Source organism: Artemia sp. Qi Xiang Cuo, unplaced genomic scaffold, assembly GCF_049724085.1.
Source record: "Artemia sp. Qi Xiang Cuo unplaced genomic scaffold, ASM4972408v1 HiC_scaffold_3083, whole genome shotgun sequence".
NCBI classification, from domain to species: domain Eukaryota; kingdom Metazoa; phylum Arthropoda; class Branchiopoda; order Anostraca; family Artemiidae; genus Artemia; species Artemia sp. Qi Xiang Cuo.
In genome coordinates, this window is record NW_028300478.1 from 568,600 (window position 1) to 640,688 (window position 72,089).

The following is a 72,089-nucleotide window of genomic DNA, read 5'->3' on the forward strand; positions in this document are numbered from 1 at the left end:
TATAGGCCGATAACGAAGGGTTCTATGATTGGTAAACTTTTTGAATTATGTATAAAGGATCTTTTTGATTATTTGGATGTTGGTCTTAATCAAGTAGGGTTCAAAAAAGGAATGGGTTGCGACCATGCGCTTGCAACGTTTGATACTATAATTAAGGAGTCAAGATCTACTGGCTCCCCACTTTATACACTATTAATTGATATAAAAGGAGCTTTTGACAATATTTCGCATGCTTCCGCTCTTTCAGCTCTTAGTTCTGGTGGGATTCCCCTGTCTGTGGTTAGAGTTCTTAGAGCTTGGTATTCGGGGCTTAGGATAAAAATTTTTGCACATACTTCTGATTCTCTTTCTAATCCAATTTCCGTGGGTCGGGGCGTGAGACAGGGTGGGGTTTTATCTCCTTATATTTTTAACGCATGTCTGGCGGAGTGTCTTCGTTCTTTATCTACAACCCTTATTTCTTGGGGACGGGATGTGTCTTTTCTTGCATATGCTGATGATATTATCCTATTGAGCCGTTCTAAAGCTAGTCTAATTAAGAATTTTAATTCCCTTTCTAGTCTGCTTAATGTTCGTGGCCTTTCTATTAGTATTAAAAAATGTCAATATTTTCCCGTTAATGTTAATGACCGAGCTGAATTAATTTGCGATAGAAATATATCATTTCCGGTTTCTGATGCTGTTGTTTATCTTGGGTTACCTTATTCTGCTTCAGCTCGTGAATCTAAGTCGATGCTAATTTTACATATTCAAGAAAAAATTAGAAAGGCGTTTGGTTCCATAATACGGCTACGTGGTGTTTATCGTCGTGAAATTCTAGGTTCTCTTTTTAATGCAGTAGCCCTCCCGCATGTTCTTTATCCTTCCCTTCTTCTTCGGGATTTTAATATTTGTGATTTTTCAGCAATTCGCGTTTGTTATTTTAAATATTGTAAGTTTTTACTTGGTTTTCCAATTTCCTTTAGTAATACTGAATTAGTTTCAAAATTTAAAATTAAAGAGCCGTTGGAAATAGCCAAGGTAAAAATAAATAATTTTTACCGTAACTCTGAAAATATACTTTATGTTCATAATCTTTTTCCTTTTTTTTTTCTATAGTTTAAAAAGTGCATGATTTCATTATTACTATTTGTTGCATTTGTTTAAGTTTTCTTTTGGGCAACTTGTAATTTGTTGCTATGTTTGATGGTGTGTTATTTGGATTTTTGAAGAGTTATTTAATTATCTTTTATACTCCTCGTTTTTGAGGGAACTAAATAAATAAATAAATAAATATATATATATATATATATATATATAATATATATATATATATATATCCAATATGTTTTTTTTTTTCACTTTTGCTGTCTGTCATTTTCCAATGTTATCATCTTCAAGTTCATTTCCTTTGCAAAGTTTAAGAAAAAGAAGTCCAATATTCAATTTTTAAGGAAAGTCAGTGTATTCACTTTTGTTTATTAGAAATAATACTAGAGTTTTTAATATTCAATCAATTGATCCCCTTTCAAAGTTCGTACGAACACCACTTCCATGTGGCTGGAGAAGAAAGATATTACATTGAAGTCACCATAGCACTGCCTCTTTTAGGGATATGCTGTGGCAAAATATTGTATTCAATTGAAAAAACAAGAATAGTTTACAAAATAACACATATAATTATTATTACCCTAATATCATATACAAAATTTTTATTCGCTTTGGTGAAGTCTTCCGCGAATTCTTTCCATTTTTGCATGCAGTTTTATTTACAGTTAAAATGATTTACGGTGTATTTGCACTACGCTGTTAACGACGACTCCCACAGCTTTCAGTGTCCAACTGAATGAGCGCCCTGCGAAGTTTGTACGACCACCGCTTCCATACAACATGGCTGGAGAAAAAAAAAATAATACAGTGAAAGGATATGACTCTTTATTTAGGCAGCACAAGAAGGCTGTCTCTTATAGGGATATGCCAAAGGAAAATTGAATACATTTGGGAAAGAGGAGTAACATACAAAGTAACAAGAATAAGAATCATTACCCCAATATCCTCTGACAAAATTTAAATTGTTTTTTGAGAATTTTTCGATTGATTTTTTCAATTATTATTGGCGATTTTATTTATGGTTTTAAATGTTAAGTTTGCACTCTACTATTTGCGAGGGCTCTCTTTGCAGCGTAAACCGTCGCGTAGGGTTTGGTTTTTGGGGAGCATAACCGTAAATGGTACTGCTTGCGAAAAGCATAGTGTGAGCAAGCAGGTGACCGTTTTACTTCGCGCTAATCTTTCAAAGATTAAAAATGTGTATTTTCTTTATAAAGCTTTTTTCTATTATTGATGAAATTCTAAGGTGTTCTTAGATTGTTTATTGAAAAATGCTGAGTTTTTCTTGTGATTTCGATAGCTAATTTCCTCTTTGTTCTGAAAATGGTTTCACTATATTTGCCTTACACTAAATTTATGATGATCTTGCACGTGATGTAGGATTATTTTTTTTTTTTGGGGGGGGGGGGGGCACATTTTAAATGGTAAAGTTGACAAAAGAAAGGATATTCCTGTTTTGTCCTCTGTATTTTTAGGGCTCATATTCCCAAATTCATGATTAAGGTTTATGTTCCCTGTGCAATTTTCTGTGTCTTATTTTTCTGCCCTCTTGTAGTTTTAATATATCAACGGAAAGAACAATTTGGTCTTCATTCAGTAGATGTGATTGAGTTCTATCCATCTACCTAACTATCCTCTTTTAATTAGTTATACGTAGTTTTTTAGGTGAAATGTATGTGAAATACTCGTTGAAAATTGTTTTAAATAATGATAATCTTAGTGGATGGATAGATCTGAGACTAATAAATTTGATGATAAAAGTATCTTCGCCTTTTGGTGCCAGTTACAACTGTAGGTTTGTTGCAAGATAACTTTCTTGAGAGTCAACATATATCTTAATTCATGTGTCTTATGTCATCAGTGTGGACATGAATTTAGTTTTTTGTTGGTTTGGAGGTTTAGTTATGGGAGCTTTATTTTCAGAAAGAGCAATGGTTGGCTCAGCAAGTGAGCAAAGAAATATGACCCAAAATAGAAGCTCATACTTTCAAGGAAGAAGAGAGGCTCAACGTAAGTAGTCATACTGCTAACTATTAGCTTTTTTGTTCTATACGCACAAAAGAATGGAAACATTTATTTACTTAATCTGTCCCTATATTATTGTCTCCTTGTTCCGAAAAAATGCCCCATCTTTTGTATTCTTTATAATTGATTCTTAAAGAGGACTGAATATGAAAAAAACGGTTCTTTCTCGTCCAGTTTTAGTAGAGATGAAATAGAATAAAAGTATGTTATCTATTGAAAATAAACTTGTGCAAACCAGCTCTAGTTATCAAACAGTTCGTGGTAAAGAACTGTAAGTAAGGAGTGGTAAGGCTCAATAATAATCAAAGCTCTAAAAACGGAATTTTGATCTCAATAGATATATAAAAAGAATCGGCTTGTTATGCTGTTTCCAAATATGTAAGATTCATCATGCTTATTTTACCCATCAAAGGCTATGAGCCTGAGAAAATTTAACTGATTTTTGAAAAGGATAGAAACATCCCCTAAAAGTCACGGAATGATAATGAAAATCACAATCAAATTCAGCGTATCAAAGAACCTTATTGAAGATTTTTCAAGCGTTCGTCTTTGAAAATATGGAATCTTACATTTTTGCTAAAAGGAAGATTACGGATGCGTGCTTGTTTGTCTTTTTGTTTGTTTGTTTTTCTGGTGATCGTTTCGAACCAATGGCTCTAGAATACCTGGAGTGGGCTCATTTGAACAGAAATTAAAAGTTATAGTGCCCTTTTTAAGTGACTGAAAAGATCGGAGGGCAGTTAGCCCCCTTTTCACTACTCTTTTTTCCCCAAAGTTGTTTGACCAAAATTTTGAGATAACTATGCCTTTAGAGGCAACATGACCCCTCACAGCCCCTGGGAAAAGATCTTTAAGTTATAAAATCTGCCCATTGTTTACGTAAAATACTTGTTATTGGGAAGTATGTATACATTTTTTGTGTGGGGGGAGGATGAATTTTTTGCTGAGAGATTTTTACGGGGTAATTTTCCATGGGAAGGGGAGTTTCTGGGGGGGAATTTTACACCCGAGGAATTTGTCAGAATTCCTACACAGTTCTTTTGATTTGTGTTACTTTCTCTTTGCCAGCTCAGTTTTACATATAGAGATGTTAATGGTAATTATCCGGGGTAAAGTTTCACCGGGATTGAAGTGTCTAGAGGATCTTTCCGTGGAGAGAGAGTCAGATTTCCCAGCATTATTTAAAAACAATCAGAAATTCAAAAAAACAAAACAAGACTAATCAACTGAATATTAGGAGCAACCTTAAAACTTAAAACAAACATAAATTATTATGTATTAAGGCGGGTTGTCCCTTCCTCAACTCCTCGCTCTTTGTGCTAAAATTTGAGTATTTGTCCCAATTCTTTTAAAAAAAAGCTCCTGAAACACAAGGGCGGTTAATTAGAACAATAAGAAGATTTTTTTTTAAGTACTAAAAAGCTTTAGCGTGAAGAACGAGGTATTGAGGAGGAGGCAACCGCCCTTGATACCCCCCTACTTACATAAGATTACATTATCTTAAGGACTGGAAAAGAAGCAACTTTCCCATTTAATTTTCGGCAAAGAGTAAAGGCAAGTGTTAAAATTTCAACCAGCCAAAAATTAGCGCATGTAAGAAGTCAAACTTGAATCGGATAGGACCTATGATGAACGAGCTCATAAAACATAAAACGAGCACAATTACATTGAATAATGAAGCAATCCTCAAAACATACAGAAATTTGCGCAAATATTAGATGGACTGAGTTTTCCCTGAAACCTCCATAAGGCTAGGACCATTTGTGCTTAGTACAACAAAAAAAGATTGGCTCAAATATTGTAAATTGGTTTGCCCGAAAGTAATATTTAGTCGCCTGAAAGTGGTTTTGCCGAATCTGTTTTTCCAAAAACAGGAGAAAAACGAGTTTGAAAATTTTGACATTTGTATCTCAGAATCGGCAATAGCTAGAGCGTTGATTTTTGTTTCAAAATTAAGAAGAAAAATCGCTTATTTTGTTGTGCTTGTTTTTATTGGTCTAGGGTGAGCCTTCCCTACGATAAAAAAGGAGGATTATCAGTTTTGGCTAAACCACCTGAAAATGCCGGAACATAGGTAAGATATGGCAAAACGGAATTGGCTCAGCATGAATTAGAAATGCGATTTTTGGCAAAACATATTTCATCTGATAGACAAATTTTAATTTTGACAATTAACTGGGACTTTTACAATAAAATGTAACAAAAGATCAGTGGGAGGTCTCACTTAGCAACCAGCTTCTTGGAATTTCTGGTTTTAACCTTCGGAGCATTAACGGCAGAGGCTGCTTCGGGACACGCTGTGATTTCAGCTGAAGTACTAGGTACCTCAGCTCTGTTACAACTTCTAATAAGACTTTTCACATATGCCACATCTACTGCTGGCATGAAACGGTAAAGCGATTCTACGTCTTTTATTTTTGCTGTTGGCAACTCAACTACTGTACTAGAAGGTACAGGAGGCAGCAACCTTTCCACAACATTCACTACTGACACATTGGACAATGGCCTCCTTGGGCTAGCCTCTGGTGCAATCAGCGCTATAGAAGGAGTAGTATCTGCAACCAAAGTTTTTTAGAACACCCTTTTGCATAGTCCTTGCTTAAACTGTAGTAATTTCACCTTTGAAAATGGTACTAAGCTATACTTATAGCATTTGGACGTTTTGGCGTAATCAAAAAACTTCTGTTTGGTCATTTGAATAATGAAAAACGGGTCACGGGGCCGAACAATCAAAAGCTTTTTTGTCAAGTCTAGTAGCGAAAAGACTTCCTTGTGCTTCAAAGACCTCTCCATGACGATGTGAACAGCATCAATCTCCTGAATCGTGGAGTGGACAGACTCAGAATATTTTATTGTTATACTTTGGCCGGATGAACGTTTCTTCAGGGTTTCTTCCAACTTGCTGCTCATTACTTGATTAAGATTTTGAGGTACACTTAAACGTGACTGTGTAATCAACTTTCTGATGGCAGGATAGGTAGTAAAAACCTTATCAAGGATAGCACAAAGACCACTGGCAATATCATTTCCACTTCTACCAGCAAGATATTCTGACCACAAACATCAATAAACTTTTTTGATTAGCTATCATGTCTGTCTGCTAAAGGTAAGAATAGCAGTTAAGTTAAAGCAAGTGATCTTTCTTTTGTAAAAAAAGGATGAAACATCCTCCTTTGGCAAAGACAAAACGTTTTCTATATCAAAACACAATACAGGGTCATCCGAAGCCCTGTCCTTATCTCTTTCTTCTTTGCTTTCTAGTTTTCCTTTCACATGTTTTACTTGAGAGGTTTTGACCTCCTAAGATAATTCAGTACCATTTGGTTCAGCCACTTTTTTTTCTTCACAAACATCGCATCTGTCAGTTTTAGGAACATGAAATGCAAGATTAAATTCACAATTGAAAACTTTTCTGTACATGTGTTCCTTGAGAGGCAACTTACCATCTTCCGCACACTTACTTTCATACAATGAATGCATTTTTCTTATATTGAGTGAAGGGTAGAGGAACTTTCTGTTGGTTTTGGCACGACAGTAATGAGATTCAATGGTTGGGAAGCTTTCAAAGTGCTTTCTTATGTATGCGAGATCCTCTTCTTTCCTTTTATTCACAGGATTCTGTGGTACACTAACAGGAGGTACTCCACCACTTGATAATTTATGGGCATAATGTATCTACTTATCATCGATGTCTAGGGTAGCAAAATAAAATGCTTTGCCGATCTCTACAGTTTTCTTATGAACTGACGAAGTAATAGTGGAATGTATGCTTCCGCCGAGTCTCTCTTTTTTTGTTCCTTTTTTTAGGTAAAGGTTTTGTTGTTTTCAAATAGTACATCCTTTTGGAATCTTTTGACAATGCCCAAAAGTTTTTAAAAACAATTTGACGATCAGTCTCCGAGAAATGTTCAAAACATCTGAAAGGACACGAATGAGGGCAATTAAAGGGTTTCACTTCCTTCTCCTTTCCATGTACTTTTTTGATAACAGGGTTCAGATAAACATTTCCAGAGTTTACTGCATTCTTTATCTGATTTTTCACCCACTTTTTCTTGTTATTTAACCTCTTTCTGACTTTTTTGGATGCATTATTTCTCGTTTCTGTACCATCATTTCCTTCTGTGGTTGGAGACATGCTAGCAGAAGCTGTTTCACTGATTTCTCTGGTAGCCTCTGGTTCACTTTCTGTTCTATTACTTGTCAGTAGTAGGAGAGCTGGACTGGCCAGCATCTTCGCAGAGTGCAGTACTTTCGACTTCTGATGAAGATCCCTTACTGGGTGGAGATTCTAGATCACTTTCCACTTGCGGGAAATACGTCGGGTCAGAATCTTCATCTGAAGAAAAATCTTCGGGGCTAAAAAAGAAAGCTTTATGTTTACCCATGTTACTGGAACATTTTCTAAGAATGATTTTAGTGACACAAACTAGTTCTGCACTCTTTCATTAGCCTACAAATAGACAGGTCAAAGGGCAACCACCTTATCTGTTTCCTTGACTGAAATCTTTGACCCAGCTTTTTCTGCCAGTCTAAAACACTAATGTTTTTCCTACTTGGGGAGCTGGAAAACATCTTCCTAAATGGGATATTCATGTCAATATTGCATTCATGTGTCTTCCTACCCAGATAAGAAAGATCGTCTTCTTCTTCTCCAAGGTCGCGTTCAGCAAATCAGCAACTTTCGGCAAAACGGACCATACTACAATCCCGTATGCGATTCGGCAAAACTGCTTTAAAGAAATCGAAAAATATGCGATTCGGCAAAGGAGAACTGCAAAATACATGCAGTTAGAGACGTCTTACAGTAATGTCAATTAGACCATACGAAAGGAGATTTTTTTTTTACACAAGATGGCGTCTGTAACTCAGTTTTGCCAAAAATTGTTATTTTCGGCAAAACCGCTTTCAGGCGACGATTTAGTTATCAAAATTCCATGTATTTGAAAGGGGTACCATGCTTTTAAAACTATACCCTTCCATGAACCTGATTTTTTCAAAACGTGATGATTACAATCTTCAATTACATTACCATTAAAATAATTAAACATAAAAGTGTAGCTTTTAATTCTTTTTTAGCGTGTAAACTTGTAAATGATATAGCTCGTAAAGCCGAACCTTTGTTTTTGTTGATTCTATAAATACTTTCTTATAGAATACTTTCCATAAAGCTGGAATATCTCAAATTTTGCTTTAAATGAAAGTAATCGGATATGAAAATGATATCTCCTGATTTTAATGTTTGTATTTTGAATTCTTTTTGCTAGGGCGTAATTCCTGAAATTTCCCTTTATTGTAAATTAAAAATTTCAAACAAAATCGTGTATGGTTGGCAATTTTATTTTCTTGTGGTTTCTATGCTTTTCGTAAAGCTAGATTATTTGTTTCTTATTTCTTGTATTTTAGATGCATTATGTAAAGATAAAATGTCTAACATTTTGGGATGTAACCAACAATCATTAAGCATGGAAATATGGTTTGTAATTTTGTTTTTTAAGAGTTAACCTGTCATTCTCCTCCCCCTATGAAGCAGTCATATTTTGTTCTTAGTCTAAATATATGCCTCTAAATGAAAGGAGACGAATTCCTTATCAATATTTATCTGAAAGACGTCTACCAACAATCAGGAAAATTGGAGCCTGAAAAAGAACTTTTTTAGGCTCTAGGTAACCTTATCGCATCAAAAACATCCTATGGCCTCTCCCCCATTAGTTGGTGCGACACTAAGTTATGATGTGTGCACCTTAGTATTTACTGTTGAACGGTTCATAGTAACCATTTAGTTAGTGTGGGCTGCACGTATGTTTGGGGGACGAATTAACCACCGCCGGGCAGTATAGCCCATGAGACTGAGAGGCTGCATAAGCCGTTTTTAGACAGTTACAAACTGATTGCCTGTGTAAGAATTTCGTTTGGCACCATTTTGGCCCTAGTCTGACCAGTATTGTTGTTTTGCAGTACAAAATTGCAGAAATTGGCATTTCGATAGCCAAAAAAACTCGCATCCGTACTATCCCTCTCGTAAGAAATGAAAAATCTCGTATTTTGAATATAGGGACCTGAAACATTCTTTCTTATTGAAATACTTTTTTCATCATACAACTTGTGCGAACAATTTAAATTTGCCTCAGAATAATTTCCGTAAAACGTTTAATCTAAAAATTCTTTAAGAATTCTTGTCCAAGTGTCATAAATATTTATGTCACAAACATTGCCGTATGTAAGTTCTATAAAACTACTAACTTCGTGAACGCCGTATGAGCCAGTTTTAATCACAAGAGTGACAGCTCTAGTTTCAACAGCATAAATGAAGTCTCAAAAAGACCGATCACCAATGAATTTTTAGCAAAAAGCTTAGTAGAAAATACTGGTTTTCTGGGAAACCAGACTTTTTTTTTACTCTTTCTTCTCCAGGTTGACTCCTATTTCTTCTATTTTAAGTAGATCTCAGCTAACTTCTTCTTTCCTTGTGTTGGCAGTCATCCCTGAGCAGTAGTTTTATCTTTTTTTGGCAATATGACATTTTATCCTTTGGCATGTGTATTTTATGATGTATCGTCACCAAATGATGATAGTGCGAACAGTGTCACCTCTGTAAATAAATCATTCAATAACAAAGTTTTTTCAACGAAAAGTCTAAAGCAATATTAAAACATATCAAGGTCATAATTGAACCTAAAACCAGCTTACCACTGTGGAAGACACCGATGCAATTACCATGATAAGAAATAAGTTCTCTTACAACGAGAAATTACACTGTGAGAAGAGTAAAATTTAAATGGACAAAAATTATAGCCAACGTATTGTCGCAATCCTACAGCCTTCATAGTTTTTAAGTGTCATCTTCGAGTTATTCAGACAATGTGCTTTATTCTTGAAAAAAATTCTCGCGGAAAGTTAGAAAACTTTATTTTGTTATCCCTTAAAAATCAGCAAAATATGAGGTACATTTTTCTGCTTTGAGCATGAAAATATTAAAGGCAATATCTCGAAATATTCTGAATAAACCCCACACTTCTGTATCGAGATTTCAAGGCCTTTAAATGCTTTGGTCCCCTCTCCCCTCCCCTCTGCTCCGCAGATAGAAAATATCCTGTGAGTAATCTCGAGCTTAACATAGTGCGAAACTTGTTTACAAACTCGTCCAATATACTTTATCAGACTCGAATTCTGTTAAGCTTTTTGTTGCGAAACAGTCTGTTGATTTCAAATTCGTTGATCTTATGAATCATTATTGTTTAAAAGAAATATGATAAAATATAATATAATATTATTTAATTTTCTACCATTTTTTTGTTATGATACTAAAAGGAGGTAGCTGAGTGCATTCAAAATATTTTAGTAAAAATATAAAAAAAAAATTGACAAAAAACGATAAATGGAAAAAATCTGAAATGCTGTTTATTTTAGGTGGACAAAAAAAGCCAGTTAGAAGAAACGAGTGGTCACAAGGAAGTAAGTGCATGGGAATGAGTATTACATGGAGGGAAGTAGAGCATCTCCCAGTTTCCGGTGGGGTAGGCAAAGTGGTCGAAATGGAATTCAGCATCCAAATTCATCTTCCCGCACTGACCAAAGAATCAACAATGTAAATGATGATACAGGTTTGAGTCTCATAAGGCAGAAAAAAGTCAGTTTTCGTCTGAAAAGGAAAAATACAGCACCAATCCTAACATACAGTTTGGCTACAGAGAGCTTGAGAATATACTGCAAAATTTTTAACCATCGAATATAATAAAATCGTTAAACAGTGAAAAAAATCAATTTGAAATGCTGTTAACAAAAGAGATGAATTTCAATTGGTATTATTTAATAATAAGTCTGCTGGCGAAATCGTGCAATTCGGATGTGCCAGAGCTGGATCAATCTTTGTTTTCGGACCTACTAGTAATGGTAAAAAGATCAGGTATCCTTGCAAAGCTACCTTCACAGATTGCTGCCTTTAGTACAGGAAAGAAGATTTCAAATGAAAAAGTTGTACAGCTTAACAAGAATCTAGTTTCTTTCTTTCAGACACTCATGGATAAGTCTTCAACTTCAGCTTGTGACTCAGTACCAGAGAAGTACTTTGAGGCAATAGTAAAAATGGAATAACTTTTGTCTGTAAACAGGTATGAGGTTCCGCAGGATATTTATGCTGATTTAACTGTTCTTCAATTAAGACTTGATGACGCCCGAAAAAATTTTGTTGGCGAGAACGATGACAATACTAGAAGAAAACTGCGTCGAATGGCTTGTGCTGAAAATTTGTCACATGCTCAGCCACCAAATGATTTCAGGGAATTAAATATAGTGCCAACATTTAAGGACGTGAATTATGAACAAGAACCGTTTGTTCGGCCAGCACTTGTGAATTGTCCGTATGAAAGCATTGATGATTACCTGGATTTTCAATTTAGATTATTTAGGGAAGATCTTGTTTCCCCTCTTAGATCCGGTATACAAGAGTCTAGAAATTTGATAGAAGATAAAAAAAAAAACTGTTGCAAAATTGATAATATACGAATTTATCGCAATGTTAAGTTTGTTGATTAAGACATAGTAAGCGGCAGTTATATTATTGCTTTTTCAAAAGAGGGTCTTGCTCGAGTTATATGGGAGAATTCAAAAAGACTGATGCATGGGTCGCTGCTGTGCTTGAGTAAGGATGATTTTAGGACAGGTATTTTTGCAACAGTGGCAAAGAGAGACGCAAAAGCACTCTCAGAAAAGGGAACAATTCACGTGAAAATTGAAGAAACTGAAAATTCTGAAGGTTACACAAACGGAAGCTTTATAATGGCGGAATCATCAGTATATTTTGAAGCATACCGTAGTATTCTTTATGTTTTGCAAGAGTACAGAGAGAAGAACTTTCCCTTGAAGGAATTTGTACTGGGACAAGTAACAGATAGTCATCTTCCTGATTACTTGTCTGTAGCAAGGGAACAATAGATCGACACAACTTACAATTTAAGTGCTCTTGTCCAACCTACCTATTATCGTCAGTCTGCTAATATTCTGCAGTTGGATAGAGTAATGACTCCAGGTGATTTAAATTTGGATAAGAATCAGTTCGAAGCCTTCAAATTGGCACTAACTGAAAAAGTAAGCTATTATCCATGGACCACCAGGCACTGGAAAAACGTTTATCGGATTGAAAGTAGTTCAAACTCTACTCGCAAATCATCATATTTGGAGAATCAATTAAGTGTCTCACCCGGATAGAAGTCCAATTTTGATTGTTTGCTATACAAATCATGCTCTTGATCAATTCTTAGAAGGTATATTAAGTTTCACTACAGATGTTGTTCGTATCGGGGGCATGTCTAAATCTGAAGTAATCAAGGCTTGTAATCTAAGTGAACTAAGAAGAAAGTCTAAGGCCCGCTTGAATACAGCTATTGACCGCCGTTTTCTTTATGAAACCAGTATGGGCAGGTGAGGTTTCATTTTATGATAAAATAAATAAACAGTTTAAGTTAAAAAAAAAAATCTCGGTAGAGGTGTTCTTTGTTGCATTTCCGAGGAAATCACAAGAGCATTTGTCCCGTTCTAAGATATATTCTCTATGCGTATATATTTATCACAATATATATAATTAGCAGTATGATCTTTCCCTATCTCACCCATTATAAAAACCCGGACCGAGGTGCGAGTGCTCCATAGAACATATAAACATAAGCGACATTTGATCTTTTCACGGGTAGACAAGTCAGATCTCTCTTGAACGCGAAACTTGGCCTCGCGTTCATGAATTATTGGATTCATGAATACATCCACATGAATAAGTGTCTTCCACTAATGCAAGAATAAGTGGGAAGGGCTTTTTGTTCGCACCGAGAATGAAGAGCCAGAAATAATATGTGGTAAACTTACTGCCTAATTATAAAAACTGTGATATTTATATTGCAAAAATATCTCGTGAAGAATGTACGCTTTGTTTATTTAATGCTGGGTTCTGTAAAATAGGGGAGGGGAGGTAATATTCCCTGTTAAATCTTTGATAATCTGACTTCTTTGTAAGGAAACATGTTAATACTTTTTTTTTCAAATAAACTAAAAAAAAAACATTCTTTGACTCACACACGAAACTATCTATTTCTATGTTCAAATTTTTTTTCAGATAGCCTACTTACTTTCTTCTTGCAATAAATTTAGTATTTATTACTGTTATTATTTATGAATATTATCTTTTAATCCATTGTTTATTTTTTATGTGTCAAATAAGATTGTCACTCGCGTTATTGTTTAGATAAGATCAGATTTTATTCATTATTAACACACATACAATAATATACTCTGCTAGTCCCCCCAAAGGCTCCTTGGCGTGTAATTAGGGAAATATATACGGATCACAAATTCAGAGAACAATAGCCGAATACTTACTGAGATAAAAAAAAAGAAGAAAAAAAAAACAGTACAAAAAAACAAAAAAAACATCAAGAATAAATAAAGCATAACATAATTCATTTCTCTGCATTTTATTCTCAAATCAAAAAGGTGATCTTCATACCCTTCGACAATCCACTGGTCACAATCAGAAACGAAAAACAATTAAATGAAAAACTATTGCCAACCTTTCAAAACACAAAGTACGCCACGAGAAAGGCCGCGCATGAGTCAAGAAAAAAAACACATACACTTATACTCACAGTCACATAAAGAAGAGCAAAAAGGAGAAGAAAAGAAAATATTAAAAAATTAAAACTATAAAGTAAAATTTATTCAGGAAAAATAAAAAAATTATTCGGGCAAAAGTAAGGAAAATTAATCCCATGAAAACAAAAAAAAAAATGCTAGTCTTTTGAAGGTGCCAAACGAGTGGCATTCTCGAGCCGAATCGGGAAGAGTGTTCCATGTCAAATGACACGCAACAAAATGATTAAAATCGGATCTTATTGTGGGTGTATACGGAATTTGGATATTTAGAGAACTATGAAGCTCTAGGTTTCTTCTCTAGGGGGGCTTGTACCCCTTGCAAGAGGCTTAATTTTGATGTCTGTTTATTATTTTTTTCCTAGAACTTCCCTAGAGTTGTCTGAAAACATTCAATGGGGTCTCAGCCCAGTCTATTCTTTCTCTATTCCGGTTATTCTCTTTCTATACTGATGATTCAGCCATTATAAAGCTTCCGTTTCTGTAACTTTCAGAATTTTCAGTTTCTTCAATTTTCACGTGAATTGTTCCCTTTTCTGAGAGTGCTTTTGCGTCTCTCTTTGCCACTGTTGCAAAAACACCTGTCCTAAAATCATCCTTACTCAAGCACAGCAGCGACCCATGCATCAGTCTTTTTGAATTCTCCCATATAACTCGAGCAAGACCCTCTTTTGAAAAAGCAATAACATAACTGCCGCTTACTATGTCGTAATCAACAAACTTAACATTCCGATAAACTCGTATATTATCAATTTTGCAATAGTTTTTCTTTCTATCTTTTATCAAATTTCTATACTCTTGTATACCGGATCTAAGGGGGGAGACAAAATCTTCCCTAAGTAATCTAAATTGAAAATCCAGGTAATCATCAATGCTTTTATACGGACAATGAACAAGTGCTGGCCGAACAAACGGTTCTTGTTCATAATTCACATCCTTAAATGTTGGCACTATATTTAATTCCCTGAAATCATAAGATGGCTGAGCATGTAACAATTTTTCAGCATAAGCCATTCGAAGCAGTTTTCTTCTAGTATTGTCATCATTCTCGCCAACAAAATTTTGTTGGGTGTCATCAAGTCTTAATTAAAGAACAGTTAAATCAGCATAAATATCCTGCGGAACCTCATAGCTGTTTACAGACAAAAGTGATTCCATTTTTACTATTGCCTCAAAGTACTTCTCTGGTACTGAGTCACAAGCTGAAGTTAAGGACTTATCCATGAGTGTCTGAAAGAAAGAAACTAGATTCTTGTTAAGCTGTACAACTTTTTCATTTGAAATCTTCTTCCCTGTACTAAAGACAGCAATCTGTGAAGGTAGCTTTGCAAGGAAACCTGATCTTTTTACCATTACTAGTAGGTCCAAAAACAAAGATTGATACAGCTCTGGTACATCCGAATTGCACAATTTCGCCAGCAGACTTATTATTAAATAATACCAATTAAAATTCATCTCTTTTGTTAACACCATTTCAAATTGATTTTTTTTCACTGTTTAACGATTTTATTATAATCGATGGTTCAAAAATTTTCAGCATATTCTCAAGCTCTCTGTAGCCAAACTATGTTAGGATTGGTGCTGTATTTTTCCTTTTCAGACGAAAACTGACTTTTTTCTGCCTTATGAGACTCAAACCTGTATCATCATTTACATTGTTGATTCTTTGGTCAGTGCGGGAAGATGAATTTGGATGCTTAATTCCATTTCGGCCACTTTGCCTACCCAGGTGTCGTCTCCATGTAATATATAGTGTGTGTTGTCTGTTTGTGTGTGTCGTCTCTGTGTGTGTGTCGACTCTATGTGTTTGTCGTCTCTGTGTGTGTGTCGTCTCTGTGTGTGTGTCATCTCTGATTATGTGTAGTTTCTATGTTTTTGTCCTCTCTGTGTGTATTTCGTTCCTGTGTGTTTATCATCTCTGCGAGTGTTTCTGCTCTATGCGTTTGTCGTCTCTGTGCGTGTGTCGTCTCTGTGTGTGTGTCGTCTCTATGTGTGTGTCGTCTCTTTGTGTGTGTTTCGTCTCTGTGCGTGTGTCCTCTCTCTGTGTGTGTCGTCTCTGTGTGTTTGTGTCGTCTCTATATGTGTGTCGTCTCTGTGTGTGAGACGATCTATGTGTGTGTCGTCTCTATTTGTGTTTCGTCTGTGTGTGTGTGTCTTCTCTGTGTTTGTGTGGTCTCTGTGTGTGTGTCGTGTGTGTTTGTGTTTCGTCTCCTTGTGTGTATCGTCTGTAATTTTGTTTCGTCTGTGTGTTTGATTGATCTTTGTGTGTTTGTCCTATCTGTGCGTGTGTCGTCTCTGTATTTGTGTCGTCTCTGTCTGTTTGTCGTCTCTTTGTTTGTGTCGTCTTTGTTTGTGTGTCATCTCTGTGCGTGAGTCGTCTCCATGTGTGTGTCGTCTCTGTGTGTGTGACGTCTCTTTGCGTGCGTCGTCTCTTTGTTTCTGTCGTCATTGTGTGTGTTTCGTCTCTGTGCGTGTGTTGTATCTATGTGTGTGTCGTCTCTGTGTGTGTGTCGTCTCTGCGTGTGTGTTATCTCTATGTGTGTGTCATCTCTGAGTTAGTGTCGTCTCTGTGTGTGTGTCGTCTCTGTGTATGTGTCGTCTCTGTGTGTGTGTCGTCTCTCTGTGTTTGTTGTTTCTGTGTATGTGTCGTCTTTGTGCGTGTGTCGTCTGTGCGTTTGTGTCGTCTCTTTGTTTCTGTCGTCTCTGTGCGTGTGTCGTCTCTATGTGTGTGTGTCGTGTGTGTGTGTGTGTCGTCTCTATGTTTGTGTCGTCTCTTTGTGTCTGTCGTCTCTATGTTTGTGTCGTCTCGGTGTGTCTCACACACAGACCCCATCTCTCAACCGACTTTGGATGCAAAAGAACCCAGATTCACCTGAAATTTTATAAGACACATAGGTGAAGTTGAGGAAACTTTCTTTTGGAAATTATAAACCATGGCCTCTTAGGGACAATACAATACCAACCTTCAATATTTCATAAGCTCGAAAATCCCCAAACTAGGAAATTTTGAACCTGGTAGTTCCTGGCTCGTAAAGGTCAGTGGCCTAATATTTTTTAGGCAAACTTTCCTTGCTTGCCCATCGAACAAAACTGAAAGCGAATCTCATCACTTTTGATTTTTAAATCCACGGCAAGCTACCACAGAAACAGCCAGTCTCACAAGGTCTCACAATACGGATCAATCTAAAACTTTTCAAATCCCAATTTCTGTTTACCACAAAGTCTACCTGACATTTAAACGAAGTTGTCGAAATTTAAAATTTTTGTTTCTGTTATAATTATAAAGCAAGGGTTGGAAATGTAAAGCCAAATGATAATCTGGAATTTTGTATTACCTCAATGTTTATCCAGATGGACCTTACATGATATATATCAAGTTTTTCAAGGTTTATCAAGATTTTTCAGATTTATCAAGTTTTTCTTTTGTTTTTATAAGTTTTCGAATAATTTCCCGAATATTTCACTTTTTTTAGTCTCAATAAATTTGCCATTTGTTTTCAATTTATTTGACGGTAAGAACAATTTTGTTTGTGAAAAATTTTTTCTTAGGCTTAAAGGCACATCAGAAATCAATAATATGTACTTAGCAAGAGCATCGTAACCCCTCTGCTGTGTTGTTAACATGCTGTAAGATTTTTGCTTGAAAGTCAATCTTCAGGACCGAGATGAAAAAAAAATTCTTTGATCTCAGATGCTTATCAGTAACTGATAATAGATACATCAATCAGTAAAAGTTGGAACCCCATAGTCCCCAAAGCTGACTATTATTTATCAGCAGATTGTTAGTCCGGGACATAAAGTCTATCAGCGCTGATACTGTAAAACTTGAGAATGGTGATTAGATGAAAAATTTATAACATGGTGGATCATCTTCTTCTTTTTTTTCGTCCATGTCATTCCAGGTCTGATTTTCAATTTAATGAATTAAGGAATGATAGCAAAACTGAGCATCTGAGACAAAAAAATTTAATTGAGGTTCAACTTCAGCACAATAATACCCATCAGATGGGGGTGTTGACTCAACTAAATTGACAGCCCCCTAGAATTACAAGTATCCACGTACCTCTTTTTTAAAATAGATTACGTTGAAGCCGAAAGTATTCTTAACATGACAAAAAAAGTAAATAATGAAGTAATGATGTTAAAAACATGAACATTTCAAAGCTTCAATTACGAAAGTTTTCAACTTGGTATAACTTCTACCCCAAGCGATACAGCCACACATTCCATTTTTATAAACCAAGTTCTAAACCCAAAGTGTAAATATAATTTTTTTCGCAGTTTTCTTAGCCCCCTGGCCAAAATATTTATTTTGAACGACAACAACAAAAATAAATCTTTTAAATAATCATTTTACAGATCAGCTAATTAGTTTGGTAATGTTCCAGCTAGAGCAGAGCAGTCCATCTGAAAATATTTCGTGGTTTGTAGAAACAGATTTTGGTTTATATATTACAAGTTGAAGGGGACACGGTCCCACTTTGGCCCTTTTATAACACATAACTGGAATCTTTTAACGATTCTTTTTTAATTATTCTGTAATGTTTTTGGATTTTTTCTTAAAAGTGGGGTGGTGCGGGGGTGTAGAAGATTAAAGAACCTAGTGTCCTACAGACATACAGACGGAAAATTCATGCACAAATCAGCTTCAAAAGGTGCAAAATCCCTGGCTTTTTGCTAAAACTGGGGTTTTTGGAAGGGGATAGAGCGTTCCTGGATCTACTTTATGTCTATTATGTCTACTTTTTGTAAGTTTTATTGTTGTTGTTTTTGTGTTTTGTTCCACTGCTTTATTTAAATTAAATCCGTTTTTCTCTCTTAAATTTGTTTTATACATCCTGTTGATAACTACTACTACTAGCAATAGTTTTTTGTTTTTTTTATAAGTTCAACATACCCCTAAGCATGCTCTGAAAGTTTCAGCCTAATCTTGATATATCTAAGCTAATCTTGATATACAGCTGATACGGCCATTTGACATCTTACATACATACAGTGTGTTTCAACTTTAATTTAACATACCCCCCCCCACATATTATCTGAAGATGTCTTCTTAATACCGTTAGTCCTAATAGTTATATTAGTAGTAGTAGAAGTAGTAGAGGTAGCATGCATACAGTACCTTTTTGGCTGGCTCAACATACCCCTTAGAATGTGATGAAAGTTTCGAACGACCACTCTATGCTGGTCCTTAGGTATAACTGTTACGGACTTAGAGTAACCAGCGTCCGCATTGTGTATTTCAATTTATTTCATTATCCTCCTCAAAATTACCTGAAAGTTTTACAATAATACCCTTAGCTTCAGTAGTACTAGTGGTAATCGTCGTAGCAGCATTTGTAGCCGTAGCAGTCGAATTATTTGCAGTAGTAGTAGCAGTGTTAGTAGTATAAAAATTTTACATTTTGCCTAGTTCAACATAGCCCTTAACAAGTAACGAAGCTTTCAACTTAATACCCTAGACCATTCCTGCGATATTGCTGATATGCCCTTTCAAAAGCCTGTTTGTGCAATGTGTTTTTATTTAGTTCAATATCTCTCTAAATATTCCCTGAAAGTTTCAACTTCCTACCGTTAGCCTCAGTAGTAGTAGTCGTAGAAATAATATAATAGCAGCCAAAGTAGCAGCAGAAATAGTTGTAGCAGTATGCACAGAGTGTCTTTTGGTTAATTCAAAGTCCCTCTCAACACGTCCTGAGTTTCAACTTAATGCTCTAAGCCAATGGTTCCCAAAGTTGACTGGGCTCTGGCCCATCTAACGAAAATTTCCAATTTTGGAACCCACCTTTTTACTGTCTTAGAGAAAAGAGGTAGTAAATATTATACTCTACAACTAGATGAGTCTACCAACGTGCCTGAGTCAAGGCCTATTTCAACTGCTTGATTTTGTGTGTTAAATATGGCAGATGAGTCAAGGCCTATTTCAACTGCTTGATTTTGTGCGTTAAATATGGCAGAACGATGTGCATGAAGAAAAAATTCAAATGAATTTACTGAAAAAGATGTGCATTGTCAGTTTAATATACATATTTTGATATTTATTAGTAGTGTGTATGTGCACAGTTTCAAACTTACATGAAAACTTACATTGAATTGCGCAATATGTTATGAAGGACAAGTTTCTTTTTATACAGATTGAATAGTTCATTTGTTCTATCAATATCTATAGTTTACAATCATTTACATTGATAGAGATATGGAATCTTCTAAGCGACTTCTGGTGAGTAAAATTTTCTTATATCGTACATGAAAAATTAAAATAGAATTTGCATATTAGTTTCGGCAGATTTAATCCGGATATGAAGGGTCACCCCTTCCTCAATATCATGCTCTTTACGCTAAAGCTGTTAACACTTTCAAAAAAGCTTCCTATTCTAATTAAAAAATCCCTGTTTTTTTTTCTTAAAATTTCGGTAAATATTCAAAACAGGGCCAGTCAGTTTTCTCGCTATCTGATTAAGTTTAGCATGTTTACAAAAATTTGTTGGTTAAATGGCTTTCTCAAAATTGAGTTATGAATTAACTTTCGAACTATGCCTGAGTACAGTCCAAGGGCCGCACTCAACGTAACAAACAAAAATATAAAAGAAAAATTATACTAAAATGCAGAATTTAAGACTATTTTTTAGCTTTTAAAACAACCCTAAGCATTAAAACTTCAACGACGTCAAACAGTTCGTGGTAATGAATTGTAAGTAAGGAGCGCCTGTCCTCAAAAGTAACCGAAATTCTAAAAAAACAGAATTTTTGATACCAACAGATATATAAAAAAAAGAGTCAACTTTTTATGCTGATTTCAAATACATAAATTTCATTAGGTTTAGTCTTACCTATCAGAGGTTACGAGGCTGAGAATATTTTCCTGATTTTTGAAAAAAAAGGGATAGACACCCCTTAAAAGTCAAGTGATCTTAATAAAATCATCGCTTCTCCCGTTTTTTAGAATTAGTAATATTGCACAGATAAAAACCACATTTTTTTATTTTGCTAAGTTCCTTTGCTGCTTTTCTAAAACTGAATCTAGAACTTTTTTTAAAGAATGTATGCAAAATAAAAAACCCTGTTGATGTTTTAGTGAAAAATCAAGATAATTTTTTATCCGAATTAAATGTTTTTTCTCATAATTTATATAGAGCTGCGCACGAAGCTTAATGTATTTTATTTGATATAATTTTTGAATGAAGTGTTAATTTGTGAACTGTTAATTTATTATCTATTGAATGAAGTGTTAATTTGTGTGGTAATTTTGATTGAAGGCCTTTGCGTATTTGTTGTTGTATAGTTTAAGATAATTTTATGGCCTGTTGATTAGCGGTTATTATTTTTATTTATTTCTTTTTTTACTCTTCGTATTCGGAGGAAATAAAAAGTTTGAATTGAATTGAATTGAATTGAAAAATCACACCATCAGATTTAGCGTATCAGGGAGTCCAAATGATAAGGTTTCAAGCTCCTATCTGTAAAAATGTGGAATTTTCTATTTTTTGCCATGCAGAAGAAAGATCACGGATGCGTGTTTATTTCATCACGACTGACATGCAAAAATTAGCGGCGCAATATAACTAAATTAACATGCATATATTTAGGGTAATGAGATACAGAAACTTTCTGGGTGTTACAATTTTATAGCTTTTTATGAACGACGTTTGAAACACAAGGATGGTCTGGGGAGCTATTTACCTAAGCTTTAATTCTTAAATCGTTTGTAAATTTTTAAAAGCTTTTCCTTTCAAAATAAAAATTGTTTAATAATTTATTAAATCGACTTCTTATATTCTTGAAGTGAATAATACTAACCTCCTCGATAGATTTTTTTTTTTTTTTTTTTTTTTTTTTTTTTTAATGTATTTTATAGCTATTACCAAAGCGATTTATAGTAGTGAAAGTGGTTAGTATCTATGGGACTAAAAATTATAGGCCCCAGTATGTTTTTTAAGTACATTTGCTTAAAATTCTATTCAAACAAAACGTTTGAGGCAGTTCAGTTGGAATCCCTGATTTTCTGTTCAGTTGGAGCTTGTTCAATTGGAACTCCTAGTAAATATACGTGGTGTGTCAAGAAACTTGAACCTTTCACAATACAAAAATTTGAAAAGGTTTTTGCAATATCTAATAACTTAACTCATTGGCATGACTTTACTCTAAAAACAACCCTTTGGTAGGTCATACCTGCTTTGCGGTTACAGCTACTAAGTAGACTTAACTGTTACCTTTTCAGCACTCACTGAGGAACTTTACGACCCTGGGCCCTGATACAGGGGTGAAGCTTTCTTTTATATTTGATTATCAACGTTGAAAAAGTCAATCGCCTACCAACAACTGGGCCATACCGATCATCTGGACCTTAGAAACGCAAGTTAAGGAAATAACCACGTCTAATACTTTTCCTGTAAATAGATCTAAAGTAGTTCTAAAATAGTTCTGATTTTCTTTTAATCTATGAATTTTGTCAAAATGGATTGATTGATTCAATTCAATAAGTTGCAAACATCAAAGAAGGGAAAGAAAAAATAGAATGAGAAACAGGCTAATTTGCTTTTTAGGGAGATATTCAATTTCTTTTCTGTATTTCCTTTTAATTTTCAAATGACATTAGTTCTTTGTATAATTATCCTGTTTCATTATTATGTGTAGGTCTATGTAGTTTGTCAGAATGGAGAAGTCCCTAAAAAAGTGGAAAAATTGCTTCGTAGTTCTTCTTACAGTTGAAGGTTTTGCTTTGAATATGGAGGAAAGCCAGGGGTGATAATTAGAGAAAACTGGGGGGGGGGGAAATTTCCCCTAGGTTTCGAAAAAGAAAATTTTGTGCGTTTTTATTGGAACAAAAAAAAAAAAAAAAATATTTCGACATTATGTTGTTTTTGTATGATTCTTTAGTAAAAACTTAAAAATTCTTTGTCCCAAAAATTTCGTTAATGAATGTCATTGTGGAGATCAAGATTGTTTTTAAATCAAACAGTTCATGCTAACGAACTGTAAGTAAGTAAGGAGCGACCCGGCTCAATGGTAACCGTAACTCTAGAAAACGAGTTTTTGTTACCAATAGATACATCAAAAGAATCAGATTTCAATGCTGAATTCAAATATATAACTTTTATCAAATTTACTTCTATCCATCAAAAGTTACGCGCCTGAGAAAATTTGACTGAGTTTTGAAAAAAGGGGGAAAGACCCCCTAAAAGTTCTAGAACCTTAATGAAAATCACACCATCATATTGTATTTTATAGCAATTACCAAAACGTTAATTCACATGGAAAATAAAGTCTTTTTTTTTACCATTTCAAGCCTGAGAAGAAAAAACGACAGAAGAAAATAAGAATAGTGGAACTAAAAACACCGACTGACATCTGGGATAGTGTACCACTAAGCATGGAGGAGGAGATGCATCTCATAGAGCAAACAGCTTCAGTCGAAAGATGGTATAGTTTCATGAAGAGCTGGGACCATCAAGCACAGTGCTATGAGCTAGACTCATATTATGCATTTTCATTTTAAATGTTATTACAGATCGGAGTAAAATCATTATCAATATACCTCATTCTTTCATTCTAACTTAACTTGTAGGAATAGGACTTCATTCAAACAATTAAATCAGTTTTATTCTATGTATAATAGTGTACAAAAAGACTATTATTTTCCCTCATTCTTCTTCTCCTGACCTGGTGCTAATGTCTCCATCTCACTCGGACTCAGTTTTCGTCTCAATATGCGATAGTAATTAAGTCCGCGCCACCGCCATATCTCATAATAGCCATCATGTGTAATACGGTGGTCATCGTCCAACATAGGCTCCCGATCTAAACATGAAAATTAAAAGGCTTAAAATATATGGAATGAACAAAAATTATTACTTCACGATCGATCTAATATAAATATAGATAATGTATTAAAAAGACCGTCAAAAAATTTTTTTTTTCAGGATTCTGTTGATGAGAATGTAGATAACATATGCTTATCATTCCCATTGAGTGAAGAAGAAGAATTGGCACTCTGCAATTTAAAACCACTGATATACCAACAAATTCAACCATTAAGGTGTCATAGGAAAATACACGACAAAAATATCCCTTTACACATTTACAATGACTCGAGTGACACAAGAAAAAGGATAAGAAAACTTGTAAAAACACAGAAAAAGGACAGACATTATTTAAATTTTTGTATTGTGTATCCTGTGTGCGTGAAACATTACTCTTAGCTAAAATAATTAGAAAATTGCGATAAAAATGCTAGCGATAATATTGTTACAGCTGTTTAAAGTGAAATTTGACTCGTATATGCTTGGGGTATTAAGCATTTGAACTGCAGAATAATGATAAGAAGAGCCTTAATTTCCACGATATATCGTATAAAACACTTTGAAAATGGGTGATGTATGTTCAGTTCCTTCTTACAATTTGGACGATGAAGTGGAACACGAATAGACGAATTTATTTCGCTAAACTTGGTGAGCCAAAAACACCTTTTCACACATTTCTTGTTAATTTTTTTTATTTCTTGACTATCCCCCCCCCAAAAAAACACTTTTCAGTCATTTCTTGTTAAATGTTTTTATTTCTTAACTATTTTTAAATTGACAACACATCGAAGTATATTTTAAATTGACAACACCGTCCAAAAATCACTTGTGTATTATACAGTACACAATCAAACCATCTCCCCCCCCCAAAACACTTTTCAGTCGGCCTGCCTAGAGTCTTAGGCATGCTGATCAAGAATTCAAAAAGAGGCACACAAGGCACATCCGCCTATGGTCTTAAGAAGAATTTAAAATTGACATAGGACCATAAATTTGCTTGAAATAAGAGGCAAACAATCGTTTAAAGCCATTTTTGATCTTTCAAATAGTACCTATTCGTTGCCTAAGCTTAGCCCCAGATTCTGAAAAAATTTGAATTTTTTCACAAATTTTTGAAATTTTTGGGTCACTTGCCTGAGACTCTGGGCGGGTGGGCACCCCTGAATATTGTACCGAATTCCTCTCTCAATTTAGCACTTGTTCACGGATGCCCAGCGTATCCAATCAATTTTCCAATAGTATCTATTCATTGTCTCAGCTCAGTTTAGCAATCTGAGCCAATTTCCACTTTTTCAAGTTTAGGGTCACTTGCCTGAGACTCTGGGCAGGTGAGGTGGGCACCTCCAACAATATTTTTCTTTTCCATTTTCACATGGGGTCCCAATCTACCCGCGCGGGGGTAAATAGTTACCCCCGCCCTCCTCCCTCAGAAAGTTCAGAAAAACACAATACTCTTATCTGTAGTGAAACATTTTTCTAGTCGTAAACTAATTTTTTAAACTAAATAGTTATCCCCGCCCTCCCCCCTCAGAAAGTTCAGAAAAACACAATAGCCTTATCTGTAGTGAAGGATTTTTTCTACTCGTATCTTTCCCGAATATTTAACACATACAATTTTTCCACACCATCCAACAAAACCCAGTTCCTCCTAGCATTTTTAAGTAAATAATCATGTATAAGTTAGTTTTTTCGAAAATAAAACTCAATTTTCTTGACTGATCAAGTATTTTTAATAAATCAGATGTGTCTTAACAATGTGTATTCTTATTAATCAAAAGAATTGTATTTTAAATTATTTCGTTTAACTTAATCCATCAGAAGTTATGAGAAAATTAAGAATTTTTGAAGTAGAAATTCAGACGTCGCATAAATTGTTTCCACGGCGCATTTCAATCTGACTTCAGAGAGACGTAATTAGTTATAGGCTAATGAAATATAGGGGTTAGAAAGTTCCACCAACTATGTATGTGGTGATAACATAAACTCCGTACACCCATTGTGCATGGCTCGGAAGTTATGCAAATGAAGTTATGTTAATCAAAATATGATGAGAATATAATACTTTAGTAACAAAATTATGGAACTATAAAAAAAAAGAATTATAGAAAGCAGACTGTCCAGAACGCATTATATTGAATAACTAACTTAAAACAACTCTATACATTAGATAATTAATTGAAACATATCTGCATAGTATTCTATCTCACTGAGACTAAGCTAATTATCTCTGAATGCAGACATAGAAATCGGTTTTACTCAGATCAAGAACATGAGTATAGTCACTATAAGAGAGAGACAAGTAGCATAAGAATTATTTTCTTGTTTTGGAATGCTTTAGCATAACGATATCACTCGATATTTCATCGCGTCATTTAATTGACTAAAGCGTTTCACGTCTCTAGCATTAAACAGAAGGCTATGTCTGTCCTTTTTCGGTGTTTTTACAAGTTTTCTTATCCTTTTTCTTGTGTCACTCGAGTCATTGTAAATGTGTAAATGGATATTTTTGTCGTGTATTTTCCTATGACACCTTAATGGTTGAATTTGTTGGTATATCAGTGTTTTAGATTGCATAGTGCCAATTCTTCTTCTTCACTCAATGGGAATGATAAGCATATGTTATCTACATTCTCATCAACAGAATCCTGAAAAAAAAATTTTTTTGACGGTCTTTTTAATAAATTATCTATATTTATATTAGATCGATCGTGAAGTAATAATTTTTGTTCATTCCATATATTTTAAGCCTTTTAATTTTCATGTTTAGATCGGGAGCCTAGGTTGGACGATGACCACCGTATTACACATGATGGCTATTATGAGATATGGCGGTGGCGCGGACTTAATTACTATCGCATATTGAGACGAAAACTGAGTCCGAGTGAGATGGAGACATTAGCACCAGGTCAGGAGAAGAAGAATGAGGGAAAATAATAGTCTTTTTGTACACTATTATACATAGAATAAAACTGATTTAATTGTTTGAATGAAGTCCTATTCCTACAAGTTAAGTTAGAATGAAAGAATGAGGTATATTGATAATGATTTTACTCCGATCTGTAATAACATTTAAAATGAAAATGCATAATATGAGTCTAGCTCATAGCACTGTGCTTGATGGTCCCAGCTCTTCATGAAACTATACCATCTTTTGACTGAAGCTGTTTGATCTATGAGATGCATCTCCTCCTCCATGCTTAGTGGTACACTATCCCAGATGTCAGTCGGTGTTTTTAGTTCCACTATTCTTATTTTCTTCTGTCGTTTTTTGTTATAAGGCTTGAAATTGTAAAAAAAAATACTTTATTTTCCATGTGAATTAACGTTTTGGTAATTGCTATAAAATACAATATGATGGTGTGATTTTCATTAAGGTTCTAGAACTTTTAGGGGGTCTTTCCCCCTTTTTTCAAAACTCAGTCAAATTTTCTCAGGCGCGTAACTTTTGATGGATAGAAGTAAACTTGATAAAAGTTATATATTTGAATTCAGCATTGAAATCTGATTCTTTTGATGTATCTATTGGTAACAAAAACTTGTTTTCTAGAGTTACGGTTACCATTGAGCCGGGTCGCTCCTTACTTACTTACAGTTCGTTAGCATGAACTGTTTGATTTAAAAACAATCTTGATCTCCACAATGACATTCATTAACGAAATTTTTGGGACAAAGAATTTTTAAGTTTTTACTAAAGAATTATACAAAAACAACATATTGTCGAAATCTTTTTTTTTTTATTTGTTCCAATAAAAACGCACAAAATTTTCTTTTTCAAAACCTAGGGGAAATTCCCCCCCCCCGTTTTCTCTAATTATCACCCCTGGCTTTCCTCCATATTCAAAGCAAAACCTTCAACTGTAAGAAGAACTACGAAGCAATTTTTCCACTTTTTTAGGGACTTCTCCATTCTGACAAACTACATAGACCTACACATAATAATGAAACAGGATAATTATACAAAGAACTAATGTCATTTGAAAATTAAAAGGAAATACAGAAAAGAAATTGAATATCTCCCTAAAAAGCAAATTAGCCTGTTTCTCATTCTATTTTTTCTTTCCCTTCTTTGATGTTTGCAACTTATTAAATTGAATCAATCAATCCATTTTGACAAAATTCATAGATTAAAAGAAAATCAGAACTATTTTAGAACTACTTTAGATCTATTTACAGGAAAAGTATTAGACGTGGTTATTTCCTTAACTTGCATTTCTAAGGTCCAGATGATCGGTATGGCCCAGTTGTTGGTAGGCGATTGACTTTTTCAACGTTGATAATCAAATATAAAAGAAAGCTTCACCCCTGTATCAGGGCCCAGAGTTGTAAAGTTCCTCAGTGAGTGCTGAAAAGGTAACAGTTAAGTCTACTTAGTAGCTGTAACGGCAAAGCAGGTATGACCTACCAAAGGGTTGTTTTTAGAGTAAAGTCATACCAATGAGTTAAGTTATTAGATATCGCAAAAACCTTTTCAAATTTTTGTATTGTGAAAGGTTCAAGTTTCTTGACACACCACGTATATTTACTAGGAGTTCCAATTGAACAAGCTCCAACTGAACAGAAAATCAGGGATTCCAACTGAACTGCCTCAAACGTTTTGTTTGAGTAGAATTTTAAGCAAATGTACTTAAAAAACATACTGGGGCCTATAATTTTTAGTCCCATAGATACTTACCACTTTCACTACTATAAATCGCTTTGGTAATAGCTATAAAATACATTAAAAAAAAAAAAAAAAAAAAAAAAAAAATCTATCGAGGAGGTTAGTATTATTCACTTCAAGCATATAAGAAGTCGATTTACTAAATTATTAAACAAATTTCTTTTGAAAGGAAAAGCTTTTAAAAATTTACAAACGATTTAAGAATTAAAGCTTAGGTAAATAGCTCCCCAGACCATCCTTGTGTTTCAAACGTCGTTCATAAAAAGCTATAAAATTGTAACACCCAGAAAGTTTCTGTATCTCATTACCCTAAATATATGCATGTTAATTTAGTTATATTGCGCCGCTAATTTTTGCATGTCAGTCGTGATGAAATAAAAACACGCATCCGTGATCTTTCTTCTGCGTGGCAAAAAATAGAAAATTCCAAATTTTTACAGATAGGAACATGAAACCTTATCATTTGGGCTCCCTGATACGCTAAATCTGATGGTGTGATTTTTATTAAGATAACTTGACTTTTAAGGGGCGTCTATCCCTTTTTTTTTCAAAAATCAGGAAAATTTTCTCAGCCTCGTAACCTCTGATAGGTAAGACTAAACCTAATGAAATTTATGTATTTGAAATCAGCATAAAAAGTTGACTCTTTTTTTATATATCTGTTGGTATAAAAAATTCTATTTTTTTAGAATTTCGGTTACTTTTGAGGACAGGCGCTCCTTACTTACAATTCATTACCACGAACTGTTTGACGTCGTTGAAGTTTTAATGCTTAGGGTTATTTTAAAAGCTAAAAAATAGTCTTAAATTCTGCATTTTAGTATAATTTTTCTTTTATATTTTTGGTTGTTACGTTGAGTGCGGCCCTTGGACTGTACTCAGGCATAGTTCGTAAGTTAATTCATAACTCAATTTTGAGAAAGCCATTTAACCAACAAATTTTTGTAAACATGCTAAACTTAATCAGATAGCGAGAAAACTGACTGGCCCTGTTTACCAAAATTTGAAGAAAAAAAACAGGGACTTTTTATTTAGAATAGTAAGCTTTTTTGAAAGTGCTAACAGCTTTAGCGTAAAGAGCAAGATATTGAGGAAGGGGCGACCCTTCCTATCCGGATTAAATCTGCCGAAACTAATATGCAAATTCTATTTTAATTTTTCATGTACGATATAAGGAAATTTTACTCACCAGAAGTCGCTTAGAAGATTCCATATCTCTATCAATGTAAATGATTGTAAACTATAGATATTGATAGAACAAATGAACTATTCAATCTGTATAAAAAGAAACTTGTCCTTCATAACATATTGCGCAATTCAATGTAAGTTTTCATGTAAGTTTGAAACTGTGCACATACACACTACTTTTATTCCCTAAAATCTTCATTAATTTTTGAATTCTTAAAGGTATAAAAATGAAAACGTTTAAAATAATATTTTCGGTAATGTACAAATTATATTCTGGCTTTTAGAAAGCATAGGGGTTTAGAACCCTACTCATATTAATTTCTGCTTCTTTTGAGTTTGACTCTTTTATTTATTTTAATTTCTGTTTGTTTTGGGTTTCATTTATTTATTGATAGTGATTTGTAGTAGTTGTAAGCTTGGTAGATTATTTGATTCTATTTTTGTTCATTGTTGTTTTAATGGAGTTCTTTACTTTTTGTGAGAAACGTATTTTGTGGAAAAAGTTTTTTTTTAATTAATTTCTGTTCGTTTTACATTGACATAGTCTTTTTACGGGGAAAAAGGCTTAGCCTCATCTAAAGTTAAACAACCATCTCTTCCATAAAAACCTAAAATACCCCCTGGGCGTAACTTAAAAGCCTTGCTCCTTATCTCTGGGGTTTGTTTTAACCCCAAAAGCCTTGTTATATGATATTTAGACTATTTTGAATATAATCGCTATCTCAAAATTTCTATTAGATACATTTGGAGACAATACGACGTTTGTGTGCGGAGAGGGGATAGCTACCCTCCGATCACTTTCTCTTAGAAAAAGCATTTGAGCGTCTGACTACCAAGCAAATGAGCCCCCTCCGAAGTTTATATGAACACGGGCTGAACCTCCCCCACCCCCCGAAATTTTTGTCTGACTCGTATAAACATAATAAAAGTGCATATAAAAAATTGATACACTTATTGAATTTTCTTATTTTAACCCCCCCCCCCACCCTGAACAAAAATCCAAGATGCGCCCATGCAATACCTTTGTCAGTTCAAGTTGGTCTTTGTCCATGGTGACAATAACAGGGGCTTTCTGTTTTCTCATTCTATTAGGCTTGGCAATTGCTCCATTAATTCGCCTTTTCAGTTCGTCTACTAATTGGGATAACCCTTCACAACCTATAAATTTAAAATTATAATAATTGTAAACTTGACAATTCAACAGACACATCTGTAAAATAATGAACTCGGTGTTTTCTTTTGGAGAGGGACTACATTTCATAAAAGGGGAGGGGGAAAATTCTGTAAAAAAATAATGAATTCAAACTCAGCTCACAATTGCCACATAAGGAAAAGTATATTTAAAAATTCCCTAATGCATAATATAAGCTGAAAGCCGTTTTTGCTGTGTCTGAAATAGTTGTAATACAAAGCTTATCTATTCTTTCGAGGTGTTTGGGCGACACTGGAGCCAGGTAACTTATCCCATGCGATTGATGACATCCAAAAAAAAAAGTCTGTTGATGATTTATCTAATATCTGTTATTAATTGGTAAAACCTAATTATGACAAATTTTGTGAAAATAGTTTTCTTTTTCTTTTTAAATTAAAGTAACCACCAATGGACGAATTAACTTTCTATTTATGTGTTGTCATGGGAATGTTCAGACATTGACTTGTTTGAGGTTAGCGAGTGAGCAAGTCAAATCTTAAAAATAAACATATTTCTTAGAAAAAGACCTGAAACCTCAAATAGGTACTGGAACACTAAAGTAAACATTCACTATATCTGGAAATCATTACTTGGCATTTTGTCATATTCCAGAAAAAAATTATTAGTAAACTCGCCTGCTTTCACTTGAATTATGTCTTAATAAAAATTATTTTAATGCAAAAAAATCATCATAAAAACTGTAAAGAAAGTCCCTAAACAAAATACTACGATTTTCGGAAGCAATAATGGAATTAAGTCTCGGAAAATATCCCTGAAAACTATGCCAAAAAGTTCCAAACCTTTAATCTACAAATTCTTTAGCTAAATCTCTCATTAAAAAATCCCATTTATCAGTTAAATAATGCAAAAAACGGCTTTGAACAGAAGCACCTATTTGAGAAATAAAAATAGCTAGGTGGTTGCCAAACAATGGAACCATAGCGAGAAACATTTCTGTCAATATTTTCTCTTTTTAAAATCCCAGCTGCCATAGTTTACGCCATGCGGATTTTCACTAGAATAGTAATTTGAAACCCTACGGAAAACTCACCCTTTCCAACTTTGAGTCCGCTTATACGCCAATTAATGTCGTTAACATCCTTAGCAAAATTCCTTTCCGCATAGTAGAGCTTCTTCACCTTCTCCACGTCTCTGTATACTTGTCTTGTGACAATACCGTATCTCCCACTGATCGAAGTGATCGGTGTTTTGCATCTTGGACAAGCACTAAGCCCAATCTCCTCCTTGCTTGCTTTGTTCATCCAGTAATCCGTGCCATCAACCTCAATTGCATGCTTACAATCGGGCAGAAAAATAAACCTAAAACAAGGAAGTAAGAAAAAATCGTCGAAAGTTCTAGCTTGAATTGTTATCCTCTTGATGTTGTTTCTTTTTTCACTTAGCTTTGCAAATAAATTAACCAGTTTCCATCATGAGCTCATCAGAGTAAAACGGAATCTATCAGACTTTTGATTTCTTTCCAGATTTGAATAAAAATCTCTGTATTTGGTCATTTGACTGAAAAAACTGAATTTAGTGATTTACTTCCTCCTTTCTTTTTATAATATTTCTACCCAATATAGACAATTTAGCGATATTTCACCGTTCATTGATACTCCCAGTTATTTTTAATTTTATTATCAAACATTTCAACAATTCATGTAAAGCTACTAAAAAGTAGTTTCTTAGAAAACATAGTATTTTGCAGCGTACATGAAGTAACAAACTATAAAAGCTCCAAAACATAAAAGCAAATATTTGGAATGCCAAAGGCAAAGGGTTACCTTTTTTCAGACTAGCAAGTTAGTTGTAGAAAAATTTTAAATAGGGAGTTCAAGATCACAGTAGAACTAGGTTACACCCAAAACGATCAAACAGTTCGTGGTAACGAACTGTAGGTAAGAAGCGACCCGGCTCAATGGTAACCGAAAGTCTAGAAGACGGAATTTTGATACCAATAGATGCATCAAAAGAATCATATTTTGAATTTCATTTCAAATATATAAGTTTCATCAAGTTTAATATTACCCATCAAAAGTTACGCGCCTGAGAAAATTTGGCTTATTTTCGAAAAAAGGGGAAAATACCCTCTAAAAGTTATAGAACCTTAATGAAAATCACACCATCATATTCAGCGTATCAGAGAACCCTACTGTAGAGGTTTCAAGCTCCTATCTACAAAAATGTGGAATATTCCATTTTTTGCCAGAAGAAAGATCACGGATGCGTGTTTATTTGTTTGTTTGTTGTTTTTTTTCCCAGGGGTAATCGTAATGACCCAGTGGTCCTAAAATATCGTGAGAGGGCTCATTCGAACGGAAATTAAAAGTGCTAGTGCCCTTTTTAAGTGACCAAAAAATTGGAGGGCAACTTGGCCCCCTCCCACGCTAATTTTTTTCCCGAAGTCACCCGATCGAAATTTTGAGATAGCCATTTTGTTTAGCATAGTCAAAAACCTGATTAATATGTCTTTGAGGATGACTTAATCCCCCACTGTTCCCGGGGGAAGGGCTGCAAGCTATAAACTTTGCCCATTGTTTACATATAGTGTTGGTTATTGGCATGTATACAGGCGTTTTCAGGAGGATTTTTTTTTCTAGTGAGGGGTCAGGGTTAGAGTAGGGGTTACGGTGGAGGAACTTTCCATTGTGGATATTATCATGGGGGAAGGAACATTTCTATGAAGGGGGCGCCAGATTTCCCAGCATTATTTAAAAAACGATCAGAAATTAAATAAAAAAAAAACAATTTTTTTTCAACTGAAAGTAAGAAGCAACATTAAAACTTAAAACGAACAGAAATTATTACGTATATGAGGGGGTTCGCCCTCTAGTCAATACCTCGCTCTTTACGCTACAGTTTTTTTAGTACTTTCAAAAGAGCCATCTATTCTAATTAACCGGCCTTTGTGATTCAGGGGTTTGTGATTCGGACAACATTCGAACTTTAGCGTAAAGAGCGAGGTATTGAATAGGGAGCCCACTCCCTAATATATGTAATAAAAACATACGAATATAGAAATTCGTTACATAAGTTAATTTGTAAGTTACGTCAAAACAAAATTTCGAGAAAGCCATTTAGTCAAATAAAGGAAAATTAATATGCGAATTTCGTTTCAATTATTCATGTAAGATGAGCCAAAATCAAAGCTGCATTAATTCAAAAACGTTCAGAAATTAAATAAAGAAAAAAATTTTTTTTAACTGACAGTTAGGAGCGACATTAAAAATTAACGAACAGAAATTATTCCGTATATGAAAGGGGCTTTCCCCTTCTCAACGCCTCGCTCTTTACGCTAAAGTTTGACACTGTCTCACAACTTTATTTTTTAAAACAATAAAAACTTTAGCGTAAAGAGCGAGGTGTTGAGGAGGGGAAAACCCCTTTCATATACGGAATAATAACGTTCAGGGGACAAAAAACAGTCTGAGCACTTCATGGAGTAGATACAGGAAGAAGTGCAACATTCGAAATGGGAAGATGTCACGTGTTATACGCAACTTCAACACTCACGTAGGGCAAACGACAACAGGTTAGTTAGAATCTCCCAATTAATTCATTTAAAGATCGCTTAAGTGAGAGAGAGGATATGTGAGAATAATAGGTAAAAGACCCCCATGCCCGAACGAAAATAATGGTTCTTCGTGTCAAAAAAAAAATTCTCAGCACCTTCTCAATCACGATAATAAGGAGCCCCGACATGCAAAAATAATATCAGGTAATGAAGCTAAACACCTTATTGGCAAATTAGAGTTCCAGGAGCTGTGCTACTAATAATAGTTTTCACCTAAAGATCTTACGCTACTACTGGCAACATTAAACTTACTAGAGTACAGAGGGTAGAGTAGAGATGGGTAAGACAGGAAAAACATGACAAATTATCATTTAGTGAAATATCCAATGCAAAGCAGCATTTTTCTTTTAGGTTATTATCAGATTTGCAGTAAAGCTTTCGAAGACCATGTGAGGTGCAGGGTTTCTTTATTTTTAGCTGCTCGAACTCTGACTGCTCTATGCGGCAGCATCGACTTCCTGCTCTTTAACATTTCAAGCCAGCACCCAGAAACTTAAATTACAACCAAAATGAACTAGAAATACTACTTTCCTGGTCATATCTAAGAAGTCCACTGCTTAAACTTAGTACCCCTTTATTCTATGATCAATCGACACATTTTCTCAGATACTTTGAGTCATAAGTTTTCTTCTTTCTTAGAAATATTCATTCCATACTAGCGCAGTGCTTTAATTATGACAGTGTTGACTATTGTAGGATGAAAGAAATTACGATTTATAAAATCTAATTCTGGTGAAGTTAATTCAATTGACTTTACAGACCGCTTTCACTGTCCCTGCAAGTTGAATTTAGTCAATGCAATTTACTTTACAGGCCGTTTTCATTGTCCCTGCAAGTTGAATTTAGTTTAAATATGTTACTGAACTCCTTCAGTATTAGAGATAATTAAATTATTTAATTGCAGTTGTCCTTTTTATGTTTGTATCTGTTCATTTAATCACCCTATAAACTTGTTATTGTTCAATGTTCAACGAGTTTATTCACAAAAAAAATTTAGTAAATCTCACATAATTAAGAACATCGCAATCCAAAGCTTATCCTGCTCACCTTATCATTCCTTGTTGCTTTAAAGTTTTTTTATTAGTCAATAGATATTTATGTATTTTCATGAATCCTACTCAACTGCTAAACTGCGACTCAACTACTTAGGCACTACCGTTTAACAATACCACTTTCGATTACTATTATGGGTGGAGTCGCAAAAATGAAACGAGGCTCAGGCCACGAAGGCCCATTCCTTCCATAACTCACCACTTTGGATTCTGAGCATCGAACTCCAGTGGTCCTTTTTTATTCTGATTCACCGTATTCCACGCTGATTTTGAATTCATATGGTGTGTCGTTACATCTTCACTGCATTGTAACGAATAGCTAAGAAAATATTTTTTAATGATAAAAGCTTCTTTATACGTGAAACCAGAGAAATAGAAATAATAAATATAATATCAAATACTGTCTCCCAATTATTTAAAAATTGTAGATCCCACTGTGTCCTTCGATGTGCTCTTTTTACCACACCACATATGTACAATGTTTAATTTTTTTTAATGGCTGAGGAATTGATTCAAATGTTTGAATTGAAGTTATAAAGTATTTTGCAATAGGTTGCATAGGTTGCATCAAGACATGGCTAACTGTAGACAGAGAAAAGCCAAGACAGATAGTCCAAGTAATTGAGAGGCAAATGCTTAAATGGCTGGGACACGGGTAAATGGCAGGACTATGCATGACTCTCTTATTGGACACATACTTGTTTTACATGCACACACGTAACCTAGTCTAAATTACCCTTAAAAGGTTGAAAAATCTCCATGAAAATTATACTTTCATATTCAGCATGTCGGAGAACACACTTTCAGGGCTTTTTGGACTTTCGGTGTTTGGGTATATAAAAAGTCGTAAAGTAATGTTGGTAGTGAAAAAGATGAGTACTTCAACTTCTAAAACGGGCTTAGGAGGAATGTCGCATTACCTAGTTTAAACTACCCTTAAAAAGCTGAATAATCTCCATGATAATTATACTTTCAGATTAAACATGTCGGAGAACACACTTTTAGGGCTTTTTTGGACTTTTGGTGTTGGGGTATGTAAAAACTCGTAAAGTAATGTTGGGAGTGAAAAGGATGAGTACTTCAACTTGTAAAACGGGTTTAGGAGGAATGTTAAGAAAAGAATTTGTTCTGAAATAATATAATGAAGCCTTTTGAAAAGTATTGCTTGGTGTTAGGGCATGCAAAAAGTCGTAAAGTAATGTTGGGAGTGAAAAAAGACGAGTACTTCAACTTGTAAAACCGGTTTTGCACGAATGCTAAGAAAGGAACTTGTTCTGAAATAAAATAATAAACCCATTTAAAAAGCATTGCTTGGTGTTGGGGTATGCAAAAAGTCGTAATGTAATGTTGGGAGTAAAAAAGATGAGTACTTCAACTTGTAAAACGAGTTTAGGAGGAATATTAAGAGAACTTGTTCTGAAATGATATAATAAAGCCTTTAGAAAAGTATTGCTTGGTGTTGGGGTATGCAAAAAGCCGTAAAGTAATGTTGGGAGTGAAAAAAGATGTTTACTTCAACTTATAAAACGGCTTTTGGAGAAATATTAAGAAGAGAAATTGTTCTGAAATAATAAAATAAAAGCCTTTTGAAAAGTGTTGCTTGATGTTGGGGTATGCAAAAAGTTGTTAAGTATTGTTGGGAGTGAAAAAGATCAGTACTTCAACTTGTAAAATGGGTTTAGGAGGAATATTAAGAACAGAAATTGTTCTAAAATAAAATAATAAAGCCTTTTGAAAAGTATTCCTTGGTGTTGGGAGTGAAAAAAGATTATTACTTCAACTTGTAAAACAGGTTTAGGAGGAATATTAAGAAAAGAACTTGTTCTGAAATAATATAATAAAGCCTTTTGAAAAGCATTGCTTGGTCTTGGGGTATGCAAAAAGTCGTAAAGTAATGTTGAGAGTGAAAAAAAGACGAGTACTTTAACTTGTAAAACAGGTATAGGAGGAAAATTAAGAAAAGAACTTGTTCTGAAATAATATTATAAAACCTTTTGAAAAGTATTGCTGGGTGTTGGGGTATGCAAAAAGTCGTAAAGTAAATTTGGGAATGAAAAAGGATGAGTACTTCAACTTATAAAACAGGTTTAGGAGGAATATGAAAGAAAGAACTTGTTCTTAAGTAATATTACAAAATCTTTTGAAAAGTATTTGTTTGGTGTTGGGGTATGCAAAAAGTCGTAAAGTAATGTTGGGAGTGAAAAAAAGATGAGTACTTCAACTTGTAAAATGGGTTTAGGAGGAATATTAAGAGAAGAACTTGTTCTGAAATAATATTATAAAGCCTTTTGAAAAGTATTTCTTGGTGTTGGGGTATGCAAAAGTCTTAAACTTGTTGGGAGTGAAAAAGAGGAGTTCTTTAACTTGTAAAACGGATTTAGGAGGAATATTAAGAGAAGAGGTTGTTCTGAAAAAATATGAAAAATCCTTTTGAAAAGTATTGCTTGGTGTTGGGGTATTCAAAAAGTCCTAAAGTAAGGTTGGGAGTGAAAAATGATGAGTACTTCAACTTATAAAATGGGTTTAGGAGGAATATTAAGAAAAAAACTTGTTCTGAAATAATATAATAAAGCCTTTTGAAATGTATTTCTTGGTGTTGAGGCATGCAAAAAGTCGTAAAGTTATGTTGGGAGTGAAAAAAAAATGAATACTTCAACTTTTAAAACGGGTTTAGGAGGATTATTAAGAAAAGAACTTGGTTTGAAATAATATAATGAAGCCTTTTGAAATGTATTTTTTCAAAAGTCGTAAAGTATTGTTGGGAGTAAAAAAAGATGAGTACTTTAACTTGTAAAATAGGTTTAGGAGGAATATTAGGAAAAGAACTTGTTCTGAAATAATATAATAAAGCCTTTTGAAAAGTATTGCTTGGTTTCGGGGTAGGCAAAAAGTCGTAAAGTAATGTTGTGAGTGAAAAAAGATGAGTACTTCAACGTGTAAAACAGGTTTAAGATAAATATTAAGAAAAGAACTTGTCCTTAAATAGTACAATAAAGACTTTTGATGAGTATTGCTTTGTGTTGGGGTCTGCAAAGGTTAGTAAATCTATGTTGGGGGTGAAAAAAGATTAGGGCTATAGCTTATGCAACAGTTTAGAAGAAACATTAAGAAAGAAAGTTGTGATGAAATAATATAATAAAGCCTTGTGAAGAGTTTTCTTGGTGTTGGGGTATGCAAAAAGTCGTAAAGTAATGTTGGGAGTGAAAAAAGATGAGTACTTCAACTTGTAAAATGGGTGTAGGAGGAATATTAAGAAAAGAAATTGTTCTGAAATAATAAAATAAAGCCTTTTGAAAAGTATTTCTTGGTGTTGGGGTATGCAAAAAGTAATGTTGGGAGTGAAAAAAGATGAGTACTTCAACTTGTAAAACAGGTTTATCGTTGATTTTGACAATGAAATTACTTTACTAGAAAATCAAATATTATTAATAAAACCAGATGTATTTTAAACGTGGGTTTTCTTATTTCTGAAAACTAAAACCCAACTTTATTAAAAATCAAATATTATTAATAGAATTTGATGTATTTATCATATGCTCTTATTTCTGAAAGGTATAACTTTTTTCTATCTTCTACGAAAAATTTGGAACAGAACTTTAATTTTTTTCATCTCTTTGAGAAAAATCTCAACTGAAGTGGAACCTTTTTATTTTCTTTGGAAAAAATTAGAATTGATCTGTAACTTATTTCTTTTTAATTGAGAAAACTTGGTGTTGGGATATACATAAAGTCGAAAAGTAATGTTGGAATTCTCCGACATACTGAATCTGAAAGTGTAATTTCATAGATTCTTAACCTTTTAGGATTAACTTACCCTTTTAGGGATGACCATTTGGGGTTCTCCAACATGCTGAACCTGAAAGTTTGTTCCTCGACATGCTGAATCTGAAAGTATAATTTTCATGGAGATGAACTATTCTAAAGAATAAAGACGTGTTAAGCTTAAAGATATTTATTTCTTAAACATATTAAAAGATTTTGAAAAAAAACATATTTACATAAAAATAATACTTGAAGTTCACTGTTAAACATCCACAAACGAGAATCCCATGATATAGAATACTTTTTACCGTGTCTTTTGCACTTATCGCGATCAGGTATGTCCCTAGGTATCCACTGAGCGAAGAACCTAACCTCCTTTTCAAGACGGGAATAAGCCACTTCAAATGTAGGACACTTAAATTCTTCTTAATTGAAAAGTGGAATCCTGGGGTCAGAGTTTCGAATTAGAACTTTATCTGTAGGTACAATGCCGGTTACCTATAGTGCTTGAACTCCGAAAAAGCCGCAAATTTCACTGACTTCTTCCTGAACATTTCTCAGTTCTTGACCACTTTTATTATATGGTGTAATCACTTTATCACAGAATCCCAGTCTGTTTTTTATTGCCTTCCAATCAGTTTCGACAAATTAAAAGGGTACTAGCCATTTCAAGTTCCAATCGAATGAGTTCTTTTTTAAGTTTCTACGACAACGTTTTCTAGAAAAACCTAATATGCCCCAAGGGCATAACTTACAACCCTTGCCCTGAGGGCTGTGGGGGGGGATGTCATCCTCAAAGACCTAATTTGCAGAACTTGATTTCCAGATAGAAATTATGTTTTTGAGGAGGACACACCCCCACAACCCTCAGAGCAAGGGTCTTAAGTTATGCCCTGGGGGCATATAAGAACGGTGTTGGCACAATGTATTATTTATTATTTTTGCCTTTAGACCAGGGCACTTCGTATCGAAGAAGTTGTCTTAGAAACTTCGAAAAGGTCTCAATTGGAAATTGGAGGGACTTGTGTCCTTTTTAATAGTCGAAAGTGATTGGAAGGTAACTAACACCCCTTCCACGCCAACCATTTCCCGAAACACATCCAATCAAAATTTCAAGATAGCTATTTTGTTAACCGTAGTTGATTTCCAGATAGAAATCATGTTTTTGAGGAGGACACTCCCCCACAGCCCTCAGGGCAAGGGTTGTAAGTTATGCCCTGGGGGCATATAAGGTTTTTATAGAAAGCGTTGTTGTAGAAACTTCAAAAAAGTTACATTTGATTGGAAATTGAAATGGCTAGTGCCCTTTTTAATAGTCGAAAGTGATTGGATGACAACTAGCCCCCCTCTCACGCCCACCTTTTCCCCAAACACATCCAATCAAAATTTTGAGATAGCCATTTTTTTTCAACGTAGTTGAGAGTCTAGTTTAAAGATAAAAAGATGTCACATTTCAAAGTTTACTAAAGGTTCACATTAAGCTTACTTTTCCTTTATCGCGCTTTCATGCCCGCTAGGTGAACTTTTTCCGCTGCTGGAACTGACTTTAAACAGCATCCCAGTTTCACCATCTTGAAAGGATTTCCTGTGCAAAAAGAACCAAACTTTTGACCACCCTTCAAATCGATCAGAATTCCAAATAAACTGTGCGAGGGAATGTAGAAAAGCTGAGCGAGATGAAGAAACGAAGCAGTAACCAACAAATGACCTGTTGGCAGACCAAACTGCCCAGTTCGATCAATTTATTTCTAAGTAGTAGATAAAACCAACATCTTATATAGAACGCTTAATGATGTATTCAAGCACGAAAGTCTTCTCCCAAAATCTGGAGGAGATTAGAGCAACCCGGTTGGTACGCCTGGGGGCGGAAAAATAAGCTAAGCAGCAAATCATAAAGAAAACTTCTTGGAGCAAGAACTAATTCAAACTTTGAAACTATCTAAGTTGTATGGCCCGAGTCTTTTGTCAAGCACAGTTACATATATTTAGTAGCTTCTGGCTTTGCCCTCCTGTTTTGCTTTAAGGGTTCATCTGTGCATTGTGATAATAAAGGATTTAATGGGCATGGGTGAAGCTTTGACGGTTGTTAAGAATAAAAGTATTAACCATTGTTTTGGGGGGGGGGGGGCTTTTAACGTTAATAGGTTGAATGTAGAACATCTATAACAGCTCAAATATTACATCGTTATATTTTCTTACTTTACTAGGTTGTAGCTAACACTGCAACTATAATACATTTTAGATTTGTTGCGATTCACGTTTACAGGCGTAATCTGTTCCAATTGTCTTACAAGGAAAGGAGTGACAATAAGCAGAAAAATAATTAAGGAGAGAATAATAAGGAAAAAGGGAGGCAATAAGAATCCTTACAGAACTAGCACCGAAAGTCAAATTTTAACATAAAGAGCGAGAGATTAAGAAGGGGCGGCCTCCCTCATGTATTGAATAATTTCTCTTTGTTATAAGTTTTAATGTTTTTCCCTGCTTTTAGTTCAAAAAATTTGTTCTTTATTTCATTTCTGATAAATGCTAGGAAATTTACCTCCCTTATCCGTGTAAACCCTACCGCATGAAAAATTCCTCCATGGAAATTCTTGCAGCGTAAATCCCCCCCTCCCCACCAAAAAATTCCTACGAACAATTTTAACCATACTGAAATTCCTCCCAGGAAAATTTCCTGTAGACAATTTTCCCCTTGAAAATTTTTCTTACTTTCTTTTGAAAAAAATGCTTTTATTTATTTAATATAGTTATTTAAATCGTGCCTGAAATCCTTCCCTCCTTGAATTTTCTTCTGGAAACCCTCCCCCCCCAACCACAATAAAAAGTTCTGATTCAGAAAATTACCCCATGGAGAATTTCTCCCGTGGAAAATATCCCCCCTTAACGATAAAAATCCATCCAGACAATGTCCTTAACAGTTTCATCAAAACGCATGCACTTGTAAAATTTAGTCACCAAAGAGAAAGTAAGATAATAAAATAAATTCTATATAAGAATTATTGTAAATTCACCCCCCCCCCCTCTGTAGAATTTCATTGGAAAATTTCCCGGGAAATTTTCCTCCTAACAGAAAATTGTCCAAGTGGAAAACTGTCCCTCGCTGAAAGTCAACTCTTTCCCTTCTAAAAATTTCTGTGTGTTTCCCAATAGTAATATTATATTAAAAAATGAGCAACCCCTTGGAAAAAATAAACAAAAAAATAACAAATAAACCCGCATCTTTGATATTTTTTCTAGCAAAAAATACAAAAGTGTATCATTATAAAGATCAGAGGAAGGGTAAAAACGAGGTGGAAGAAAAGTAGCCTTCACTGCCCCATTTTGGGCTCTTTGAAGTGAGCAGAGAAGAGATTTATTAGTAATTTTTTTAAAAATGAGCAACCCCTCGGAAAAAATAAACAAAAAAAAATAACAAATAAACCCACATCTTTGATATTTTTTCTAGCAAAAAATACAAAAGTGTATATTTTTTCAGGTAGGAGCCGGAAACCTCTACTGTAGAGTTCTCTGATAGGCTGAACGTGATGGTGTGATTCTTATTAAGGTCTCTTGACTTTTTGAAGGTATTTTCCCCTCTTTGGAATTTCAGACAAATTTTTTCAAGCTCGTAGCTTTTGATGAATAATATAAAAAAATAACAAATAAACCCGCATCTTTGATATTTTTTCAAGCAAAAAATACAAAAGTGTATATTTTTTCAGGTAGGAGCCTGAAACCTCTACAGTAGAGTTCTCTGATAGGCTGAACGTGATGGTGTGATTCTTATTAAGGTCTCTTGACTTTTTGAAGGTATTTTCCCCTCTTTGGAATTTCAGACAAATTTTTTCAGGCTCGTAGCTTTTGATGAATAATATTAAACTTGCAGAATTGAACATATTTGGAGTAAGCGTAAAAAGCAAATTCTTTCGATGTATCTACTGTAGACAAAATTTCATATTTTAGAGTTGCAGTTACTATTGAGCCACGCACCTTTTTGATGATTGAACTTGGTATATATGTTTCATGAATGTTATGCTTTACATTCGATTCACCTAACCCACTGCCATTTTGCTCGGCTTAGGGTTTTGGCTACATTGTAAAGAGTGAACTTTTTAATAATTCAGTAATACTATTCATCTTTCAAAAGTAGTGCAAATAAATTGTGGGTTGATAAAACCAGCACTCTTGATAAATAACATATATGTAATAAATACATACTGATACGATTATTTTCCCATGAAATATGTTCAAATTTCACTTTAAACAAAAACTTTAATATTAATAGTATTGATGTTGTGGCAGGGAGGTGGCAAAATCTAGATTTTCCCCTCCCATCCCCCTTGAGAAGAAACCTAGATCCGGATTTCCCCAAAGTCCACATAACAATGTATTTTCTTGTATGATTAATTGATTATGAATAAATCTTATCTATGAGTTTGAGTGAAGTTATGGACGATCTGTTAATAAGATATATTTGTAGACAAAGTTCTGCCTTTCTCAACACGCTGCCTGTTAGTGCATTCAACAAAACCAAGGACATTCTGCGTAAAACCCAGGAGTCTGTGGTTCCAGTCGTTGTTGTGGTGTAGTGGCTAGTATTTTTATTTTTGTGGCTTCTGTCATCACTCGTTCTATCAGAAATTTCAAGTTTTGTTATGTTAGAGTAAACCTTATACTTTATCTGCTCTCCGCCTTAACAACCAGACTTTTGTGACTTTTCAAAGATAGAACTACTAACGTAAGATAGAACTGCTTTGAAAATGATTACAGATAACCTCTACTGAACCCATCTTCCAAAAACACTTTCGGAAGTTTTGTGATGCTATTCTGCGAAGCTAAAAATGTTAATAGGATACTACATTCATTTTGTATTATGCTAGACAATAGGATTTGTGTTTATTTTTTCAGGCTTTGTCTTAAAATTAATTTTAAAAAACTTTCGGAAAAATAACATTTTCAAAGAAAAGTAAAGGCCATTTTAAACTTAAGCTCAGTAGATACAAATACCTTTTAAAATTCAAAGTCAAAACGACCAGAAATTACTATTAAAGAATAAATGACACCCAAAACGAACAGAAATTAAATAAACGATCATAGCAAAACATACAACAAGTAATAATATAAATGAATAAATAGATCTTAAAGCGAGTAATGCTTAGATTGAATATGAAAATCAAGCTTAAAATAAAAAAAATATTTTCCTATTGAAGAATAAATGAAACTTAAAACGAACAGAAATTAAATAAACCATCAATGCTATCAAGCGTACAATAGATATTAATGTAAATTAATGAATAAATCTTAAAACGAGTGAAACTTAAATTGAACATGCAAATCAAGCTTGAAATGAACAAAAATCACCACAAACAAGAGTTTGGGTATGACCTCCTTCTCTCACTGTAAAAGTCTTAAACCTACTGCGTCATTGGCGCTTTGTTGAAAACCAATTTTATGACAAATATTTTCTTTTGTACTTAATATTAAAGATAAACATTAAAACTGTAGTAACATTTTGAACTGATGCTGAGCTTTCAGCAATTAATATCATTATACATCAAATACTCAGTTTAATTTATTAGCTCTTTTTAAAGTTGTTGATGACGAATATAGTTTCCCTACAAACAAGTGTTTGGACTGTTCTTACAGTTCTTACAGCATTGAAAATAAAAATTAAATTACAGTGAAATAAATTCTTGAACTGATGGATCTTTCAACAATTAATATCATTATACATCAAATATTCAGTTTGATGTTGTTTATACTTTCCAAGACTGTTAAAGACGCATATAGTTTTCAGTAAAGCGCCAATGACGCAGTAGGTTTTAGACTTTCACAGTGAAAGAAAGAGGTCATACCCAAACTCTAATTTGTAGTGATTTTTGTTCGTTTCAAGCTTGATTTGCATATTCAATTTAAGTTTCAACCTGGACAGCGAGTTTATTTAATTTCTGTTCGTTTTAAATGTTAATATTATTTGATTTATTAAAGTTATAAAAGTAAAAAAATTTATATTTTTTCAGTAAAGTGCAAATTATTTTCTGGCCTTGGAAAGGCATAGGGGTTTTGAAATTAACTCATATTGATTTCTGCTCGTTTTGAGTTTGACTCGGTTATTTATTGTAATTTCTGTTCGTTTTGGGTTTCATTTATTTATCGATGCTGATTTGTGGTAGTATCACGCTTGATAGATTATTTTATTTTATTTTTGATAATTTTTGGTTTACTGGAGTTCTTTACTTTTCTTTGAGAAGCTTATTTTGTGGAAATTTTTTATGAAGAGCAGCGAATGAATGAAAACCAACCTGGACGGCGAGATTCAAAACGTGTCAAAATTGAAAATAATAGCGATGATGACTATGTTTGGGATTTTGACATGGATAAGGTCATCAATACCTACCATACCTTTGTTAAAAAAACAAAGGTTTGGTGACATGTATTTCAATGACGAAAGATAAGCCGAGGTGTAACGAAGAAAATCAATTGACAATGATAGCAATGGTGAACCACCTGAACAATTAAAACAAACAAAGCTTCGGCGATATGTCTTTCATTCTGACAAAAGACAAGCCAAGGCAAAAGAAGAAGTTTTTGCCCCACCACCTGAATAATTAAAAGAAACAAAGGCTAGGTGAAACGTCTTTCATCAAACAGTTCGTGGTAACGAAATGTAAGTAAGGAGCGACCCGGCTCAATAGTAATCGAAACTCTAAAAAACAGAATTTTGATACCAATAGATACATCAAAATAATCAAATTTTTATGCTGATTTCAAATATATAAATTTCATTAAGTTTAGACTTACCCATCAAAAGTTACGTGCCTGAGAAAATTTGCCTAATTTTCGAAAAAAGGGGAACATCCCCTAAAAGTCATAGAACCTTAATGTGAGCAATGTGAATGAAGCTATAGAGGTTCTGCAAGTACAGGGTGCTAGAATAGGTTTGAAAAGTAATATTACGAAGACCAAGTCACTTAGGCTAGGAATAAGTAAAGATGAAAAGGTGACATTGGGTAACGAAAAGATTGATCAGGTGGGCAGCTTCACTTACCTTTGTAGTATTATCAGTAATGATGGTGGGAGCAGTGAAGAAGTTAAAAGTAGAATAGCCAAGGCTCAGGGTGTTTTTTTTTTTTTTTTTACAGTTAAAAAAAGTTTGGAAGAATAGGAAAATAAGTCTGCAAACCAAGATTATAATATAAGAAGCTACAGTGATGACAGTGGTCAAATATGGCTCTGAAGCATGGACGCTCCGAAAAGCGGATGAAGATTTGCTAGATGTTTTCCAAAGAAATTGCTTAGGGATTGTTCTGGGTACCCGGCTGACCGACCGTATGTCAAACAATAGGCTATACGAATATGTGGTTCAATAACACTCTCTGGGGCTATAATGAAAGAAAGGTTGGGGTGGCTATTAGGGCACGTTGTGCGGATGAAGGATGACAGATTGCCGAAGATTGTTCTTTTCGACCAACCGTCTAGGGCTAAACATAAAGCAGGTCGTACTCGTCTGAGGTGGGAGGACGTCATAAAGAAGGATTTAAAGAAAATTGGAACTTCCTGGCCGGGTTTAAAAAGGGAGACTTTGAATAGATTGGGGTAGAGGAGAAGCGTGCGTAGCTGTGTTGGCCTCAGGCGGCTTGGTGCTGCAGTGAGTTGTTAGTAGTCGTAGTAGTAGTGTTTCACAAACAGTGATAGAAATTCACGAAAAAATACCAGGATATTTCGGTCACATATCCAGTGACCGTCATCATTAGTAAAACTAAACTAAAAAAATTTAAAACAATAGTTTGTATACGAAATCAAATAAAACTACATATTGTTAAATTCTCTAATTCTTATCAAAGCAAAAAATCCATTACTTGACCCCGGTCGAGGGTACTCCAGTTTCTAATCTGGACTCTTAGGAAAAAGTTCCCCCCTTTGTCAGTATCTCCTATGGAGATGCCCTGGATATCTGTAGGGCGCTAGTAGGGTAAGGGGTTCCATTTTGCTTGAAGCTATAGGAAATACCATGCTATTTGCTTGAAGCTATAGAGCCATGCTATTTGCTTGCAGGTATAGCAATTCCCATGTTATTTGCTTGCAGGTATAGGACCATGCTATTTGCTTGAAGCTATAGGAAATACCATGCTATTTGCTTGAAGCTATAGGACCATGCTATTTACTTGCAGGTATAGCAATTCCCATGATATTTGCTTGCAGGTATAGGACCATGCTATTTGCTTGAAGCTATAGGAAATACCATGCTCTTTGCGTACGGCCATAGGACAATGCTATTTGCGTACGGCCATAGGACCATGCTATTTGCGTACGCCCCTAGCAATTTCAACGTTATTCTATAGAAGCTCTACACCTTTTCAAAGAGATTCAGAGCTCCCTCACATAAAGGAATTTGAGGGTCGATAAAGTGAAATTATGTCACTATTCTAGTTTTTCTAAACCAGTATTGCCTATAACTTAATATATTCAAATATTTTTTTTGATAACTTGATAGATGATTTGATTTGAATAAAAGGAATTCAAATATTTTTCCTATGAAATAGACTGTCGTGTTGTAGCATTTCACAGTTTGAATAACTCTTTCAAAGAGTAAAAAGGGGTAATGAGATTCGCAAATTGGACACTATGAACGATATTAATTAATGTTTTGAATAATAGGAGTGTGAATGATTCTAATTAGTGATTGGATTGTATGAAGGTGGAGAAAAAAAAGGATCAAACTGATTAGCAGTTAAGGTAACCCCGAAGGAGTTGTTAACTCAGGTAATTTGTTATAAATTAGTATATATATATATATATATATATATATATATATATATATATATATATATATATATATATATATATATATATATATATATATATTCGTTCCCCCATTTCTGAGGGCAGGAGAGGAGGGGGGGTCAATTTTGGAGGGAAAACCAAAAATACTCAGAATCGAAAATAAAGCGTGATCTACCTCAAGGGCAAGGCTCAGAGGCCCTTGGTTCCCCCATTTGTGAGGGCAGGGGAGGGGGGGGGGTAAATTGGTGAGGGAAAACCACAAATACTCCGAGTCAAAAAAAAAGAGGATCCGTCAACAGCAAAAGCTATTTGAAACTTTTGCAGTTTCTATAATAATGAATGAATTTCAAAATAAAATTTAATTTTCATTGCATACTTTTCATTTAAGCTTCAAATACACTAAAAGATGGTCCCAGTGAAACTATTGCAGTTTCTATAAGAATGAACGAATTTCAAAATCAATTTAATTTTCATTGAATACTTTTTATTTAATCTTAAATTACGATAAAACATGGTTCTCGTGAGACTATTGCAGCTTCTATAAAAATGAACGATTTTCAAAATAAAATTTAATTTTCATTTAATAGTTTTCATTTAAACTCAAAATACGCTAAAAGATGGTCCGCATGAAATTATTGCAGTTTCTATAAGAATGAATGAACTTCAAAATCAATTTAATTTGCAATTAATACATTTCGTTTAAGCTTAAAATACGCTAAAAGATTGTTCCCGTGAAACTATTGCAGTTTCTATAAAAATGAACGATTTTCAAAATCAAATTTAATTTTCATTGAATACTTTTCATTTAAGCTTAAAATACGCTAAAAGATGGTTCTACTGAAACTATTGCAGTTTTTATAAAAATGAACTATTTTCAAAATCAAATTTAATTTTCATTGAATACTATTCATTTAAACTTAAAATACACTAAAAGATGGTTCTCGTGAAACTATTGCAATTTCTTTAAAAATGACTGAATTTCAAAATCAAAATGAAGTTGCATTTAATACTTTTCGTTTAAACTTAAAATACGCTAAAAGAAGGTTCTCATGAAACTATTGCAGTTTCTGTAAAAATGACTGAATTACAAAATCAAAATTAAATTGCATTTACTACTTTTCGTTTAAACTATTGCAGTTTCTATAAAAATTTGAAATTATTTCGTTTAAACTATTGAAATTTCTATAAAGTTTCTATAAAAGTTTTATCCACCATCAAAATCAAAATCAGTTTCCATTTAATGCCTTTCTTTTGAACTTAAAACACGCTGAAAGATGGTTCCCGTGAAACTATTGCAGTTTCTATAAAAATGAACGATTTTGAAAATCAAATTTAATTTTCATTGAATACTTTTCATTTAAACTTAAAATACGCTAAAAGACGGTTCCCGTGAAACTATTGCAGTTTCTGTAAAAATGAACAATCTTCAAAACCAAATTTAATTTTCATTGAATACTTTTCATTTAAGCTTAAAATACGCTAAAAGATGGTTCCCGTGAAACTATTGCAGTTTCTATAAAAATGAACGATTTTCAAAATCAAATTTAATTTTCATATGAATACTTTTAATTTAAGCTTAAAATACGCTAAAAGATGGTTCCCGTGAAATTATTGCAGTTTCTATAAAAATGAACGATTTTCAAAATCAAAGAAAATGGCCCATCTTTAACAAATATAGCCTTAGCTAGTTAAAACTGCGCATAAATTCTTGATTTTTTGTCGTGTTACTTAGGTAATAAAGGAAAATTTAGTATTTTTTTCTAATGTAAGTGTTTTCTTAAGAAAATGAGCCATCTTTAACAAAGAAGTGGGGTCTTAGTCCCCAGCCTGAATGGTTGAAATCCGCTAGCTCAGAATTGGGGTCCCAGTCCACCAGCCTGAACGGTGGAAATTCACTAGCTCAGAATTGGGATCTTAGTCCACCAGCCTGAATGGTGGAAATCCACTAGCTCAGTATTGGGGTCTTAGTCCACCAGCCTGAATGGTGGAAATCCACTAGCTCAGTATTGGGGTCTCAGCCCATATGCCTCAATGGTGGAAATTCACTTGCTCAGAATTGGGGTCTTAGTCCACTAGCCTGAATTGTGGAAATTCACTAGCTCAGAATTGGGGTCTTAGTCCACCAGCCTGAATGATTGAAATTCACTAGCTCAGAATTAGGGTCTTAGTCGGAGTTCAGATTGGAGCGTTGGGGTCCGACTATCTGGGCTTCATTTGTCAAGGCCTGAATGCTAAGCGATGGACATGAGCACGATTGGAACCCCATTGCGAAAATGGAAAACAAAAAACAAAAATATATTGTTGGTATGTGTGTAGAGCATGGTATGGTTACCGCTTGGGCAACAGTCTAACCGTTGACGGTTTTAGGTATCCGTGAATAAGTTCTAAGAAGAGAGTGGAAGTTGGGACAAATTTTTGGAAGGGCCCACCTAACTTGCCCAGAGTCTCAGGCATGTGACTCTAAATTTGAAAAAGTGGAAATTGGCTCAGATTTTCTAAACTGAGCTGAGACAATGAATAGATTGAGACGCTGATTGAGACAATCAGTGAATAGATTGAGACAGGAAAGTGATTGGAGACACTGGGCATCCGTGAACAAGTGCTAAATTGAGAGAGGAATTTGGGGCAATATTTGGGAGCGCCCACCCACCCAGAGTCTCCGGCAGGTGACCCAAAAATTTAAAAAACACACAGAGACGATAAAAACACAGAGATGAGACGCATAGAGAGACGACACAAACACAGAGACGACAAATAAACAGAGATAACACACACGCAAAGAGACGAAATCTACACATATACACACACACAGATATACGGAACACACAAAGACATAAAACACGCAGAGAGACAACGCACACACACAGAACCAACTCACGCAGAGAGAGGACAAACACACAGAAACGACACACACAAAGAGACAACTCACACGCAGAGAGGACAAACACACAGAAACGACACACACAGAGACGACACATAAACAGACACGACACACAAACAGAGTCATAGTGAGAGAAATATCCAAAAAGTTGGGTTGATCTAGGTTCACGGTATTCTTATCAAATTGAGCATAGTCACCTTAGAAAGGAACATATTGACTGCATGCAACCTCCATATGGAGACATAGTCGTCTTGACGTACTTGACTTAAGTCCCACCCGGCCTTTGTGGCTGTATTGGGGCTTCTTCTTTTCTGAGAAAGTGATGAATGTGGCGACGTTAGTTCGATCTATCTGGCGCTAGACGAAGTAGCTGCGGGAGGTTATGGGCCGGAAAATTATCAGTCCGTCTCTTATGCGGTTGGTCGCTAGGGCGCGTGCCGTGAACCCGTCCTTCGAATGTGATTTCTGAAAGCTGGATGGCCGACATTCACTGGATATGGCCAAGCCAGTGGAGTTTATGGATTCTGATCCGGTCCATGATACTGCAGGGACAACGGAGTAGTTTTTGGAGGTCTTCAATTGAGACTCGGTCAATGTAGGTAATCCCCGCAATGCGTCTAAGGCATTTAGTTTCAAATGCGGAGATTCTTCGCTCATCATCAGCCTTTATTGACCTAGTTTCACTTGAGTATAAAGCGATTGGGATTATGAGAGAGTTTAAAAGTCACACCTTCAGATAAGTTGACGGAGTCTTGTTTTTCCAGATTGGCAAGAGGTTCTTGAAGCTGGCGCTTGCCCGGCCGAGTCTTCGTTTAATCGATTTCAAGCACAGTTATCAGAATTTAGGAGGCTCCCTAGGTAGACGAAGGAGTCAACATTTTCTACTGGCTCTCCTTTTATTGTTAGCTGAGCGTTTCTTAAAGCAGGGTCTCCAGACACTCGCATAACCTTGGTTTTGTGACCATCCCAAAGGCCTCGGTTGTTGACACTAGCTCGTCTTAGTCCACCAGCCTTAATTGTGGAAATGCACTAGCTCAGAATTGTGGTCTTAGTCCACCAGCCTGAATGATTGAAATCCACTAGCTCAGAATTGGGGTTTTAGTCAGTGTTCAGATTGGAGCGTTGGGGTCTGACTATCTGGGCTTCATTTGTCAAGGCCTGAATGCTAAGCGATGGACATGAGCACGATTGGGACCCCATTGTGAAAGTGGAAAAAAAACAAAAAACATATTTTTGGTATGTGTGTAGAGCATGGCATGGTTACCGCTTGGGCAACAGTCTAACCGTTGACGGTTTTAGGTATTCGTGAATAAGTTCTAAGGCGAGAGAGGAAGTTGGGACAAATTTTTGGAAGTGCCCACCTCACCTGCCCAGAGTCTCAGGCATGTGCCCTAAATTTGAAAAAGTGGAAAATGGCTCAGATTTTCTAAACTGAGCTGAGACAATGAATAGATTGAGAAGCTGATTGAGACAATCAGTGAATAGATTGAGACAGGAAAGTGATTGGAGACGCTGGGCATTTGTGAACAAGTGCTAAATTGAGAGAGGAATTTGGGGCAATATTTGGGAGCGCCCAACCGCCCAGGGTCTTCGGCAAGTGACCCAAAAATTTGAAAAAACACACAGAAACGATAAACAGACAGAGATGAGACGCATAGAGAGACAACACACACAGAGACGACAAACACACAGAGACGACAAACACACAGAGACAACACACACACAAAGAGACGACACACACACACACACATATACACACACACAGATACGAAACACACAAAGAGACGACTCACACACAAAGACAACAAACACACAGAAACGACACACACAGAGACGACACATACACAGATGACGACACAAACGACTCACAGTGAGAGTCGTGACTGAGTACGCGACAACTCTATGATGAGTCGTTCTGTGTGTCACACTCTGTGTATGAGTCGTCTCTGTGTCTGTCATGTCTGTGTGTTTGTCCTCTGTGCGTGAGTCGTTCTTTGTGTGTTTGTATCTGTGTGTGTGTATCTTTGTGTGTTTCGTATCTTGTGTGTGTGTTGTCTCTGTGTGTTTGTTGTCTCTGTGTGTTTGTCGTCTCTGTGTGTGTTCGTCTCTCTATGCGTCTCATCTCTGTGTGTTTATCGTCTCTGTGTGTTTTTCAAATTTTTGGGTCACCTGCCGAAGACTCTGGATGGGTGGGCGCTCCCAAATATTGCCCCAAATTCCTCTCTCAATTTAGCACTTGTTCACGGATGCCCAGCGTCTCCAATCACTTTCCTGTCTCAATCTATTCACTGATTATCTCAATCAGCGTCTCAATCTATTCATTGTCTCAGCTCAGTTTAGAAAATCTGAGCCAATTTCCACTTTTTCAAATTTAGGGTCACATACTTTAGACTCTGGGCAGATGAGGTGGGCAATTTCAGAAATTTGTCCCAGCTTTCTTTCTTGTTTTAGAACTTGTTCACAAATACCTAAAACCGTCAACAGTTAGACTGTTGCCCAAGCAGTAACTATGCCATGCTCTACACACATACCAACAATATATTTTTTGTTTTTTGTTTTTCACTTTCACAATGGGGTCCCAATCGTGCTCATGTCCATCGCTTAGCATTCAGGCCTTGACAAATAAAGCCCAGATAGTCGGACCCCAACGCTCCAATCTGAACACTGACTAAGACCCCAATTCTGAGCTAGTGAATTTCAATCATTCAGGCTGGTGGACTAAAACCCCAATTCTGAGCTAGTGAATTTCCACAATTCAGGCTGGTGGACTAAGACGAGCTAGTGTCAACAACCGAGGCCTTTGGGATGGTCACAAAACCAAGGTTATGCGAGTGTCTGGAGACCCTGCTTTAAGAAACGCTCATCTAATAATAAAAGGAGAGCCAGTAGAAAAAGTTGACTCCTTCGTCTACCTAGGGAGCCTCCTAAATTCTGATAACTGTGCTTCAAATCGATTAAACTAAGACTTGGCCGGGCAAGCGCCAGCTTCAAGAATCTCTTGCCAATCTGGAAAAACAAGACTCTGTCAACTTATCCGAAGGTGCGACTCTTCAAACTTTCTGATAATCCGAATCGCCTTATACTCAAGTGAAAATTGGTCAATAAAAGCTGATGATGAGCGAAGAATCCCCGCACTTGAAACTAATTGCCTTAGATGCATTCCGGGGATTACCTACATTGACTGAGTCTCAATTGAAGACCTCCAAGAACTTCTCCGTTGTCCCCGCAGTATCATGGACAAGGTAAGAATCCAAAAACTCCGCTGGCTTGGCCATGTCCAGTGAATTCCGGCCATCCAGCTTTCAAAAATCAAATTCAAAGGACGGGTTCACGGAACGCGCCTTAGCGACCAACCGCATAGGAGACGGACCGATAATTTTCCGGCCCATAACCTCCCCCAGCTATTCCGTCTAGCGCCAGATACATCGAACTAACGTTACCACATTCATCACTTTCTCAGAAAAGAATAAGCTCCAATACAGCCACAAAGGCTGGGTGTGACTTAGATCAAGTACGTCAAGACGACTATGTCTCCATATGGAGGTTGCATGCAGTCAATATGTTCCTTTCTAAGGTGACTATGCTCAATTTGATAAGAATACCGTGAACCTAGATAAACCAAACTTTTTGAATATTTCTCTCGCTATGAGTCTGTTTCTGTGTCGTTTCTTTGTATGTGGCGTCTCTGTGTGTGTTATTTCTGTGTGTTTGTCATCTTTGCGCGTGAGTTGTCTCTTTGTGTGTTTCGTGTCGGTGTGTTTTTATTCTCTGTGTGTGAGTTGGTTCTGTATGTGAGTGTTGTATCTCTGCATGTTTTGTTTCTTTCTGTATTTCGTATCTGTGTGTTTTTGTATGTGTGTGTGTCGTCTCTTTGTGTGTGTGTGTTGTCTCCGTTTGTGTTGTTGTCTCAGTGTGTGTTTCGTTTCTCTATGCGTCTCATCTCTGTGTGTTTATCGTTTCTGTGTTTTTTTAAAATTTTTGGGTCACTTGCTGGAGACCCTGGGCGGTTGGGCGCTCCCAAATATTGCCCCAAATTCCTCTCTCAGTTTAGCACTTGTTTACGAATGCCCAGTGTCTCCAATCACTTTCCTGTCTCAATCTATTCACTGAGTGTCTCAATCAACTTCTCAACTTATTCATTGTCTCAGCTCAGTTTAGAAAATCTGAGCCATTTTCCACTTTTTCAAATTTAGGGTCACATGCCTGAGACTCTGGGCAGATGAGGTGGGCAATTTCAGAAATTTGTCCCAGCTTTCTTTCTTGTTTTAGAACTTGTTCACAAATGCCGAAAACCGTCAACTGTTAGACTGTTGCCCAAGCGGTAGCCGTGCCATGCTCTACACACATACCAACATTACATTTTTGTTTTTTGTTTGTAATCTTCATAATGGGGTCTCAATCGTGCTCATGTCAATCGCTTAGCATTCAGGCCATGATAAATAAAGCCCAGATATTCGGACGCTAACGCTCCAATCTGAACACTGATTAAGACCCCAATTCGAAACTAGTGAATTTCAATCATTCAGGCTGGTTAACTAAGACCCCAATTCTGAGCTAGTGAATTTTCACAACTAAGACTTGGTGGACTAAGACCTCAAGTCTGAGCTATTGAATTTACACCATTGAGGCTGGTGGGCTGAGACCTCAATACTGAGCAAGTGGATTTCAACCATTCAGGCTGGTGGACTAAGACCACTATACTTAGCTAGTGGATTTCCACCCTACTGGCGGGTGGACAAAGATCCCAGTTCTGAGCTAGTGAATTTCCACCGTTCAGGCTGGTGGACTGGGACCCTAATTCTGAGCCAGCGGATTTCCACCATTCAGGCTGGGGACTAAGAGCCCACTTCTCTGTTAAAGATGGATCATTTTCTTAAGAAAACACTTACATTAGAAAAAAATACTAAATTCTCCATTATTACCTAAGTAACACGACAAAAAAAATCAAGAATTTTTTCTCAGTTTTACCTAGCTAAGGCTATATTTTTTAAAGATGGGTCATTTTCTTTGATTTTGAAAATAGTTCATTTTTATAGAAAACTGCAATAGTTTCGCGGGAACCATCTTTTAGTGTATTTTAAGCTTAAATGAAAAGTACTCAAAGAAAATTAAATTGAATTTGAAGTTTATTCATTCTTATTGGAACTGCAATAGTTTCATGGGAGCCGTATTTTAGCGTATTTTGATCTTAAATGAAAATTGTTCAAAGAAAATTCAATTTTATTTTGATATTCATTCATTTTTATAGAAACTGTAATAGTTTCGCGGGGATCATCTTTAAGCGTATTTTCAAATTAAATGAAAACTATTCAAAGAAAATAAAATTGGCTTTGAAATTCTTTAATTCTTATATAAATCGCCATATTTTCACCGAAACCATCTTTTAACGTATTTTAAGCTTAAATCAAAAGTGTTCATTGAAAATTAAATTTGATTTTGGAATTCTTTAATTTTAATATAAACTGTAATAGTTTCACTGGAAACATCGTTTAGTACAGTTTAAGCTTAAATGAAAACTATTCAATGAAAATCAAAGTTGATTTTGAACTTCATTCATTATTATATAAACTGACATAATTCCACGAGAGTCACCTTTTAGCGTATTTTAAGATTAAATAAAAAGTATTCAATGAAAATTAAATTGTTTTTGAAATTCGTTCATCATTACAGAAACAGCAATAATTTCATTGGGACCCGCTTTTAACGTGTTTTAAGTTTAAATGAAAAGTATTTAATGAAAATTAAATTCGATTTTGAAATTAATTAATTCTTATAGGAACCGCAATAGTTTCACAAGAACCATCTTTTAGCGTATCTTAAGATTAAATGAAAAGCATTCAATGAAAATTAAAATTTATTTTGAACATCGTTCATTCTTATAGAAACTGCAATAGTTTCACGAGAACCATCTTTAAGCCTATTTTAAGTTTAAATGAAAAGCACTCAATGAAAATTAAATTTGGTTTTGAAGATCGTTTATTCTTACAGAAACTGCAATAGTTTCACGGGAACCGTAGTTTAGTGTATTTTAAGTTTAAATGAAAAGTATTCAATGAAAATTAAATTCGAATTTGAAAATCGTTCATTTTTAAAGAAACAGCAATAGTTTCAGGGGAACCATTTTTTAGCTTGATTTAAGTTTAAAAGAAAATCATTAAATGGAAGTTGATTTTGATATTGAGATCGGATAAAAATTTTATTGAGACTTAATAGAAACTGCAATATTTTAAACGAAATAACTTCAAATTTTTATATAAACTGCAATAGTTTAAACAAAAAGTAGTTAATGCAATTTAATGTTTATTTTGCAATTCAGTCATTTTTATAGAAACTGCATTAGTTTCGCGAGAACCTTCTTTTAGCGTATGTTAAGTTTAAAAGGAAAGTATGAAATGCAAATTCATTTTGATTTTGAAGTTCAGTCATGTTTAAAGAAATTGCAATAGTTTCAGGGGAACAATCTTTTATCTTATTTTCAGTTTAAATGAGTAGTATTCAATGAAAATTAAATTTGATTTTGAAAATATTTAATTTTTACAGAAACTGTAATAGTTTCAGGGTAAGCATCTTTTAGCTTATTTTCAGATTAAATGAAATATATTCAATGAACATTAAATTTGATCTTGAAAATTATTCAATTTTATAGGTAATGCAATGGTCTCACGAGAACCATGTTATATTGTATTTTAAGCTTAAATAAAAAGTATTCAATGAAAATCAAATTGATTTTAAAATTAATTCATCCTTACATAAACAGCAATAATTTCATTGGGACCCTCTTTTAACGTGTTTTAAGATTAAATGAAAAGTATTTAATGAAAATTAAATTTAATTTTGAAATTCATTCATTTTTATAGGAACTGCAATAGTTTCACAAGAACCATCTTTTAGCATATCTTATTATTAAATTAAAACCATTAAAAGCAAATTAAATTTGATTTCGAAAACCGATCATTTTTTATAGAAATTGCAATATTTTCACGGGAATCATCTTTTTAACGTAATTTAAGCTTAAATGAAAAGTAATCAATGAAAATTAAAGTTGGTGTTCAAAGTCGTTCATTCTTATTGGAATGCCATAATTTTACGAGAACCATCTTTTAGTCTATTTTAAGCTTAAATGAAAACTATTCAATGCAAATTAAATTTGATGTTGAAAATCGATAATTTTTATAGAAATTGCAATAGACTCACGAGAGTCATGTTTTAGAGTAATTTAAGCTTAAATGAAGAGTATTCAATGAAAATCAAACTTATTTTAATATTCCTTCATTCTTATAGAAACTGAAATATTTGCATGGGGAGCAGCCTTTAGTGTATTTTAAGCTTAAAAGAAAAGTATTCAATGAAAATTATATTTGCTTTTGAAATTCATTCATAATTATAGAAAATGCAATAGTTTCAAGTGCCTTCTCCTTGAGGCAGATCCTGTTTATTTTCAACTCTGAGTTTTTTCTGTTTTCCCTCCAAAATTGACCCCCCTCCCCCTGCCCTCAGAAATGGGGGAACGAAGGGCCTCTGAGCCTTGCCCTTGAGGCGGATCACGCTTTATTTTCGATTCTGAGTATTTTTGGTTTTCCCTCCAAAATTCACCCCCCCCCTCCTCTCCTGCCCCCAGAAATGGGGGAACGAAGGGCCGTTGAGCCTTCCCCTTGGTCCTATACCTGCAAGCAAATAACATGGGAATTGCTATACCTGCAAGGAAATAGCATGGTCCTATAGCTTCAAGCAAATAGCATGGTATTTCCTATAGCTTCAAGCAAATAGCATGGTCCTATACCTGCAAGCAAATAACATGAGGTACTATACCTGCAAGCAAATAGCATGGTCCTGCTAGCTTCAAGCAAATAGCATGGTATTTCCTATAGCTTCAAGCAAAATGGAACCCCTTACCCTACTGGCGCTTCATTGTCACCACCTGAGTACACGCTGAGTATCCTGGGAGAGGCCCCTACTGAACAGTAGCCTCATGAATCCACTATGACAAGCTTAACTAATACGATATGTAATATTTTTCAATAATTGATTTTAATAGCGATTATTACCAATATTATTACTGTTTTTTATCATTAGTTTTAATTAGCCTACAGCAATCTGATCATGACCATAATCTATTAAATTTTTTTATCAATATCCGTAAGTATTGATAAATAAAAGTTCAAATAGGGATAAAATTATTTTAATAGACAGTGTTTCACAAACAGTGATAGAAATTCACAAAAAAATACCAGTTATTTTGATCACATATGCAGCGACCGTCATCAGTAGTAAAACTAAACTAAAATAATTTAAAACAATAGTTTTTATACGAAATAAAAAAAACTACATATTGTTTAATTCTCTAATTCTTTTCAAAGCAAAGGCGGAAGCTAGCCTCTTTGACCTTTTTGCATTCGGTTCATTAGCATTCAATGATATAACACTTGGACAGAGGTCAAATACATTGAATGAATTGAACTTTAGTCTGTCAGATTTTAATAAATTATCGTAGATAGAAATCAGCCCTAATTCACATGTGTAGGCCTACCGATTCAAAGCTATATTCTTAAATAAGATTTTCTTTATTTCAAGAGTTTCACGAAAATTTTGCTTTAAACCCCGGTCTCTAGAAATTAAAGAGACATTATCGAACAAAATAAAATGGTCCGTAAAATTGAAAATATGTACTGAAAGGGCTGAACTCAAATTCTTCAGACTTCGAATCTTGCTTTAAAGCCCGAAGAAATAGAATCTTTATGCTGTAACAATCTCATTTCCAAATTCTGGGTAGTACGTCCCCCATATAGGCTTCCGCAAGTACATGGGATCTGAAGACCCCACTTTGTTGCCCCAATTTAGTTAGATCCTTCCCAGAATTTAGAAAACTATCCAAAGTATTATTACTCTTTAAAGTTACCTTTAGACCATTAGTCTGTAAAATTCTTTTAAGTTTTCACTTAGCCCAAGGTACATATGGTAAGGAACAAAAACATCCTTCTCCCGAGTAGTCTCTAAGACTTCCTTAGAAATCTCTAGAAACCTTTTTCTTCTTTTTGAAAAAGTCTGGTTAATTAACCACTCTGGATACATGCTACTTATTAGTATTTTTCTTAAGAAAGATAACTCCTCCTCAAAAATTTTGGGGAGTAAATACTAAATGTCCGGTCAGTTAAAGAAATGATCAAACCAATTTTTACTTGGCGAGCATGACTGGAACTATAAGACAATAATCTATTGTTGATTGTTGGTTTTCTGTATAAATTTGAAATTCAGACTATTCTGATTTTTTTAAAGAAGAACATCAAGAAAAGGAAGTTTCCCATTCTCTTCTAATTCGGCAGTAAACTTTAAATCCCCCCCCCCAAACAATTAAGATGCTCCAAAAATCCTTTTAATTCCTCCTCCCCATAATCCCATACTGAAATTATTTCATACCCAAAAAATATGAATCCAACGCAATTGTTTCGATATTCTCCAAAAAATATTAGCTAATAATGGAGATAAAAGGGCCCCCATAGGCAAATCATATACGTGTTCGAAAAACTCCCCTCTGAATTGAAAAAAAATAAGAGTATTCATTGCACAACCTTACTAAATACATAATTACTAAAATTTCCAAATTTGTTTATCAGGCCACTTATCAAGTCCAAATTTCTTAACAGCTTTCTTTCTAGAAGACTTTTAGCTGCTTCTACATCAATATTTGTGTACATTGATACAATGTCGAAGCTTGAAAGCAAACAATTTGAAGAAATTTCTACTTTTTTTATTTTTCAATCAAATTCGAAGAATTCTTTATGTACGAAATTTTTGTAGACAAAAGTGGTTTACAGATTGACATTAACCACTTGCTCAAAACGCTTGTTGGTGAAACTTGCTCAAAACTGCGTGGCAGGCATTTTTAATAAAGTTGAACTGTAATTTTTCCTTCGTCCTTTAAACACTTCAATTCATTCTTAAACTTATTGGTAAAAGAGTGTTGGATTATACGATAGGTTCTTGTATGTTTTTTCATCATTTAGTGAACTTTTTAATTTTGATTCGTAGTCCTCAGTATTCATCACAACTGAACTGTTACTCTTATCCGCTTTTGTAATGGTAACTGAACCATCCCTTTTTAATTTTTTTTAGAATTCTTATGTCATTGATGGTCGTACCAGGAAATCCCGGTTTCAATACAAAATTAGAAAGGGTTTTCACGGTAAAAGCTATTACTAAGCTAACATCTTTCATTAGGTTCCCAAATTTCATAGTAGTATGTATCCAGGGTGGTTAATTAACCAGACTTTTTCAAAAAGAAGAGAAAGATTTCTAGAGATTTCTAAGGAATTCTTGGAGACTACTCAGGAGAAGGATTTTTTTGTTCCTTACCATATGTACCCGGGCTGGCGAAAACCAAAAGAATTTTACAAAGTAATTGTCTAAATGTGGCTTTAAAGAGTAGTAATACTTTAGGTAGCTTCTCTAAATTCTGGGAAGGATCTGACTTCATTGGAGTAACCAAGTGGGGTCTATCGTGATCCCGCATACTTGCAGAAGCTCATATGTGGGACGTACTACCCAGAATTTGGAAATGAGATTGATACAGCATAAAGATTCTAAATCTGAAGATTTTGCTTCAACCCGTTTAGAACATATTTTCAATTTTCCACACTGTTTTATTTTGTTCGATAATATCTCTTTGATTTGTTGGCACCGGGATTTAAAGCAAAATTTTCGTGAAACTCTTCAAATAAAGAAAATCTTATTTAAGAATGTAGCTTTGAATGGGGACAAAGGTGAATTTGGGCTGAACTCTATCTACGATAATTTATTAAAATCGGACAGAGTAAAGTTCAATTCACCCAATGTATTTGACCTCTGTCCAAGTGTTATATCATTGAATGCTAATGAACCGAGTGCAAAGAAGGTCAAAGAGGATAAGCCTCCGCCTTTGGGCTTTGAAAAGAATTTAGAGGAATTAAACAATATGTAGTCTTATTTGATTTCGCTAAAAAAACTATTGTTTTGAATTATTTTACTTTAGTTTTACTACTGATGACGGTCGCTGCATATGTGATCAAAATACCTGGTATTTTTTGTGAATCTCTATCACTGTTCTGTGAAACACAGCCTATTAAAAGGATTTTATCCCTATTTGAACTTTTATTTATCAATATTTAATATTGATAAAAAAAATTAATAGATTGTGGTGATCAATCAATCAATCAATCAATCAACTTATTAATACTAAAAACAAAATAATTACAAACTTAAAGTTTATGCACGCCCAAGAAACTCAGCTTGTAAAGGGCCAACAAATTAAATAAGACACTATTATAAAGCACATAAAAAAAAACGAAAAAAAACATATACTTAAAAAAAGAAAAAAAAACTGGATCAAGAGATATTTATGAAATTAGCAGAATTAACAGGAAACTTCACAAATAACTGAGAAAAAATATATAAGCGAGGAAGAGATTCAAAATTAGGATTAAATATATATACACACACACACACACACACACACACACACACACACACACACACACACACACACACACACACACACACACACACACACACACACACACACACATATATATATATATATATATATATATATATATATATATATATATATATATATATATATATATATATATATATATATATATATATATATATATATATATATATATATATATATATATATATATATATATATATATATATATATATATATATATATATATATATATATATATATATATATATATATATATATATATATATATATATATATATATATATATATATATATATATATATATATATATATATATATATATATATATATATATATATATATATATACATATATATATATATATATATATATATATATATATATATATATATATATATATATATATATATATATATATATATATATATATATATATATGTGTGTGTGTGTGTGTGTGTGTGTGTGTGTGTGTGTGTGTGTGTGTGTGTGTGTGTGTGTGTGTGTGTGTGTGTGTGTGTGTGTGTGTGTGTGTGTGTGTGTGTGTGTGTGTGTGTGTGTATATATATATCTTTCTGCAAAGGCAGTTTCTCACCGGGTCTTTCCAGTATAGTATTTCCCCCCTTTTTTTCTTTGTTTTTGCATTCCATCCAAATTTATATGTCTTTTTTTTCATTCAATATATTTTTCTGATTTTAATTTTATATATATATATATATATATATATATATATATATATATATATATATATATATATATATATATATATATATATATATATATATATATATATATATATATATATATATATATAATTAAAATCAGAAAAATATATTGAATGAAAAAAGACATATAAATTTGGATGGAATGCAAAAAAAAAGAAAAAAAAAAGGGGGGGGGGGAAATACTATACTGGAAAGACCCGGTGAGAAACTGCCTTTGCAGAAAGAAATAGAGGGACAGCAGGAGGGATGGAGTTCCATAGTAAAATAGTTTGATAAACAGGAGACCTCTGACCTGCTGTTGATGATCGCTTAGGTAAAATGAATCTGCGATAAGAGCTACGTAAAAAAGAAGAGTACCTACCTGAGCCTGACAGAAAGAGAAACTGCTGCAGAGATGGTGGAAGTGTACCTAGAAAAGCAGAATGTGCTAAATAAAGGTAACTTTTACCCACAATACGATCCAGCGGAGCTATTCCGGTATCATTATACAGATCAAAGAAAGATTCTAAAGATTTGGTTCTAAAATGTACAATGGCACTTTTTTGGCTGCTGAGAGTCATACCATTTGACCAGTATCAATCTTTTACTTTATCAAGAAGACCTTGAGCTAGGAAAGTGGCAGATGGCAGGTCCACTGCAGCAATGAAAATGTTACTGTCATCAGCAAAAATGGGTGATTTCTCTTTTATTTTGAATTCTTCTATTCTTATATTTGAATTCTTATATTTGATCAACCAAGTAAGGCTGGTAAACAAGAGACTCACACCCTTGACCCTCTCCTTGAATCTATGGTTAATTCTAGCTGTAATTATCACACTTCCATTGATTATTGTGATAAAATTATGCCCTCACTGTCTTTAAATAGTAGCTTCAATGCATTTTGTTATAATGTGCGTGGGATAAGAGATAAGTGGGATGGTCTGAAATCGTATTTGTGGTCTGATAATTCTTGCCCTTTTGATTTAATAGGTTTAACATAAACATGGTTATCTAATGGTGAAAATTTTACAGCCTATGATATGCATGGTTATGTTTCTGTCTATATCCCCAGAATGGTAATAAAGTGCTTAGGGGGTAATTCTTTATTTATAAAGTCTGATATTGAGTTTAGAAGAAAGTTTGACCTTGAATCCTTGTGAAAATCAGTAGTGTCAAATAGTAGGACAGTATATTCTCTTGTTATTGATATGAAAAGCCAGTTTGCATGTGACACTGTTTGTTTGTTTTATAAGCCCCCTCCTTTTCCAACACATTTGTTCTGCGATCTTCTTTATCAACTTTCTTATGTGGGCTCTTTCTCTAAAAAACATATTTGTGTTTTGGGAGATTTCAATTGTAATATGTTAAAATATTGGATCAAGTGATGAATGTGACCATCTCTTTGATGTGCTTTCTTTTGCTGGTCTACTTCCTTCATTTTTTTTCCTTCTCGTGTTGACCCTACTAGAACTTCTGCCACTTTAATAGACAATATTTTCATTTCTCATTCTTCTAATTTGAAGTTTACTTCTGGTCTTTTTTTCACTGATCTTTCTGATCCCTTCCCTATTTATGTTTCACTTTTTGTGCCTCAAACTGAGATTGCTGTGGATGAGCAGGGTGAGTCTTACTTTTAGAACTTCCACAGATAAAGAAATTTCTAATTTAATAAATAGTCTTCAGAGCAATGATTTGTCTAGTGTTCTTGAAGCTAATTATGTTGATTGTGCAACGAATTTATTTTTGTGTCGTATGGGAGCTCTGTTGGATAAGCCTTTTCCTCTTAGAAAGAGGCCAAGGAATGCCATACCCAAATGTCCATGGATGTCTAGAGGTCTGATCAATGCTACACATATGAAGGCGTCTCTGTTCTAGGCTGCATGTAAAAGTAAGACACAGGATGATCTTTTGAAGTATAAACTTTATAAAAATGTGCTTACTTTTTCAGTACGTGCAGCCAAAAAGCTATATTTTTCGCGTCGAATTGATGAGTGTAAGGGAATATGCGAAAGGTTTGGACTGTAGTTAATTAAGCTCTTTGCCGCAAGAAACTCAAACAGTCCCCCCCTTGTCACTACAGGAAAGCTGATGGATCTTTCGTGGACAAAAATTCTTCAAAAAGCGCCTTCAATTCGTATTTCACCTCACTTTCTTCAGTTCCTAATCCACCCTACAGCAGAGTAAGTAGTTTTCCCTTAGCAGAAAAGTCATTTTTCCTTTTCCAATGCATTGATACCAGAATTTCTAACATTATTTCTCAGCTTTCAAGCAGCCGTTCAGTTGATGGTTTTGGTTTGAGCTGTAATGTTCTTAAAACAATTGGTTAGTTTGTTTCTAACCCCATCTTACACATAACTAGCCTCTCTCTTTCTTCTGGTGTTTTTCCTCATTTGTTTAAGGTTGCTAATGTTGTACCTTTGTTTGAAAAAAGTGATTCATCTCTAATTTCAAACTATAGACCTATTTCTCTCCTTCCTGTAATCTCTAAGGTTGTTGAAAAAGTAGTGTATTATAGACTCTCTTCATTTGTATTTAGTACTTTTACGACAGCAGGAAATTCTCTCATAGCTAACCATCAGTATGGCTTTCGTCCCAGTTTTTCTACCTTGCATGCACATTCAGATGCTACAGAGTTTGTCCGTGTTAACCTTGACATGGGCTTGTGTGTTTTGGGTCTATTTCTTGACGTTTCAAAGGCATTTGATATGGTCGTTCACTCTGTTCTTTTGTCTAAATTATCTTCATTTGGAGTGTATGGAGTCCCACTTGAATGGTTTAAGTCTTACCTCTCAGGGAGATCTCAGTATGTTTCGGTTAATGGTACTTCTTCCTCTTCCTTGCCTATTGTGAAAGGTGTCACACAGGGATCTGTGCACGGACCACTTTTGTTTTTAATCTACATCAATGATCTTATTAATGGTCTTCATCCCTTCGGGCACCCTAGTACGTTTGCTTACAGTGGTAACATTTTCATTGCTGCAGTGGATCCAACCTTTGACACATCCCTAGCTAAAGTTGTTTTTGATAAAGTTAAACAATGGCGCTGGTCATATGCTATGACTGTCAACAGCCAAAAAAGTGCCATTGTACATTTTAGAACCCCTTATCCTATGAGAGACGCAAGGGAGCGAACCATCCTGACTTATGGGAATGATAATATACCGCAAGCTACGCTAGTGAAATTTCTTGGTGTGTATTATACCCCATATTACTCATACCCGTTCTCTTGTCCTCCGCCAATCTTCAATGTTATACAGGGTTAACTCATTTCTTCCCCCAGATGTTATGCTTTCTCTTTATTATGCTTTTATTTTTCCTTACCTTTCTTATTGCTGTTCTGTCTAGGGTAGTACTAATAAATCTCTTCTCTGCTCACTTAAAGAACCCAAAATAGGGTAGTGAAGGCTACTTTTCTTCTACCTCATTTTTACTCTTCCTCTGATCTTTATAATGATACCGAAATAGCTCCATTGGATCGTATTGTGGGTAAAAGTTACCTTTATTTAGCACATTCTGCTTTTCTAGGTACACTTCCACCGTCTCTGCAGCAGTTTTCTTTCTGTCAGGCTCAAGTAGGTACTCTTCTTTTTAACGTAGCTCTTACCGCAGATTCATTTTACCTAAGCGATCATCAACAGCAGGTCAGAGGTCTCCTGTTTATTAATCTATTTTACTATGGAACTCCATCCCTCCTGATGTCCCTCTATCTCTTTCTGCAAAGGCAGTTTCTTACCGGGTCTTTCCAGTATAGTATTCCCCCCTTTTTTCTTTTTTTTTTGCATTCCATCCAAATTTATATGTATTTTTTTTCATTCAATATATTTTTCTGTTTTTTTTTGTGTTTTATATATATATATATATATATATATATATATATATATATATATATATATATATATATATATATATATATATATATATATATATATATATATATATATATATATATATATATATATATATATATATATATATATATATATATATATATATATATATATATATATATATATATATATATATATATATATATATATATGTATATATATGTATATATATGTATATATATATATGTATATATATATGTATATATATATATATATATATATATATATATATATATATATATATATATATATATATATATATATATATATATATATATATATATATATATATATATATATATATATATATATATATATATATATATATATATATATATATATATATATATGTGTATATATATATATTTAATCCTAATTTTCAACCTCTTCTTCGTTTATGTATTTTTTCAGTTATTTGTGAAGTTTCCTGTTAATTCTCCTATTCTCATAAATGTCTCTTGATTTAATTTTTTTTCTTTTTTTTTAAGTATGTTTTTTTTCCTGTTTTTCTTATGTGCTTAATAATAGTGTCTTATTTAATTTGCCGGTTATCGACACTACCTAGTTTATTGCATGTATTAAATCAGTATTTTTACACAGTGGAACGATAAACACAAAACTAATATCTATAAAAAAAAGTGAAGATGAAACATTTAAAGAAAGTGTGTGCACATGATAGTGTTAATGTAACATTGAATGCAGACAAGGAGAAGTATTTAAATTATGAAATAAGTACAAGTGGTAACGCTATCGGAAATGTATGCGTGCATTGTCATGACAGTAAGGAATTAAATTTCTTTGGATTACAAAAAAATTCAACTCTTATGATGGTGGATATTCGTGATTGAGATCTCCGGAGATGATTGCACTCAAAGAGAATGCCAACATAGAAATAATAGTTGATGAAGAGGGGCTTCTTCTTGCTAGTGCTTATGGTAACATGTTACCCAGTGTTACATCCCATCGTCAGCTTTCGGCTATTAACATTCAACGGAAGATCAAAAGGTGACAGGCATATTCTACTAATACCATAAACCATATCCTGTCTGCGTGCCGGAACTCTTACCTGTGTAAAAATAATGTGATAATAGACAGTGAAATTGCCAGAAAAATAAAAAGGGTATTGGCAGAAAATATCACTAAGGAATATAAAGATAAATCGATGAAAAACAAAGTGCCAGCAAACGACACTACCATTGATCAAACAATCAATGAACCAAATAATAGCAAAGATGAAATGCATATTGAACATGTTGATGACCCCCCAGTAAAAATTTGTTCACATGTTAGTTTTATTGTAGCAATGAATGCTGACAATGAGAAGTATTTGAACTATGAAACAAGTACAAGTGGTACCGCTATCGGAAACGTATGCGTGCGTTGTCATGACAGTAAGGAATTAAATTTCTTTGGAGTACTCAAGAATTCCCATTATACACATTCTGGATATGCGAAAGTATCATTTCCAGAGAAGTTAGTACTCAAAGAGAATGCCAACATAAAAGTAATCGTCGATGATAGAGGACAACTCCTTGCTAATGGTTCTGGTAACATGTTACCCGTTGATAGATCTTATCGCCATCTTTCCGGTGTTAGCATTCGAATGAAAGCAAACGGGAAAAGAAAGGCCTACTCTTCTAATAATATCATTAACCATGTCTTGTCTACATGCCGGAACTGTTACCTGTGTAAAAATAATGTTGTTATAGACAGTGAAATTGCCGAAAAAATAAAAACGGTATTGGCAGAAAATATCACTAAGGAATATAAAGATGAATCGATGAAAAACAAAGTGCCAGCAACGTTGCTAACATTATTGATCAACCCGTCAATGAACCAAATAATACCAAAGACGAAACGCATATTGAACCTGTCGATGACACACCAGTAAAAATGGTGTATGACTCAAAACAGAATAATGATTATTCTCCTGATTACAAGCTAAGAGAAGACAATAGCTACAGTATCAAGAGAGAACATGGTGAACTATTTTATGGAACAAATTCAAAATTTTCAAAGTAGTTCATTGATATTAATAATGTATAATAATGTATCTACCATATATTTATATCAATATTCTACATGTCATTATTTTATTAAAAATATGTTATCTATTACTTTGTTATATTTCCATTATTTTTAGGGTTAGCTAAGACAGATACTGAGAGAAGCAAACAACCACCCAGATTCACAAGCAAAGAGAGTGAGAGAGTCAAAAACGCATACAAATACATAGATTCAGACATACAAACCGACAAAGACAGGCACGGGGAGAAGCAAACATCCACCTAGACACATAGGCAAAGAGAGTGAGAGAGATAAAAACACATACAAACATATAGATTCAGAAATACAAACCAACAAAGACATGCATTGAGATAAGCAAATGCATTGAGATAAGCCCAGACACATAAGCAAAGGAAGTGAGAGAGACAAAAACACATATAAATATACAGATTCTGACATACAAACCGACGAAGATAAGTACTGAGATAAGCAAACTCCCGCCCAGACACATAGGCAAAGAGAGTGAGAGAGATAAAAATACATGCAAATATATAGATTTTGACATACAAACCAACAGACAGGCATTGATATAAGCAAACTTCTGCCAAGACACACAAGCAAAGGAAGTGAGAGGGAAAAAAACACAAACAAATATATACATTCAGACATACAAACCAAGAAAGACAGGCACTGAGATATGCAAACACCTGCCCAAACACACACACAGGCAAAGAGAGTGAGAGACATATACAAATACATAGATTCAAACATACAAACCGAGACGACAGACACTTCAGACATACAAACCAACAAAGACAAACACTTGGACTTGCAAACACCACCTAGACAAACAGACAAAGAGAGTGTGAAACACATACAAATATATAGATTCAGACATACAAACCGAGAAAGACATGCACTGGAATAGGCAAACACCCGCCAAGAAACACAAGCAAAAAGAGTGAGAGACACATACGAATACAGAGAGTCAGGCATGCAAACCGAGAAAGACAGACACTTCAGACATACAAACCAACAAATACAAACAATGGGACTTTCAAACACCAACCCAGACAAACAGACAAAGAGAGTGTGAAAAACATACAAATACATAGATTCAGACATACAAACGGAGAAAAACAGGCCGTGGTACAAGCAAACACCTGCCCGGACACACAAGCAAAAAGAGTGAGAGACACATACAAATACATATATTCAGACATACAAACCGAGAAAGACAGGCACTGGGATAAGCATAGATTCAGAAATAGAAACCGAGAAAGGCATGCACTGGCATAAGCAAACACCTGCCAAGACACAAGCAAAAAGAGTGAGAGACACATACAAGTACATAGATTCACACATACAAACCGAGAAAGACAGACACTTAAGACATACAAACCTACAAAGACAAACACCGGGAACTTGCAAACACCAAACCAGACAAACAGACAAAGAGAGTGTGAAACACATACAAATACATAGATTCAGACATACAAATCGAGAAAGACAGGCAGTGGGATAAGCAAACACCTGCCCAAACACACACGCAAAAAGAGTGAGAGACACATACAAATATATATGATTCAGAAATAAAAACCAAGAAAGACAGGCACTGGGATAAGCAAACACCTGCCCACACACACTGGCTAAGAGACTTAGAAGCACATACAAATACGTAGATTCAGACACACAAACCGGGAAAGACATGCACTGGAATAAGCAAACACCCGCCCAGACACACAAGCAAAAAGAGTGAGAGACACATACATATACATAGATTCACACACACAAACCGAGAAATACAGAAACTTCAGACATGCAAACCAACAAAGACAAACACTGGGACTTGCAAACACAAACCCAGACAAACAGACAAAGAGAGTGTGAAACATATACAAATACATAGATTCAGATATACAAACTGAGAAAGACATACACTGGAATAAGCAAACACCCGCCCAGACACACAAGCAAAATGAGTGAGAGACACATACAAATACATAGACTTAAACATACAAACCGACAAAGACAAAGACATCAGAGATGCAAACCAACAAAGACAAACACTGGAACTTGAAAAGATCAACCCAGCGAACAGACAAAGAGAGTGTGAAACACATACAAATACATAGATTCAGACATACAAACCGAGAAAGACATGCACCGGAATAGGAAAACACCCGCCCAAACACACAAGCAAAAAGAGTGAAAGACACATACAAATATATAGATTCAGAAATACAAACTGAGAAAGACAGGCAGTGGGATAAGCAAACATATGCCTGCACAGACTGGAAAAGAGAGTGAGAAACACATATAAATACGTAGATTCAGACACACAAACTGAGAAAGACAGGCACTGGGAGAAGCAAACAACCGCCCAGATACATAAGCAAAGAGAGTGAGAGACACTTTCAAATACATAGATTCACACATAGCTTCATTTCATTTTTAAGGTTAATTTAGACTAGGTTACGTGCGTGTACTTAACCTAGTCTAAATTAACCTTAAAAATGAAATAAAGCTATCTTTGTTGTTGGTTTGTTTGTTTGTTCACTGTCTTTGTCGGTTTGTATGTCTAAAGTGCCTGTCTTTCTCTGTTTGTATATCTGAATCTATACATTTGTATTTGTCTCCCACTCACTCTCATTGACTGTATGTCTGGGTAGATATTTGCTTATCCCAGTGAATGTCTTTCACGGTTTTTATGACGCATTCTATATATTTGTATGTGTCTCTCACTCTCTTTGCATCTGTGCGTCTGGGCAGGTGTTTGCTTCTCCCAGTGCCTGTCTTTCTCGGTTTGTATGTCTGAATCTATGTATTTGTATATGCCTCTCACTCTTTTTGCTTGTGTTTGGGCGGGGTGTTTGATTGTCCCACTGCCTGTCTTTCTCGGTTTATATGACTGAATCTATGTATTTGTATGTGTTTCATACTCTCTTTGTCTGTTTGTCTGGGTTGGTGTTTGCAAGTCCCAGTGTTTGTCTTTGTTGATTTGTATGTCTGAAGTGTCTGTCTTTCTCGGTTTGTATGTGTGAATCTATATATTTGTATGTATTGCTCACTGTTTTTGCTTGGGTGTTTTGGCGGGTGTTTGCTTATTCCAGTGCATGTCTTTCTCGGTTTTTATGTCTGATCCTATGTATTTGTATATGTTTCACACTCTCTTTGTTTGTTTGTCTGGGTTGGTGTTTGCAAGTCCCAGTGTTTGTCTTTGTTGATTTGTATGTCTGAAGCACAGTTTATAGAATTATCCAGTAAGTTTATCGCATATCATTTCTGGTCTTCATTCTCGGTACGAACAAAAAGATCATCCCACTTATTTGTTCACTTATGGTTCAGTGTGTTTGCGTCTATCAATGAGAAATGGTTCGAA

At 34.5% G+C, this 72,089-nt stretch overlaps 1 protein-coding gene across 1 annotated transcript; it reads right to left on the reverse strand.

Moving 5' to 3' along the window:
- Positions 1 to 9,320: 9,320 nt before the first annotated feature.
- LOC148938614 (uncharacterized) lies at positions 9,321 to 35,494 on the reverse strand. The gene is made up of 4 exons (XM_089107663.1): positions 35,415 to 35,494; positions 31,641 to 31,909; positions 30,419 to 30,555; positions 9,321 to 9,703 (listed from the first exon to the last, which is right to left on the reverse strand). Exons 1-4 carry the CDS (start codon positions 35,492 to 35,494, stop codon positions 9,698 to 9,700), a joined length of 492 nt encoding a protein of 163 aa, XP_088963789.1. The 3' UTR covers positions 9,321 to 9,697.
- Positions 35,495 to 72,089: the final 36,595 nt, after the last annotated feature.

Coding starts and splice junctions, on each gene's coding strand:
- LOC148938614 (XM_089107663.1), bottom strand. CDS start 35,494: ATGAATTCAAAATCAGCGTGGAATACGGTGAATCAGAATAAAAAAGGA. Junction 31,910..35,414: donor GATGCTCAGAATCCAAAGTG/GTGAGTTATGGA, acceptor TCCTTGTTTTAG/GTTTATTTTTCTGCCCGATT. Junction 30,556..31,640: donor CGGACTCAAAGTTGGAAAGG/GTGAGTTTTCCG, acceptor TTAAATTTATAG/GTTGTGAAGGGTTATCCCAA.